We start from the raw sequence: 70,542 nt of genomic DNA on the forward strand, positions 1-70,542 counted from the left end.
TGAGACGGGTGGAGTACATCTCCTCAATGGAGGAGAGAGGGGCTCCACAGATCTTCTCCGCTGTTCTCACGATGTGCTGGAGGCTCCTTCAGCAGGAGGCAGTGCTGGCACCGTGCCACACAGTGATGGAGCTGGTCAGGATGCTCTCTATAGTCCCTCTGTAGAAGAACCACACAGTGATGGAGCTGGTCAGGATGCTCTCTATAGTCCCTCTGTAGAAGAACCACACAGTGATGGAGCTGGTCAGGATGCTCTCTATAGTCCCTCTGTAGAAGAACCTCACAGTGATGGAGCTGGTCAGGATGCTCTCTATAGACCCTCTGTAGAAGTTAGACCTAACGGAGGCTGGGACTCTGGCTCTTCTCAGCTTGCGGAGAAAGTAGAGACGCTGATTACTTTTCTTGACCAGTGATGTAGTGTGCATGGTCCAGAGCTTCTCTGTGATGTGCACACCCAGGAACTTAGCGCTGGTCACCCTCTCCACTGCAGCACCGTTGATTGTTAGAGGAGCATGCTGGACCCCCGCTCTCACAGATTGTTCTGTGTGCACCACATGGCCAGACTGCTCACCTCACTCCTGTAGTTTGACTCGTCTCTGTTGCTGATGAAGCCCACCACAGTTGTGTCGTCTGCAAACTTGATGAAGAGGTTTGAGTCGGGCTTTGGAGCGCAGTCACGGGTCAGCAGAGTGAACAGGAGGGGGCTCAGCACACAGCCTCGGGGAGCCCCCGTGTTCAGTGTGATGGTTCTGGAGGACACGTACAGCCTGTGGTCTCCCCGTCAGAAAGTCCAGCAGCCAGTCGCACAGTGATGTGTTGACTCCCAGGTGGAGCAGTTTGTGAATTAGCTGCTGTGGGATTATAGTGCTGAATGCTGAGCTAAAGTCTAAAAACACATTCTAACGTAGGAGTCCTTGTTTTCGAGGTGAGTGAGGGCTGAATAAAATGTAAAAAAAATCTAATTTTTATGCATTTAAATTCATAAAGGGTTTAGCTCCGCTCTATCTCCAAGACGCTGTCATTCCATATCAGCCAACCAGAGCTCTCCGCTCTCAAAACTCAGGGCAACTAGTGATTCCTCGAGTCTCCAAAATTACTGTAGGAGGCAGAGCCTTGAGCTACCAAGCTCCGGTTTTATGGAATAAACTCCCAGCCCTCGTTAAAGAAGCAGACACAGTCCCTACATTTAAGACTAGGCTCAAAACGTACCTCTGAGAATTAGCTTATAATCAGGTCAGTTTGGTAAAGCTCTGACCCACAGCCTGAAGTAAAGCTGCCTTAGGAGGAACACTGCTGTGGGAAGTACGGTCCACTGAGCGCTATCCTCTTCTTCTTACTGCAGACTTTGTCTTATCATGATACAATACTTAATTTATCTGTAGTCTGTTCATCACTATTCACATGGTGTCTCCTGTCCCACTCCCCCTCGGGAGTGCCTGTCTAGATCGAACGGAGGAACCTGGGTGAACGGAGGAACCCTGCATTCTGGAATCTGAGGACTGGGCGGTCTGTGATCTTGGCCCGTCTGCTGAGGGATCCTTGGGCCCTGGGTCTCTATAGCCTGTCCGTCCATGGGAGTGGATCTCTCCTTCTGTGGTTCTCCCCAAAGGTTTCTCTTTTCTCCTGCCGGGTTTTTGAGTTCTTCCTTGCCGTGCTGGAGAGTCTAAGGACGGGGGACGCCCACGCCGCTCGTGGCTACCTCCTATTGGACATTATATTTGCCTGGATTCACCTGAACTTTTAATTGTCATATTTATTGCTCTGTTTTATTGCCTTAATGTTTGGTGCAGCCCTGTGAGGCGACTTCTGTTGTGATATTGGGCTATTCAAAACTTGAAACTTGTATGAAGCGCAGTGGAGATGGCATCTTCAGTTGAGTGATTGGACCGATAAGCAAACTGGTGTGGGTCCAGGGTGGGAGGGAGAACAGACTTCATGTGGTCCATGACGAGCCGCTCGAAGCACTTGATAAGAATTGGAGTGAGTGCTACTGGGCGGAGTCGTTGAAGCAGGAGGGCGGTGACTTCTTTAGCACCGGAATGATGGTCGTTGCTTTGAGGCACGTTGGGACCACAGCTGCTGCAGAGATGTGTTCAAAATGTCAGTGAAGACTTCAGTGAGTTCATCAGCACAACCTTTCAGCACACGACCTGGTATGCAGTGTTGGGGAGTAACTAAATACATGTATTCAGAATACGGATTTAGAATACTCATTGTGAGTAACTGTCTTCTGGTAAAATTACTGTAGTGGAGTGGACTGCAGGTTCTACTGGACATTTTACCATTTTACTTCTCATTACCAACCACATAGTGGTGTGAACTTAAATTTAACCTGCAGAAAAAGGCAACACAGATTTGTAAAATTGGCAGGACAGAGGCATTCATTTACAAAAGTAGGATCTTTATTAGTTACATGTTTTGTTAAAATTGCAGTGTCCATATTGAAACAGCACGTACATCACAGTCTACAACATAAAAAGCGGACGACCCTGGCGATACAGGCGTAGAAGAAGAGGAGGTGTGTAACGCTGACAGGACCCTAAGAATGGGAAATCTACATTAGCGCAGATACAGATGTGTGGGCAGATGTAGCTATGAGGCCATTGACCTACCAGGACGACGATGCATGGCGCTCCCCAAACGACCCGTACTGAGACCCCGAACATGTTGCTTGTCCAGCTCTGCAGTAGCTTTTGGCTGGAGCGCCAGCATGCTAAAAACACAATAGCATCGTAGCATGAGGACTAGTGAGCCTATAGTCTGCATGAATATAAACTGGTCAACACGCTTACCAGCGAGACAGTTGTGTGTACATCGAGTTGCTGGCTTGACGCCTAAAAACGACTATTAACAACTCGCAACTTCACCAACTTTCACGCTGTGCCCCGCTACAGCAGCAGCGTGTGACGTCAGAGGGAGGAGAGGTCGTGCCAGCTGCATAACCCCCCGTATTTAAGGCGCGCACACGCGATCTGATTGGGCAATATAGGCTACCCCACCACATTACTCTTTCATTTGAGAGTATTGAGAATACAGTTACTTTCCAAATATCAAGGGAATGCAGTACTCAATTATAACACGTTAGCTCCGTATTGCACAACATTATTAAGAAAGAACTTTTAATGTTGAGGCAGACTGACAGATGAAGTGGCAGTCGTTCTGCGCCTGTGGCCTCGTCCTTCGTCGTTGTTTACGGCAGAAGAAAACTCAAACGAGTCTGCGCAGTCAGATCCATTTATTCGCAGTCACGTGTTGTTCAGGAGCAGCGTCGTTTTTCTCTCCAGGTGCAACAAGATGAAACGTCAAACTAGTCAAAACTTTCACATTAAAAAACATTGTGTTTCCTGCAGTTGCGAACTCTATTTGTAAGTAACTGTTTTGAGAAAGGGCTCCGTGCAGCACAACGTGAGAAGTCGATCTGCATCTGTGTCAGCCAAGAAATAAACAATATGAAGCAGATGGAAGCTGTAAAACTGTAGAATGAAAACGGTTCATCAAAGAAACTGCTGTGATTTTAAAAATAAAGGTTCTTTAGTTTGGAATCATGGACTAAGGTGGAAGTGCAGTTTGTGGAACATGACAGTCATTTAAAATAGACCAACAGCGCCCCCTGCTGCTGTCTGTTGTAAGGTTCGATTACTCAGGTATGAATGACTCGAAATTAAAGAATTCAGTCAGTTTTAGGGCGTTGGACACAGACGACACAGCTCCGCGAGTCGTTCACTTTTGTTGGTTTTTGTTGGTTTTTCTTTGATCAGTGTAAAATGTCGGAGAGGATCGCTGCAGTGGAGGACTTCCTGACCTGCCCTGTGTGTTTGGACACGTTTAAAGAGCCGGTGTCTCTGGGCTGTAACCACAGCTTCTGCTCCAGCTGTTTACAGAACTACTGGGACAAACACAACACCAAGAACTGCCCGGTTTGTAAAAGGAAGTCCTCTAAAGACTTTCCCCTAATGAACTTTGCTCTGAAGCAGCTGAGCCTTAACTTTAAAGCAGAGGAGGGGGTCTGCAGTAAACCCCCTCAGACTGAAGCTGAAGGGGGGGTCTGCAGTAAACCCCCTCAGACTGAAGCAGAGGGGGGTCTCTGCAGTAAACCCCCTCAGACTGAAGCAGAGGGGGGGGTCTGCAGTAAACACCCTTCGGTTCCTGCTCTGTTCTGTCTGGACGAGGCTCGTGCTCTGTGCTCTATCTGTGAGTTCTCTCAGCACCGAGACCACACTGTGGTGTCTGTGGAGGAGGCAGTGTCTGGGTTAAAGGAGCAGCTACAGTCGGAGCTAAAGCCTTTGACTGAACAGAGAGAGCAGGCCTCGGCCTTACAGCGACAGTATGAGGAAGTGCGTGTTCACTCGGAGAGGCAGGCAGAGGCGTGTGCACGTCACATCAGGGAGACCTTTGAGCGACTCCACCGGTTCCTACAGCGAGAGGAGGAGCTGAGGCTGACAGCTCTGAGGGAGGAGCGGAGCAGACAGCTTCACACCATGGACTCAGAGCTGGAGAAGGTCAGGGAGCTCCTGTCCACTCTGAACAAGAACATCTCCACTGTGGAGCAGCAGCTGAAGAGGGAACACATGGACTTTATCAGACAGTACTCACACAGTCAGAAAAGCTCCCGCTCACTCCTCTCACAGCCAACACTAAGACTGGGCCCAGGACTCCTGATAAACCAGGCCACAGTCCTGGGCAACATGGGCTTTAAGGCCTGGGAGAAGATGAGGAGCCAGGTCCACGACCGCCCAGTCATTCTAGACCCAAACACTGCAAACGAATGGCTTCATCTGTCTGAGGATCTGAGTGGAGTGAGAGGTGGAGAAACTAAACAACAGGTCCCTGATAATCCAGAGAGATTCATTAGATCTGCTTCAGTCCTGGGCAGTGAGGGGTGGAGCTGCGACTCACACCAGTGGGACGTGGAGGTGGGAGACCATCCAGACTGGATCATAGGAGTGACCAAAGAGTCTGTCGACAGGAAGGAAATAAGAACTGCAAATCCAGAAGACGGAGTCTGGTGTTTAGGCCTTGTAAATGGAAAATACCTTGATGTTGTTGGTTATGAACTGAATCTAAATCTCAGACCTGAGAAGATCCGAGTGCGTCTGGATTATGACGAGGGGAAAGTGTCTTTCTACAACACTGACGACATGTCTCTGATCTGCTCTCACACAGACAGATTCAAGGAGAAAATCTTCCCTTATTTTTATATTGGTCGAGCTGGTGACGCTAAAACCAAAGAGATTCAAATATGTGATGTTTAATTAAAGATCTAATTTTCTTATAATTTTGTGTTATGTGTTTTTTCCTCATCTAAAACATTGTTGTTTTTTTTGTTGTTTTTTTAGTGTCATTCATGTTTGAATAATCCTGTCATTTCCAAACATATATTTGATAGCCTGATTACAGTTAATTCCATTTCCCACAGCGGTGCATACGCACGCAAACAGGAAGCAGAGTCAGCCAATCAGTGAAGGGCGGTGTCTGCCGTTGATGCGCTTTATTAGCAGTTTTCCTTTAATATTTGCGCAGGATTAAGAATCACGAAACTCACCGACTGTCGATGTCTCTTTTATCATTCACTGCCGATTGGAGATATCACCATAGATATATATAAAGGCTAGATGTCTTAAGGCAGAGTCACTTCCGGCATAACGGGCGGCCATCTTGCCACAGGGAAGCTTTCTGGCTCAAGTAGTAATAGTAGTAGCATAAAACACAATGTTATGAGTGAGCGAGCTCCCTGTGGCAAGATGGCCGCCGTGTGCGGACGTCACCCTCCATTGGCCAGCAGCGCGTATGACACATCTAAGATAAGATAAGATAAGATAAGATGGTACTTTATTGATCTCACAGATGGAGAAATTGCATAGCCTTTATACACTGCGTTCCAAATTATTATGCAAATGACATTTTTCTAAGATTTTCTAAATTGTGAACTCAAATGAGAGTCAGCATAATTTTCAAGTCTTTACCTGGTAGAGGATCATTTAAATGTGGTGGAAAAAATTTCCTAGTGATAACAGTATTTTTTTCAAAAATAAATATAGTAAAAACCTCAAAATCCACTGTTCCAAGTTATTATGCAACTCATCGTTTCAATACATTTTAAAGCTTGTAATTAACTGAAAATGGTCATTTGCTGAATTTGTAGCATTGGGAGGTCATATTTACTGAAATCAAAAGATATTTCAATCAAAAAAATATTAACAGGTCAAGTTATATTTTAACATAGGAGCCCTTGTGTGATAGCAGCTTCAAAATTCTTAAATCCCTCAAAATTGTAAGTTTTTGGACAGTTTCTGCTTGGATTTCTTTGCAGGATGTTAGAATAGCCTCCCAGAGCTGCCGTTTGGATGAAAACTGCCTCCCACCCTCATAGAAGTTTTTTTTGTTGAGGCTCCAAATGTTCTCAACAGGGTTGAAGTCAGGGGAGGAGGGGGTCCACATCATGAGTTTCTCTCCTTTTATGCCCATAGCAGCCAGTGATGCAGAGGTATTCTTTACAGCAGGACATGGTGCGTTGTCATGGTGAAGAGGATTTTGTTCGGGAAAGCACGGCTCTTCTTTTTGTAGCATAGAAGACAGTGGTCAGTCAGAAACTCCACATATTTTTCAAAGGTCATTTTCACACCTTCAGGGAGCCTAAAAGGGCCTAAAGGGGCCGACCAGCTCTCTCCCCATGATTCTGGACCAAAACATGACTCCGCCTCCTCCTTACTGACGTCACAGCCTTGTTGGGACATTGTGGTCATTCACCAACTATCTACTACTCCATTGAGTTAACCATCCAGGGCTACACGGCGCTCATCAGTGAACAAGACTGTTTGAAAATGAGTCCTCATGTATTCCTGAGCCACTGCAACTGTTTCTGTTCATCAGCTTCAATTAACCGTTTAGGGGAGGCCCGGATAGAAGGTTTATGCACAACTGCAGCCTCTGGAGGGTCCTACACCTTGATGTTCGGGAGACTCCAGAGGCACCAGCAGCTTCAAATACCTGTCTGCTGCTTTGTAACATCTGTTCTCTTAATCTGATGTGTTTGTCTGACAGAAACCGTCCATATTGTGCCTTTATCGGCACAAACCGGAGTGTGCTCTGAATCATCCACAAATCTCTTATCTGTACGATGATTACACTTAATCTTTCATGAAATATCGAAGGTTTTCATACCTAGACCAAGGCATTCAACTATTTCACGCTTTTCATTAGCAGAAAGTCCCTTTTTCTTTGCCATATTGCTTGAAAATGAGGATCTGCATAATAAAGTGGAACACCCTTTTTCAGTAGTTTTTCCCTTAACTGGGCTTAACCCGACAACTACTCATCCCAGGTCTCTGAGATTAATGTCAGTGATTCATAGAGCCCCAAGACACGATACCATCCATGAGTTTCATTATTATTATTTATTTTTTTACCTCTTTGACACAAAAATCCAATTTGCATAATAATTTGGAACGCAGTGTATATAGGCTACCTATGCATATCACTGGCAGGACTTCTTCTACAAATGCGCCAAGCGCCCTCTGCTGGTGTTACCAAGTATTGCATGTTACATTAAAACACAGTAAACCGAAAAAGTAATAATAAAATAATAAAATATTATTTATTATAATATTAATATTTATTAATTAAATAAATACATCCGAAAGACGGATCGGTGCGGCGTCAGCAGTGATGCGGTCGCTGTATCGGACTGTCGTGATGAAGAGGGGGCAAAGCTCTCGATTTACCGAGTTTCCTTCGCAGGGTGTCTGGGCGCACCCTCCGAGATCGGGTGAGGAGCTCAGCTACCCGGGAGGAGCTCGGAGTAGAGTCGCTGCTCCTTCACGTCGAAAGGAGCAGCTGAGGTGGCTCAAACATCTGTTCCGGATGCCTCCTGGTCGCCTCCCGCGGGAGGTGTTCCAGTCATGTCCTAGTGGGACAAGGCCTCGTGGAAGACCCAGGACACGCTGGTGGGACTATGTCTCCGAGCTGGCCTGGTGTCGCCTCGGGGTCAGAACAGCTGGAGGAGGTGTGTGTGGATCGGGAAGCCTGGGCATCTCTGCTGAGACTGCTGCCCCCGCGACCCGGCCCCGGAAGAAAATGGATGCATGGATATTAAATAAATAAATAAAACATATTATTATTTATTAAAATAGCGAAAAGTAAACAATAATAAACAGTTTTTCATTTTAGAATTATTACCTTAAAGAGTTTTTAATGTTTTTTTTTTTCAAATTAATCTATAAAGTAAACACCTACTTTTAGAGGTGAATGTATGTTGTTTATTGTCCCTTTTGAAATAAATAAATAAACAAACTAAAAATAAACTAATGCAGGCTAACGGACTCTAAAAAGTCTCCCGGACGAGCTAACTGCTAACTGTCCGCATACGTTAGGATCAAATGCCGCTTCTCCTTTTTATTTCTATGCTCTGGCAGCTTCGAACATATCTGGTCAATATTGCTTTCATGTTATAGATTTCAATTTCAGATGGACAGTTCAAACAGTTTTTGAAAGTAATTTCCAAAAACATCCAAATGTTTTCCCTGATCATTATTTGATAGCAACTGGATTCACAAACCTGCCACATAAATTTTATGGCTGAAAGTCCACCACCACTTTTGGACGCCTTTATGAGGAATAATTAGAGTATAGTTCATATGTGCTGGAACAGATGACTTTGAACTTTGTGACAGTTTTTGTTTTGTGTGAATTTGCCCATGATTTACAGAGAAATTAGCCATAAACTAAGACTAGAAATCTAAATTTTACTGCAGTTACCGCAATGGAATTCTCAGCTGCTCCATTTAAATTTTAAACTATAGATACAGACGACATCTCATCATAGAAGGGGGCGTGGCTTCATCGAGGGGAAAACAGAATCTTTTGGGAAACACAATTTTCCACTCTTTTTAGCCATTTTCTGATGGAATATGAACTTATTTCGGGTCCATATGGATATTTTCTCACAGCAGATTGTTCAGTAAAAAACGGCAGTCGTAGCTAGCGCTAGCTAGCCGTTAGCATTCTCCGTTATTCATGTATTTATGGGCTGTTGAACCACTTTGCTCCTCTCCATGTCTTTGTATCTTTATTTAGTAGAAAACTATATTCATAATTCAGCATTTGTTAAAGTAGTTTTTGAATAATTGGAGAAAGTTTAGATTTTTCTCCAAATTGTTTTCCCCCTTAACTGTTTTCAAACATGACCATATATGGGCGATTCCAGAAATGCCGTCTCTATAGTTTCATAGAATGTTACAATGTCACATGATCCCAAGCTTCCATCTGTATTCATAGTTCCAATGCATTGCCATGGCAACAGTCAAGTTCACCTTCCGACACAGCCTGCAGCCCCAGATGCAAACATGTTGTAAGCTTGACAGGCTGTGTTTAAACAGAGCTCACAGGCAAGTATTCAGTGGACATATTGCATTTGCAGCACACACGCATACAGAGACACAGGCATTAACGTAACAAGCAACCATGAGTTCTGCTGATTCCAGTTCAGACTGGGGTTCATGGCATACATCTCATATTGAACGAAGTCCCCTGGATGAAGAGGACATGATGGAGGTGATAGGGGAATGGACAGAGGAGTCATCTCTGAACAGTCTCATCCCAAACATTCCCACAGACACAATCCAGCCGGTTGTAAACTCATTTTGGGAAAGACTGACCACAGTGGACACATCAGACGCTGAGTCCCGACAGCACCTGGGGCAAACTTTTCTCCAAATCATTGCAACACTCTCTGAGTCAATGCTGACGGCCTTCAGCAATGCGGTGTTAGCAGGCAGAGAAGAAGAGCGTAATCTAACAGTGTCAGAAGAAGGTGTAAGTAGAGCAGTGCTTCACGGCCTTCTTGAGAGCTTTGAAACGGCTTCAGGGGCCTCACACCTGGCCGTGAATCACTTGTTCGAACAGGTGATCCATGAAGTGACAGACAGAACAAACTCTGTCCTCAGTTGCAGCTCCGTGCAGGGAAACTGCCTTGTGGTTGCTAAGAATGTCAGATACAGGCTACCAAAGGACAAAATGAAGGCCATGTTTCGTCATGCAAAAGCCTTGATGAAATCTATTAACGCCAAGCTGAGCCGGAGCTGTGGGGGGTGTGTCCAGACCGAGGTGTCCCCTTCACACACAGAGACCCCTGAAGAGACTGAACCAGCACTGCGAGTTCAGTGTGTCAATAAACCAAACGGGAAGATTACCCCTCAGAAACACCCACTTAGCAGACCCTCTCTGGGCAAACAAACGCCATCTGATCTAGTCCCCAATGGGAACTCCAGCAGCGTGACCAGCTCCATCACAGAGAGGAGAAACGCCCTTCAGAAAGTGAGGGAGATCCTGGAGCAGGAGGCTCTGGACCTGAGTGGCAGAGACAACAGTCACTGGAGCAGTAACTGGAGCACTGTGAGCCGCGACAGTGACAGAGCAGCAACATTCATCATCGATGCCATCCAAAACGATTCTCTTACTGAAGGAGAGAGCCACATCTCTCTGCCCTGGATGGAAAGAGTGACACAGACAATTAAGCACTTTTGTGTGAAGATCTACACCAGAGAGACACTTCGGAAATCTCTGAAAAGACTGTGCTGTAGGTGCGGCCACACTGAGGATGTTGATGAGGAGTTGTTAGAGGATACAACCTCTTACGTGGAGCAACTTATTCATGAACGCGCTGAAGAATTAGATGTTTATGTGGGAATGATATTGAGGATGGGTGATGGAGAACACAGAGATCTGTGTGATAATCTTTCCGAATTCCTCTCCGTCAGACTAGAATCTCCACAATATCCTGGAGGTTTTCAACAAAAAACAAACATCACGGCTGAGTGTGGCAGGGTCATGGGAGAAATTGGCAGTTGGATTCAGAACCAGGTCCAGCTGCCAGTCTACAGAGCTATGGGCAGAATTCGTAGTATAGTTTTCAGATCACGCTTCAGACCAGATCTGGTCACATCTACAGACAGCATCACCACGGGTTACGACACATCATCAACTTCTCAATCTACCACTGAAGAGTCCCGTGGAGCAGCCAGATGTTGCACAAATCTTCAGGGAGTATTTCAGATAATGAAAAAGATCCTGAAGCAAGAAGCTGTAGAGCTGAGCTCCAGCGACGAGAGCAGCTTAAACCACGACAGTCATACAACTGCATCGTCAATCATTGAGACCATCCAGAACCAGTCGGTTTCTTTTGAAGAGAAGAAGAAAAGCATAGTGCAAAATATTCAATCCTTTTTTGTGACATGCTACAGCAAAGGCATGTTTCGCAGTTGTCTTAGGAGACTGTCCGGCGACTCCAGAATGTCAGATGTTACTGAGGGCTCCGCGTTGTTGTCGCGTTCTCTGTCTGAATCCATAGCCCAGTATTCCAGCCAGGACGAGGACGAAGAGGAAGAATACTATAATCAGGCGTACTGGGCCATGGGAGATGCACATTTCATGCAAACTGATGACATGCCAGAGCAACTCCGTGTCCTCTTAGACCCTCAACAACAAAGAAAGCATTTCCAACAGGCCATTCGGGCTGAGGTCATCAAATTCACGAAACAGATTAGAAACTGGATTCAGACCCAGATACAGCTACCAGCCCTGATAAATCCCGTCCACAGAACTCTGGGGAGGATACGCAGACTGATTAACGCCACTCTATACCCTCTTTCCACAGTCTCTACCAAGAGGACATCAGAAACCTCCACTGTCACCGAGGTCAGCAGTGCGTACACACCCCCAGGAGACCCCTCACAAGAGTTTGTAAAGCTGTCTTCTGTTATTAAGGAGCAGACACCAAACACAGTCCTAGTGGAAGCTGGTACATTCACTCCTGCAGAGGTTAAGGCTCCCTCTGTGCAACAGGATGTCCAGGAGCACAGCAAAGAGATGCCAAAGTGCAATCCGTCTGTCTGCTTTGGCCTTGCCTACGAGGTGGCAAAAAGGATCTTCAAAAGGGAGAAAGGTCCCGAACGGCGAGCGCTAGCAGAGAATCTGTACCAAGAACTGAAGTCTCAGGTTCCCCAATGGGATGTTCCAGTGAATCTGAACCCAAGACAAATCGACAAAGTGGCAGAGAAGGTTTACAAGGACTTGAAGAAAGGAACACATGGGAAATATTTAGCCTTCAAAGCAGGCTTGGATCCTAGTTTCACTTCTGTGGTCATAGACAGCATACATCAACACCTGATTATGCCTCCAAGAGAAAAATGCACACTGTGGTCATACCTACAGTCAAAGTGGCGCAATATTTGCTGTTGCTAAACCACCTGCACAGCATGGACCGCCTGCCCCCTTTAATCTCTTCCCCCCATTTATCGTTGCCAATTTAATTCCACTTCAATATGTCGAGGCTGTCAATCATCTACGAGATATCCATCTTAAATGACGGCTCTTAAGTCATCTGTACTCTGCAGTGAAAGTGTTGAATGTGAACTTATGTCTCAGCTCAGCCAACAGAGCTGACCTCCTTCAAGTGGTCTACATAGAGACCATTTGAAGGAGCTAAGCTGACCTCCTTCAAGTGGTCTACATAGAGACCATTTGAAGGAGCTAAGCTTAGCTCCTTCAAGTGGTCTACATAGAGACCACTTGAAGGAGCTAAGCTGACCTCCTTCAAGTGGTCTCTATTAGTCTGTGGGCTGAGCTGAAACATAAGCTGACAAAGCCTTTTTGGATAGGTGGTGAAACATTCAACACTTAAACTACAGAGAACAGAAGATGACTCAAGAACCTTAATTGAAGATCAACTTTTATATGTGTGGTTGGCTATTTGACACACTTTTACATGGATGGAGTCCACATCGAGCATCGAGCATTCAAACTCCTTGGCATTAGAGGGAGAGAGGGGGAGAAGAGCAGACCAGAAACATCAGTTGAGGCCGCTGAAAAAGCTTCAAGGTGGCTGTGGGTCAAGGGGGGAGACGCTTGGAGAAACGCATTGCTTGGACACACACTGGGGCCTGATCAACACAGGTTGGGTCACCCAGATGGGGGTATCTGAAGATCAAAGACCCCAAACACCCAATGATCCTGGGTCCTTCACTGAGGATGTGTCCAAGCTACACCTTCAAGGTGGACAGAAGAGAGACTGGCTATGCGGGTCAAAGGCAGTCAAAAAGGGTAGGAGGCACTCCGGAGTAGCAAAAATTTCTTAAAAATCCTTTATTGGTGCATGGACAAAACAGATTAAAAAACGCCAACGCGTTTCGACAGCTATGTCTTCATCAGGGCGATCTTTGTGAGTGAAATTGCTTACAGGTGTGTTAAATACCCGAGAGGGCTCACGTGAGGTATCACGTGACCAGGTGTAACAAAACAATACAACATAAGATCATCGAAAACATTGAACAAGCCAAAGAGCTAATTGCATATGTAGACAGATGACGGAGTATAGAAAAAACGTTCATAGAGGTATTCACAAGAGCACTAGTGAGGGGACGACAATCCTCACTAGTGCTCTTGTGAATACCTCTATGAACGGTTTTTCTATACTCCGTCATTATTGAACTGTTCACATAAGTTGTTTTCTCCCGCATGTAAATGCCTTTTAATATGTCCTGTCTACATATGCAATTAGCTCTTTGGCTTGTTCAATGTTTTCGATGATCTTATGTTGTATTGTTTTGTTACACCGGGTCACGTGATACCTCACGTGAGCCCTCTCGGGTATTTAACACACCTGTAAGCAATTTCACTCACAAAGATCGCCCTGATGAAGACATAGCTGTCGAAACGCGTTGGCATTTTTTAATCTATTTTGTCCATGCACCAATAAAGGATTTTTAAGAAATTTTTGCTACTCCGGAGTGCCTCCTACCCTTTTTGACTGCCTTTGACACGCACAGCCAGTCTCTCTTCTGTCCTCATGCACTATCGGCTCCTTGGAAGAGCACCCGTGAGTTTACCAACACTTATCACACCTATGGGACCTCAGCAGCGCTCATTTTCTATTTTTCTTCCAACACCTTCAAGGTGTTTCAAAATGTATCATAACTGCCGAGCTAGTGATTTCCAGGAAAGGCTGGATGATGACCATGAAAGACAGTAAACAGCTCAGAGAAATGGCAGCTGGTGCAGTAAAGGCTCATGCGTACTTCATAAAACGCAAGAACTTTGTTCCTACATCGAGAGCTGCAAGAACAAAGTGCTTTTTGTCTTGTAGCCATGGAAACGTCTTGTAACTGAAGACATTTACATGGTTAAAAGAAAAAAATACTTAATTGCAGCTCTCAGTGTAGGAACAAAGTTCTTGCATCTTTTAAGTATGAATTTGCGCAAAATTGCTTAAAAAAGAACCAGGAAAAAAATCCAGCTTTTTAAAAATGAGATTTGGTCTGAACTGCTCACTTCAAAGGAGCCAATGTGGTCACCTCACGATTTGAGATTATGTTGTTGGAAATTGTGCTTTAGTTTAAAAAGTGCAACTTTTAATGCAAAACAAAAATAGTTGATATTAGTGAGTATTTGACCTTTGAGTGACCCGGCGGCTGTAGGAACGCTCCTGTCAGACCCTCTCACAGAGAACCTACAGAACACTGATCCTGGAGAGAGACCACCGTGATGGAGAGCAGAGGCGCCATGCTGACCACTCACACAGCCGCTGGGGCACGACAAGGTCAAATTCATAACAAAGAAAATAGAAGAAAATGTGACCAAAAAATAAATACAAATGTGACAAAAAAATAAATAAAAATGTGACAAAAAATAAATAAAAATATAGCAAAAACACGACAAAACAGCAGCATAAATTTGCCGGAAAAACAACAAAAATGTGACAAAAAAATAAATAAAAATGCAACAAAAAAATAAATAAAAATGTTACAGAAACACGACAAAACAGCAACAAAAATGTGACCAAAAAATGTAACAAAAACACAAAATAAACGTACCGGAAAAAACAAAAAAAATGTGACAAAAAAATAAATAAAAATGTAGCAAAAACATGACAAAAACACAATAAAACAGTGGCAAAAAAATGTGACAGAAAACTTAAAAATGTGATTAAAAAATGGGACAATAATGCAACAAAAATGTAGCAAAAACACGACAAAACAGCAACATAAATTTGCCGGAAAGGCAACAAAAATGTGACAAAAAATTAATAAAAATATGACAAAAAACTTTTTAAAAAAATGTTACAGAAACACGACAAAACAGTGACAAAAAAATGTGACAAAAAAGACAAAAATGTACCTAAAACACGAAAAACACGTTAAAAAATGTTACAGAAACACGACAAGACAGCAGCAAAAAATGTGACAGAAAACTTAAAAATGTGATTAAAAAATTTAACAAAAATGTGACAATAATGCAACAGAAATGTAGCAAAAACACGACAAAACAGCAACATAAATTTGCCGGAAAGGCAACAAAAATGTGACAAAAAACTTTACAAAAAAATGTTACAGAAACACGACAAAACAGTGACAAAAAAATGTGACAAAAAAGACAAAAATGTAGCTAAAACACGAAAAACACGTTAAAAAATGTTACAGAAACACGACAAAACAGCAACAAAAATGTGACAAAAGAAACCAACAAAACATGATAAAACAGCGACAAAAAATGTGACAAAAAACACAAAAATGTGATTAAAAAATGCCACAAAAATGTGACAAAAATGCTGCAAAAACATGACAGCAACATAAATTTGTGTTAAATAAAAAAGTGTGAAAAACGTACCAAAAAGCTGGCTGCTTTTCATACCGAAAGGCATCACTTTAAGTGTTTTACAGATTACAACATTTAAAACAATACGCCTGGCACAACCTCCCATATATATTACATATTAGGACTAAAAAAATAGATTAGTCAGTTAAAAGCTAAGCTAAAAAGGTGGGTCTTAAAAACATTCTGGTTCTCTGCAGGCCTGAGCTCCTCCTCAGGCCTGAGCTCCTCCTCAGGCCTGAGCTCCTCCTCAGCCCTGAGCTCCTCCTCAGCCCTGAGCTCCTCCTCAGGTGGTTCCAGAGGCGAGGGCCGTAATATTGAGTCTTTTTGTTGACTTTAGGAATAACTAGGAGACCCCTGCCGGAGGAGCGAAGGGGCCGTGAAGGTTCGTAAGGTAAAAGCAGTTCTGAAAGATAAGAAGGACCAAGACCATTAAGACATTTAAAAACCATTAAAAGAACTTTAAAATCGATCCTGAAACACACGTATTTTGATGAAAGACAAGCTCAAAAAGTCAATTTGGAATGATATCCCTCTTTAATTTCAAATTATGAAGGGTCAAACATAAAGCAGGGGTGTCCAAACTTTTTTCACAGAGGGCCACATACAGAAACATGCTTTTTAATTAGGGATGCACCGATTCCGATACCAGCACCGGGTATCGGGGCGATACCACATGCACATTGTACTCGTATTCATGAGGTCCCGATACCAGAAGCCGACACCACCTGCCGTGTGTCCGGCCTCCGACAGGAGCAGCTCCACTGAGGAGAGAAAAGAACAACTGGAGAATTCTTTAGTGTCAACACAATATTCACATAGAGCTGATTTTAGTACAGACTCCCTTACAGACACCTTAAGTAAGGATTAAACAACGAGGAGCCGTGCATTCGACGGTTATAATGCACGACGCGGAGTCAAGAACACCACGACGCGCAGCGGAGCGGTGTTACTCCGCGAAGTGCATTATAACCGTCGAATGCACGGCTCCGAGTTGTTTAATCCGCTTATACCATGGTCCCACAAACGTAACATTTATAATAAGTGTTTGTTTCATTGACTAAACTCACTAAATATGCCAGACCACCGGGACTATTTTATGTGGGTTATTAGCCGGTCACTGAAGGCTCGTCTCAGAGCGAGTCATTCTCCGCAGCTATTACGAGGATCTCAGTCAGGCTCAACGAAACAACATCAGCACAGAATCACAACACAACAGGACTAACCCGGAAACACTTTTCCGTGGAAGTAAACACCGAATTGCGGCACTCGTGGGCAGGAGTTATTTCACTTTTACGCTGTTTAACCTGAAGCTAGCTAGCTAGCTCAACGAGCTCAACTGTTTATGGAAACAGCTGCGGTGGAGTCCGCTTACACCTTACCCCACGAACTGAAAGTTTTTTGATTGACTTTACTAATCCAGACAAATATGTTTAAATGCAGGATCATTTTATGTACGCCTGAAAATGATGAATAGCCTTAACCGTTTTCAATAGAAATGGAAAGCTCATATTTTATTAACAGTAGCTAACCTAGCTGCTCACTCTCCTCTACAAACATTTATCAAACATTTTGTTTTGGCCAAAAACGTTGAAATGAAAAACAAAATCCATCTCATACGTTCCTGTCAGTCACTAATTACGTGTTTATCTGATTCAGCTGTGTCATGCGTTGCTATGGCGATGCCCACAGCGGAGTGACATCCCAGTGATTTAACTACTGGACTACGTGTGCGGTTATACCAAAATAATGCACGCTTGTTAGCATCCACCAGCCAATCAGAATCGAGTATTCACCCAGACCATGGTATAAGTTAAGTTATACTTTATTAATCCCCGTAGGGAAATTCATTCTCTGCATTTGACCCATCCTCAATGCCGCTGGGGCGACCTGTAGGGGCAGTGAGCTGCCAGCGCGGGCCGGCGCTCGGGGACCCATCTCCATGATGTGCAACCAGGCTGGTGGTCAGAAACACCTGGCTGGAGAATTCACCTATTGTACATGTTTTTAGTGGTAGGGAAAACCGGAGTAGCCGGAAGAAACCTATGCAGACACGGGGGAACCTGCAAACTCCACACAGAAAGGCCCCGACCTTCTAACTGTGACGCACGAGCGCTAACCGCTGTACTACCGTGCCGCCCAGTTAGACTGGTTTAGATCAGGTTTAGACTGGTTTAGATCGAGTTTAGACTGGTTTAGATCAAGTTGACTGGTTTAGATCAAGTTAGGCTGGTTTAGATCAGGTTTAGATCAAGTTTTTACTGGTTTAGATCAAGCTAGACTGGTTTAGATCAAGCTTAGACTGGTTTAGAACAAGTTTAGACTGGTTTAGATCAAGTTAGGCTGGTTTAGATCAAGTTAGGCTGGTTTAGATCAAGTTTAAACTGGTTTAGATCAAGTTAGGCTGGTTTAGATCAAGTTTAGACTGGCTTAGGTCAAGTTTAGACTGGTTTAGAACAAGTTTAGACTGGTTTAGAACAAGTTTAGATCAAGTTATGCTGGTTTAGATCAAGTTTTTACTGGTTTAGATCAAGTTTTTACTGGTTTAGATCAAGTTTAGACTGGTTTAGATCAAGTTAGGCTGGTTTAGAGCAGGTTAGGCTGGTTTAGATCAGGTTTTTACTGGTTTAGATCAAGTTTACATCTAAACTAAACTTTTTGCTTCTTTTCACAACTTTAAGACTGGTTTAGACCAGTTTTAGACTGATTTTGATCAGGTTTGGACCAGTTAAAAAAGGAAAGTATGGTTGTGGGGGTAACATAAAGGGTTAAAAAATATGCAAAGCTATTCCCCAATCCCAAATTGGCAACACTATATAACAATGAGCAAGATTTAATGGGAAAAGAGATACCAAACAAAACTCTGCGAAAGTGTCTGATCATTTTATCCAATGAAATGCATCAGAAACTCCAGAGGAACGGATTAAAAATATAAAAATGTCTCCTTAGTCCAAAAACATAGGAAGTTCATGTTAAAGTTTTGAGCTGCTTAGAGTGAGGTTTGGTATAGATTATAACAACTGTACTTTCTGTGACTCAGACACTGAACCCACTGAACATCTGTTTGTCAGTGTATGTACACAAATGCATTCTGGGAGGACTTTAAGGACTGGATCTTCGAAAATCCAGCTACAACAGGACTCTCTTACTTTGCACATTTTTGGGATTAACTTGAAGGACTCACAGACGGACTATGCTTTGAACAGTTTATTAAGCCAATAAAATAGTTTAATCATTCTTGCAAATGGAAAAAAGTCAAGCCTATTTTTTACAGTGTTTAAGAGACAACTTGAAGGAAATGATCTGATATCTTTAAAATGTATGAAACGTAAATCTGCTCCATCTCTTAATTAAACAGTTCTTTTTGCCCGTGCATCTGACTGAATGTATTTTATCTACACTCTTGCCTTTTATTGTAATTGATTAATTTTATGTTGATGTCCAGAGAAGGAGCGACAAAACAGAGGCTAGGTAACTTTGTGTGAACACGCAAGAAAAAACAGTGCTCAAGACAGAGCGAGTCAAAACAAGACTTAAAAATGCATATAACTGAAAGTATTTTATCTACACTCTCGCCTCTTACTGTAATTGATTAACTCTATGTTGATGTTTTTATTGATTGTATTTGTTTTCTTATATTTATGCAACTGTGAAGCACTTTGAATTGCCTTGTGTATGAATTGTGCTCTACAAATAAACTTGCCTTGCCTTAATGTACTTGACAATCTGAATGTTTTTGAAGAAAACCTCTAGCGCTGGGGTGCCCAAACATTTTGTCTCCGAGGGCCAAAATGAAAAAGTGCCTCTGAGTCGCGGGCCAAACACGGCGATGTCAAGCACGAAAAACACATATAACTGCAAATTATAAAGTTACTTTATTTCATTTTTCCGATAGCCTACATTTACATTTGTTTCTATCCATGTAAATAACATGCTATATTAAAACAAATTTTAACTATGGCAAAAGCCTAGTTTTAGTAGAAAAAAAATCAACCATTGAAACAATTTAGTGCAAAAAAAACACCACCTGTATCTACAGCTCTTAGTTACTTTACCTCACTTGTTAACTGAAAGAAAATGCCATATTAGATTATTTTGAAAGTGTCAGTTCAGCATCAATTCTTTTATAAGTCAGTTTTTAACATATACTGATGTTGACGTCAACAACCTTTGCAATAAAAAATTGAAAAACTGTGAAAGTTGATGCTACAAGGCTCTGTAATTGATAAATACCAAGACACCACAACAGTGTTTCCTTAACTTTGTGAAAGGAGTGAAACAGCGCCCCCAATTTGACACTGGTGGTCAAAACGTGTACTGCATCCATATTTACCTTTGAGAATGAATAGAAGAGAGTTAGTATTAACCACACTCAGCGCAAAAGTAGGCCACTCTCTGGCAGGCCAACAGAATTGTTTCAACTTTGGGCACCCCTGCTCTAGTGTGAGTGAATGTTTAATTTATTTTGTTTTATGTAATATTGCTTTAGTGTCTTGTGCCTTGAATTGTTACTGTCATTTTAATTTGTTCGTTAATTGTTGTTAAATAATGATAATAAAAAAAAGAGGGTTAGATATTTTTGCACAAAGACGAGACGAGTCGGTGCCATGTGCGGTTTATTGAGATGTTCACCCTGAGTCAGACGAAGCTAAGCCTGGAGCAGCGACAGTGTGGACAGACGGGACGGGGGTCAGCGGGGTGAGACGGAGAGGTCAGAGGTGAGGGTTCACGACCCCCGAGCCCTCGCACTCGATCAGGTACGAGACGTTGCTGCTGCGCTCGTCACCGCACTTCGAGATGCTGAACTTGGCCTGGAAGAGGAGAATACGGGACAGGAAGTTAGAAAGGTATTTAACCCCTTAACCCCCACCTGAACCGAGCACATATTCTTCAGTTTAGCTTTACCCCAGTCCAAAAGCTTCTGGAAAAAAGGTGTGAAAATAGCAACAAAACTGAGACGAAAACAATGATGGAAATGGGACAAAAAAGTGAGAAAACATTGACAAAAAAGAGACAAAAAATGTATGAAAAAGTCACAAAAAATTGACTAAAAAATGTGACCAAAAGATGACCAAAAAATGACAAAAATACGACAAAAAATGACAAAAATGTGACAAAAAATGACAAAAGACAAAAAGGTGACAAAATGCTACAAAAAAATGACAAAAACTTGACAAAAAAATAACAAAAAAATGACCCAAAAAATGACCAAAAAATGACCAAAAAAATGACAAAAATGTGACAAAAAATTCAAAAAATGACAAAAAGTCCAGTTTGGCTTTACCCCAGTTCAAAAGCGTCTGGAATAAGCTGTGAAAATAGCAACAAAACTGAGACGAAAACAATAATGGAAATGTGACAAAAAAAGTGATGAAAAAATCATGAAAAAGTGGCAAAAGTGTGACAAAATGACAAAAAATTACAAAAATGTGACAAAATGCTACAAAAAAAAATACAAAAATGTGACCAAAATTTGACAAAAAATAAAAATTGACAAAAAAATGACAAAAAAATAACAAAAAATGACAAAAATGTGATAGAAAAATTACAAAAATGTGATACAAATTTGACAAAAAAAGAAAAATTTGACAAAAAATGTGACAAAAATGACAAAAAAATTACAAAAAAGTTACAAAAATGCGTTTAATCCCCCACAAAAAAATGATGGAAAAAAATCTGATGACGTGAGGAAAAAGATCCTCTCGGTTCAGGCGGGAGTTAAGATGCTAATTCTACAGGAATATTTGTATCCGAGTTTAGTAGTAGTAGTAATATTAGTAGTAGTAGTAGTAGTAGTAGTAGTAGTAGTAGTAGTAGTAGTAGTAGTAGTAGTAGTAGTAATAGTAGTAGTAGTACCTGTGTGAGCTTCTCTGCGATGTGAATAGCCGTCTGTGTGTGCAGAGTGACGGCTCCGGTTCTGATGCGAGACGTTCCTTTAGCCAGAGCCATGAAGATTATTAACTGGAAAAAAACACACAAAAACAAGAGTAAAATAAACGACAGACTCCACACTTTACACACACGAGGGCGGAGTAAGATTACTCCAGACAAAATGGAGCTGAGACCTGGTCTTGTAGGAACTCGTCCACGCAGCCGTTGTGTCTGATGTTTCTGAGCAGCATCTCGGCAGCTTCTATCCCGACTTTATCAGCGTAAACTCCTACAACCACAGGAAAATCAACACACGAGGGAAACTCACAGGAGGAACTGTCCGCTGCACTCGTGAGAGAAGACAAGGCCAAAAGAACTGAAAAGCCGTGTATGGACTCACAGGGATTGCTGCCCTCTTGTGGACAAACACAGACTCACCCTTTTTCCCCAACGCTGACCCGGCGAACAGGCAGCCCGTCGACGACTCTGCGATTATTCTGAAGGGAGGACAAAGCAAAGTGAACAAACCTTTAGGGACAAAACAGCTTTGAAGAGCAACAAAGATTTTCCAATTCCTGAAGATAAATAGTCCAATTGTAAAGATTTTTAAAAACTACTAAATGAAACTTTACTAAATGAAAAGCTAAACTGGTGTAAACCTTAAAATTACAAATATTGTGTTTTCAAAGCTCTATTTGTAACTGTTTTGGGAAAGGGTTCTGTGCAGCACAACATGAGAAGAATCCAGTGGATCTGCATCTACATCAGCCAAGAAATAAATACATGTTTTTTTATTTTGTATGGTTTGTGTAATCACTGACACTAAATTAAAATACTGTACAATGAAAACAGTTCATCAAAGAAACTACTGTGATCTTAAAAATAAAGGTTATTTTGTCTTGAATCATGGATTATGGCGCAAATGCAGTTTGTGGGAAATGACTAACATGTCAAATAGATCAACAGTGCCCCCTGCTGCTTACGGTTATATTTACACTATAGAAAGTGAAAGTATTCAGTCAGTTTTAGGGCGTTGGACGCAGACGACACAGCTCCGCGAGTCGTTCACTTTTGTTGATTTTTGTTGTTTTTCTTTGATCAGTGTAAAATGTCGGAGAGGATCGCTGCAGTGGAGGACTTCCTGACCTGCCCTGTGTGTTTGGACACGTTTAAAGAGCCGGTGTCTCTGGGCTGTAACCACAGCTTCTGCTCCAGCTGTTTACAGAACTACTGGGACAAACACAACACCAAGAACTGCCCGGTTTGTAGAAAGGAGTTTAAAGACTTTCCCCCAGTGAACTTTGCTCTGAAGCAGCTGAGCCTTTCCCTTAAAGCAGAGGGGGGGGTCTGCAGTAAACCCCCTCAGACTGAAGCAGAGGGGGGGGTCTGCAGTAAACACCCTTCGGTTCCTGCTCTGTTCTGTCTGGACGAGGCTCGTGCTCTGTGCTCTATCTGTGAGTTCTCTCAGCACCGAGACCACACTGTGGTGTCTGTGGAGGAGGCAGTGTCTGGGTTAAAGGAGCAGCTACAGTCGGAGCTAAAGCCTTTGACTGAACAGAGAGAGCAGGCCTCGGCCTTACAGCGACAGTATGAGGAAGTGCATGTTCACTCGGAGAGGCAGGCAGAGGCGTGTGCACGTCACATCAGGGAGACCTTTGAGCGACTCCACCGGTTCCTACAGCGAGAGGAGGAGCTGAGGCTGACAGCTCTGAGGGAGGAGCGGAGCAGACAGCTTCACACCATGGACTCAGAGCTGGAGAAGGTCAGGGAGCTGCTGTCCACTCTGAACAAGAACATCTCCACTGTGGAGCAGCAGCTGAAGAGGGAACACATGGACTTTATCAGACAGTACTCACACAGTCAGAAAAGCTCCCGCTCACTCCTCTCACAGCCAACACTAAGACTGGGCCCAGGACTCCTGATAAACCAGGCCACAGTCCTGGGCAACATGGGCTTTAAGGCCTGGGAGAAGATGAGGAGCCAGGTCCACGACCGCCCAGTCATTCTAGACCCAAACACTGCAGGCAGATATCTCTATATGTCTGAGGATCTGAGCGGAGTGAGAAACGGAGAAACTAAACAACAGCTCCCTGATAATCCAGAGAGATTCAGTTTCTATGCAGATGTTCTGGGCAGTGAGGGGTGGAGCTGTGGCTCACACCAGTGGGACGTGGAGGTGGGAGACCATCCGAGGTGGACCATAGGAGTGACCAAAGAGTCTGTCGACAGGAAGGGAGAAAGACCTGTAACTCCAAAACATGGAATCTGGTGTTTATTTCATAGAGATGGAGAATACACCGATGTTGTTGATAAAAAACTGAATCTTAAGCTCAGACCTGAGAAGATCCGAGTGCGTCTGGATTATGACAAAGGGAAAGTGTCTTTCTACAACACTGACGACATGTCTCTGATCTGCTCTCACACAGACAGATTCAAGGAGAAAATCTTCCCTTATTTTTATATTGGTCGAGCTGGTGACGCTAAAACCAAAGAGATTAAAATATGTCCCTATGTCCCTAGTTTTTAACCTTGTACCAATTTGTTTGTTTTTTTGTCTGGGACAATAAACATACATTAGACTCATGCACGTAAACACACCACACCAGATTGTAGCCTTGGGCTAATTTCCATCCCCCATGTGCACTCTCAGACACACTGTCATTCATCCTGACCTATTGTACATGTTTTTAGTGGTGGGGAAACCTGAGGAAGCTTACACAGACAAGAGGAGAACATGCAAACTCCACACAGAAAGGCCCCGTCCAGGTGGGAATCAAACCCGGGACCTTTTAGCTGTGAAGTACAAGCTCTAACTAATCTAACAAATTCTGGGACTGGTGTTTTTTTTTTAATAATCCTGTAATTTCCAAACACATGATTTACACTGACAACGTCAAATATCAAAATACCTGATGACTGATGAGGTTTTAATATATGGGCTGGGAAAGGAGTACAAAATTTGTACAATTTATACATAGATAACACTTTTGGTTCCTTTGAACAGCTGGTGGAAAAATTTGATATTTCCAAGTCACAATTTTTTAGGTATCTGCAACTGAGAAAATGAGTTTGGTCTAATTCTGATTGCTTCCCTATGTGTCCCTCTCGTTCACTGGTGGACGAACTTTTGGACTTTTGGACAGACACCAAAAAAGTTTTAAGCAGGATCTACTCTCTGCTTTCTTCTTACCATGAGACCAATCTGGAGGATCTTAAAAGGAAATGGGAATCTGATTTGAATGACACTATATCAGACTCAGTGTGGCAAAAAGTCATACAGAACATTCATTCCTCTTCGGTTTCACTTAGACATGCAGTTGTGCAGTTTAAAGTGGTGCACCGACTGCACTGGTCTAAAGACAAGCTGTCCAAAATCAAGTCTGACCTGGATCCTTCATGCAACCGTTGCGGACAAACACCTTTGGACTTGCCCAAGACTTTGTGGTTACTGGCTTTCTATCTTCGAAGCTTTTTCCAGCATTTGTGGGACATCAGTGCGCCCCTGCCCTCTGACTGCTTTTAGTATGATTGCCTTTTGGTCACTGTTAGCTCGAAGACTTATTTTGTGCAAATGGAAAGATCCGTGCCCTCCAACATATGGCCATTGGATGAGAGAGGTTATGGGCCACAAACATTTGGAAAAGATCAGATACACCCTTAAAGGTCATACTGGTACATTTTATGAGCAATGGTTGCCATTTATGCAATATTTTGAAAGTATATCTGCTGACAAACTTATTTAAGCTGCAAAGTACTGTAATGTACAAATTAGTATTCATCGTTTTGATCCGTGGGAGGGGGGACTTTTTGTTTGTTTGTTTTTATTTGTTTGTTTAAATGTATCAAAGTAGGTTTTAAAAAACAATAAAAAGAAGTTGATCAAAAAAAAAAATCAAAATACCTTAAATAAAACTTTAACGATCAAAGGTAAATTTTATTGTCGTTATTTTTCACTTTTGTTTCTAAAGCTCCTATTCATTGGTTTCAAGTGGTTACAACCGCAATTAGGAAAAAAAACAAAAAGCTCTATTATTTCCTTCTCTGTAACAAGTAACTTATCACATCTTCTCTCACACACCTGCTTTACACTTTGGTTTAGAGAATGCAACATTGATCTAAAACAGCTGAAACTAAATATCCAGTAGCTTCACTTCCTGATCCTCCGAGCTACTGGAGAAGATTCAAAGATCAATCAAAGATGCGCTAACGGCTCGAAACACAGCTCCAGGTCTGTTTTTGATGAGAGAACAACCGTCACAAGAGAAACTGTGGTAAAACCGCTGATAAACCCCCCTGTAGTGAAAAGACGACTTGTATTTCATCACTTAAACATTAGTGTTAGTATCATCCGCTTCACACTGAGCAGCAGGAATGTTCCTCACATGATGCCGTTTCCGTTCCCGTAGGCCTGGTCCTTCTCCTGCAGAGGCTGGATGTTGATGTAAAGATCTTTGATTTCTTTCCTGATCGTTCGAACGGCCGCTGTCGACATGTCTTTAGCCAACTGTGGACACAAACCACGAGATTAACGCTGCGTTACTCGCTCACATTCACACATGACACAAGTTCAGGTTCTACCTCCGATGTTTCCAGGTGACTTTAGGCTCCATTTTGCACAAAGTGGAAGAAAATATCATTTAAAAGCATCGGTTTGGGGAAAAACTTACAACTACTACTAAACTGCTTTACTATTTTTCACTTTCATGACATTAGGACTCCCTGCCTTATCAGGGTGTGCTTTTACTTTGAAACACAGGACCCTGGACTCCGCTTCTCTTGTTTTATTTTGAAAGACAAAAACTCTACAGTTAAATATTTCAGTATTATCTGCTCTTGTGTTTCTGAATGTGAGCCGTCGTCTTAATGTCATGTGGTGAAAGTGGTGTTCAAGACAAAGCTCCCTCAGAGGACATTGAAGTTCTATTTCATATAATCCTAGTCTATTACCAGAAAGTCAAACTACAGGAATCTCCAACCAGTCCTTTCTAGGTCGCCAAACGTCTACATTTCTACACACGCTTGACTCACATTTTAGACGCATTTTCTTTTTGTTCTGAACTCAAAACTGCTGAGCCCAAACTGCAAACATTCGGATCATATAGTAAGATAAGAGAACAAACCTTAAGTAATTTTCTTTAAACTGATTTTGTGTCTGTATTTGGGTCATTCCGCCAAAACGGTGCCTTTTGCGCCCCAAGAAAACAAACAGCCACAACTACTGTAACAACGGCTGTAACTTTGAAGAGCAGGCGTCTGTAGAAGCTAGTTAGCATGTCTGCTCTTACTTTGAAATCCAGTAGTTATAAGCCGAATGCCCATCTCGCGTCGCCCGTTGTATTATGGGTAATGGAATCTCTTTCGGCTACAAAACAGTATTGATAGTTAGCGTAAAGCAATGAAGAAAGCTCTGATTTGGACCGTTTTCACCGCTGGAAAGCTGATGATATAAAGTGCTTTTGTCGCACCGTGGAGCTTGTTGCGATATTAGCATAAAGTCTATTTTTAAAACCTCGGCTGCAAACGGAGATAAACAGAAACTGAAAGAACTGAACGGTTCATATGTAGAGATGCTTCATTAGTGATGATCAGTCCTTGTGAGTTGGAATAACTATGAGAGAAAAACATTTCTGACCCTCGAAAGCGACTGTTGGACAAAGTGCAGGGTCTGAAACTGTGGCCTCAAGTCGCCAATATTCAGGACATTTAAAGTGAGTGAGAAATAAACACGTCGGCTAGCTCTTTTTTTTTTTTTGTCAACAAGAAGGTGGACAGTAAAAAAAATCTTTTTTTTTTTATTGTGACCAAAGAAATCCACGTACACATATAGGCTATGCCTCTAAATTCACGTTATTTGTATTTTTTTACGAGTGATCTGATGGTACAACATGGCTAATCGATCGTTAATTTGACAGATGGAAATGTATCCACTATATTTAACATCAACACCGTTTTGAAGCTTTTCCCTGTGATTTCAAGACGAATTTAAATGATTTAAAAAGTGGCGGTGTCTGTGTCAGGCTGATCCCAGATCCACTATGGTCCCCTATGGTCCCCTATGGTCCGCTATGGTCCGCTATGGTCCGCTATGGTCCGCTATGGTCCGCTATGGTCCTCTCCTGCCCACGGAGCTGCCGTCCTGACTTTTCCCTCACTTTCAAGATATTGACAACATAAATATTTGCAAGAAATGTCACTTGAGACTTATAGTCTTTAAACCAATGCCCGTAAGACTTATAATTCACAGTTATGGCTCAATACACTTCAGTGTTCTCGCTCCACTAGCTGAACTCGCTCACACATTTCAATGGCGAGTGGTTTGTTTGGGCTGAAATTAGGAGCCTGATTGACCCACGCATGCACAGTCGAGATGGGCATTCGGCTTATTACGCATGTGCTCTTACATTGAAAGGCAGATGATTTGATTAGTCTTGATCTTGTAGATAACGTGTGTTATTGACGGCATGTGTGCTCTTACTTTGAAAAGCTGGATTCAATAGTCATCTGTGTGTGCTTTTACTTTGTAAGGCAGGACCCCGGCGACGAAGGCTCTCCCGTAGATCTTTGTGATGTTTCCTCTCTCCGTCATCACCACGGGCTGCAGCTCCTTTACTGGGTTCACCGTGACCAGCACCTCCCCTCCGCCTTTAGGGAAGAACCCCCTGGGAGCACATTGAGGGCGACAAAGAGCACATTTAGAAACAAATGACAAATCTTTAACTCAAACACGAGGATTTTCATACCTCATTTTTATGTCACAGTCGAAATTAACGCCAAACTTTTCTACGATTGGTTTAAAGATCTGAAATTAAAGAGAAAACTCGAATGAGTCCATGATTTGAGAAGTGTTTTGTGGTCAGACGGAGCAGAGGGCTCACCTTGACCGTGTAGTCGATCTGCGGAGCCATCTCTGCGTTGGTTCCTCCTTTGAGGCAGATCTTAGAGTTTCCGTTGGCGAAGAGAGCGCAGGGTAAAGACACCTGCATCAGGAGACACACGCTCCTGCAGCGGAGAGAGAAATACAAATACAATAACGCTCACGTCCTCACACGTTTCCTTCCCTCTCTGCTGTTCACCCTCTCCCCGTCTCTAACGTTTTAGTCCCGCTCTTACCCGGCTGTATGCGTGTCCGCCGTGTAGTTCCCGGCCTGGATCTTGCTGGGATTGAAGCTGATGTCTGTAGAGCTCAGTGCTGCCCCCTGCAGGGTCCCGCCACAGAGCTCTGAGACCAGCTGCAGTCCACTCAGGTGCTGCGCTCTGAATAAGAGAGACAGATTATATAACTTCAAAAGCCTGTGTTTGCCTTAAAGCTGTGACGCTGATGCATTTCTGCAACAGAACTACAGAAATGAATAACTACTGGATCTTATTTGAAACTAAGCTATTCACGTACTGACAGATGCTGCTAACTCATATGTTATTGATGCTGTTGTGAAGCACGAGCGCTAACTGCTGCGCCACCACGCTTTCATCCCTGACTTCTGATTCTTGGAGGCAATACTGATATCTTTATCAAAATGGGCCAAGAAGTAAATTTGTAACAATATATAGTAATACTGAAAAAAGTCAGAAGACATTGATTTCTGTGTTCGTCTCTTTATTATGTTGGTCTCACATTATTTAATGCTACAGGGTTCCCATGTCTATATTGATGTGACATTATTATGGTGCGTTTATAAACTGCGTGTACTTTATCGTGTCTCTTGTGGATACGTGGTCTATATTCAGTGCAGTGAATGGCATTTTAATGAGAGGAACTCACATTTAACTTCAGCCTTGCGCCTGTCCTCTCTCACATGTCCTTAGCTCCTCATAGATGTTGTGTTGTTTTGCATATTTGTAAATTTTGTAAATAATGTTGGATAGATTATCCTCACATTAAGAGGATGGTCACGTGACCACCTCCTGTGATTAGTATTTAAAAGGAATAGGCCACAGTTTTTACAAAACAGCCTTAAAATATAGTTCCCCTTTTTATCTGCTTAGAAAATCCATATTGTTTAATTTAGCGTAATTTTACTTTATTGTAAGACTTCATGTAACCATATTTAAAAAAGGAAAATGTGAAGAGCTTGGTAGCTTCCATCTTCACCTGATTTGGAGTTATAGAGGAGCAGAGGCTAAATGCTAACACCGTCTGTGCTGTGTTTACGTGACTGAGGACACGCGTGAAAACGAGACAGGCACACATAAACTCGTCTAAGCTCAGGTAAGAACATGTCTCAGAATGTAAAAACAGTGGCCTGTTCCTTTAAAGCCAACCGGTGCCACTTTTTAATGTGATACCCTGAGGAAGACCGACCTGCAGTAAAAGCACGTCGACATCCAAATGCTAAATAAAGCATAACTGTTAGTCAGAGTGCCCTGGATGCTCTTTTATCGGTTTTATATACTACAGAATATGGTAGAGAGAATCTGAATATAAACTTTAGTGGAAGGGGCGCAACAGTTTCCTTTGTTTAACAAAACACATATTCAAAGTTGTGCGACTCCAGTGTTGGTCAGAAGCAAAAATTGTAATGAAAATTCCACCTTTCTAATGTATTTCAAATATAGAAACACATTTTTTGTGACCATTTTACCAAATAAACACAAGCACTGAGCTCCACTTTTAAAGGCATAACACTGGTAATGGATCAACTGGGCTCGTATAAATTCGAGAAGTTTCATAAATAACATAATTCATGTCTCTATAGATGTTTTAGGCCGATGATGTAACACTTTTGTCCGATAAAGTAGAAGTAACGTCGGGATACAGTTTGTTAATGGCTCGGCTTTGTTAATTCATCTGGAACAAAGTCTGGTCGCCTGTCTATTCACAGACGCTACACTTTGATGGATAAAAAAATAAAATAAAACTCATAGATTCAATAAAGCATAAACAAAGTCTAACTGCAAATGGGATTTAGCCGAATGTGTGGCTAAAATATGCACTTTAATGATCGAGTACTTTTGTAAACATCTACTGTTAAACTTCGCATTGTTTTCCAAGACGAATAGGCTAACGTTAGCATGCTAGCCGCTGAGGCGCACTCACTTCAGCCCCGGTTGGCTTCTGCCCGCTCGGATTTTGGTGATTTTTATCGGTGATCCGGTGATGCAGCTCAGGGCCGCTGATATCCTCAAAATCTGTCCGCCCTGTGAATGAAAACAACGGAGGAAATCAGAGAAAGGCAGCGACAATGGGAGAAAGTGAAGCTAGGCAAAGCTAGCTGCTGCGGCTAACACCGGTGTATTCAATTGAATTAATCGGAGTTAGCATGTTAGCATTAATGATATCTTCCAACTTTCCCCACTTTTTGTTCATTAAATAAGCCGGTTTTGTACTCACTCCTTCCATGACACTGCCGTCGATCTCTACAGCCGCTGAGTCCATTTTAAATCGAATAAATCTCTTAAATAAAGTCCGTGAAAGCTTCAGAGTGGCGCTTGCTCCTACGCAGTTTGTGTTTGCGGCGCTCGTCTGCTTCCGGGGGGAAGTTCAGACAGTAACAAAAACAATGCGCACTTTCGACAAATACCAAATTTAGGGGCTTTTAACGCCGTTGTTGTTTATAAATAAATACAGCTGTACATTGTAATAAAAAATAACAAAAAATATTAGCGAATAAAATTTAAATTCTCTGCATGTATTTTACTTGCCCCGCCCACATACCGGAAGCGTTCCCGTTCTGGCGAAGCGCTCATGTTTTTAGCTCGGGCTAAAGCTAAACTAAGGTTTGTAAAATGTGCAAAAACCAGACTCTGAGAGCTTTGGTGACGGAGCGGCTGACTGCGGCTGCGGAGGAGATCTTTGCACTGGTGGAGAGGACGATAGCGGAGTATGAGGAGGAACTGTGTCGCTCCAAAGAGGAGAACCAGAGGAAGCAGCAGCTCCTGGACAAGGTTCTAGACCCGAGAGTCCTGCAGAACCAGGGATTCGTGGAGACTTCAGAGATTAAAGAGGAGCCAGAGGAACCGAGTGTAAAACAGGAGGAAAAGCAGCTGCCGGTGTAGGTCTCTACTCAATCACACTAAAACATAATATTGTGTCTATTATTCAATGAAGGTTCTTGAGTCGTCTTCTGTACTCTGTAGTTGAAGTTTCAAACGTTTCACCTCTTATCCAAAAGGCTTCGTCAGCGACACTTGCAGCTCAGATATAGATCACCGGGAGGAGCTCCGCTTGGCTCAGCCCCTCCTCAGGTAAACATCTTTGTAGTTCTAAGTCCTAACAACCTAACTCACACCTCAGTGTTTCAGTCTGAACGACCCTCAGCTGATCACTGCAAATTACCCGCCTCTCTGACCTGGGCTGAGTGTTACCTGGTCTGCGAGCTGAGCCTAGTGCACTGACGAAGCCTTTTGGATGAAGAGGTGCAAATGTTCGACTCAACCTTCACTGAAGATGGACGACGCCTGTACCACTGAGAGCCTACACAGACACTGTGTCTATGAGTCAAAGGAAACAAATCAACTTACGACACCAAACTTGACTCAAATGCGTCTTTTTGTCTTCCAATCCAAATACGCCATGATCTCGCCCCTTTCATAATAATAATAATGCCTTTAATTTATTAAGCACGTTACATACAAATAACTTAAAGTGCTACAAATGACAGAGACAAATAAAAAGGGAAGGCAGGGTGTTTCACGATGTAGGGCGGCTGCTTGAAATGCTCCCTCCCCCACTGTCTCCTGAGAGGTTTGTGTTTGTGGCCCGGAGTTGTCTGGTTGTGATACCAGAAGTATAAAACCAATGCATTATTGTTATTATTATTACTATAACCTCCCGCATTTCCACCTCCACGCAGACGGAGATTTGAGCTTTAGAGGTATTATGCTTTTTTCAATCACATGGCACCAGTCTATATCACACTACAATGATGACCAAACCTTCTGTTGGTCTGTAAATGCAGTAAATTAGAATAACTGCCTTGTATAAAATGTCTCTCTCAAAATGGCTGTAGTGAATGTCTTGAAATAGGCCTCTGTCTCTTTAAGAACCTCTGACCCTTTCCGACACGCCCCCTCCACACGCTGTCTGTGGCATCAGTGGGGAGGGGGTTCTGCTGAGGGGCAGTGGTTGGTTACTCGGCTGGTGACGAAAGCTCGGAGGCGTCTCCAGGAGGTGGGGGCGTTCCTAGGAGGACTCAGGCAAACCCATCCCTAAAATGGCCGCCATCAGAGTTTTTACAGATTACTCAAAAATACGTGAATGTGCCAAGGCAACACTTCAGGCATGTTTTTAATGAGGGAATGACATAATAACATGATGTAAAGCTTGAAAAAGTTGATTTTGCATAATACCCCCCCTTTAAAATTTATCTGGAATTTTACTTAGTTATATTAGAATGGTAGGTAGATTTGGCTTCAGTTTTGAGTAGTGTTTCTGATTATTCCAGATGTCATTTTTTTACAGGCCAGTTTTGAAATATGGCCTTTTTTGGAAGTGATTTGACATTTAATAATTGTAACGTAGTATGAGGTGAAGATGGAGATTTTCACAGTGGGTGAATGATGCTAGGATCGACTCCAGGGTTTCCGTTAACTGGCTGTTTGGCAAGTAAATGGCCGGTAAATAAAGTCTGACAAGAAAAACTAGGAAAATGGGCTAAATACAAAAGCTGGGCCTATTTCACCTGACTCAGTGATTGGTTTTACAAAGTGTTTTTGAGACAGGTCTAAATCCTGTTACAAAAGGCTCTATATTTCGATCAAAAGGTTGAATTTACGCCTTTGTGTTTTTCTTCTTTTACAAAGCGCAGTTGAGGCCCTGGAAATGAAAGTTGTTGTATCATAAGGTCTTCTAGTAATGATGCTAATATGTTCTTATAGCCAGACCTTTATGTTGATTTCGTACCTGACAGTTTCAGCTACATCTGTGGCCTTCCTGGTCAGCTGATTTAAAGGGACTTTGTTTGGTATTTTCCTCCCCCTACATTTTCCAGCCATGTCCTAATGTGTAGAATGAGCCCAGATCTGTTCACCACAACTGCCTCTAAAATCCTGCACTGTCACAGTGTTATAGAGACTGCAGTTACACGTATGACCTGAGGTGGCAGTAGTGAGTATAAAATGGCCAACTTGCATCTAGTCTCTTTAAACAGTTTTTTAGCTTTATCTTCTTGCTTGTAGTAGCAGGCTGACAGCGCCATCTGCAGTCCGACCTCTTAAGAACTGTGGACACGAAACTGTCAGGTACGAAATCAACATAAAGGTCTGGCTATAAGAACATAACAGTGTGAATTATGCAGTTTTAATGCAGAACGCGGTGTCAAGAACAGAACATCACGACCTGCAACGAAGTGCATTAAACACTAATAATCCGTTTATACTGAAACTGAATCCTGATTTTTTTTTTTTTAAATTCAAATTCCCGGGAAGGAGTTATTTCCCTTTTTAAGCTGATTTACAAACTCCTGATATAGAACGGGATTTAACCCCTTAACTCCCACCTGAACCGAGCACATTTTCTCCAGTTTGGCTTTACCCCAGTCCAAAAGCTTCTGGGAAAAAAGCTGTGAAAATAGCAACAAAACTGAGACGAAAACAATGATGGAAATGGGACAAAAAAGTGAGAAAACATTGACAAAAAAGTGACGAAAAATTGATGAAAAAGTGGCAAAAATGTCACAAGAAATTGACAAAAAATGGACGAAAAAATGACAAAAATGTGACAAAAAAATGACAAAAATGTGATGAAAATGTGACAAAAAATTACAAAAATGTGAAATTACAAAAAAATGACCAAAATATGATAAAAAATTGACGAAAAAATTACAAAAATGTGACAAAAAATGTGACAAAAAATGACAAAAAATTGACAAAAATGTGATTAAAAATTGACGAAAAAAGGACAAAAATGTGACAAAAAATGACAAAAATTTGACAAATAATGACAAAAATGTGATTAAAAATGGACGAAAAAAAGGACAAAAATGTGATAAAAAAATTTATGAAAAAATGACAAAAATGTGATAAAAAATTGACCAAAAAAATGACAAAAATTGACAAAAAAATGACAAAAATTGACAAAAATGTGACAAAAAATGACAAAATTTTGATTAAAAATGGACAAAAAAATAACAAAAATGTGATTAAAAAATGACAAAAAAATGCAAAAATGTGACAAAAAAAATGACAAAAAAATGACAAATATTTGATAAAAAATTGACGAAAAAATGACAAAAATGTGATAAAAAATTGACGAAAAAATGACAAAAATGTGTCAAAAAAATAACAAAAAAATGACAAAAATGTGACAAAAAATGACAAAAATTTGACAAAAAATGACAAAAAATTGACAAAAATGTGATTAAAAATTGACAAAAAAAGGACAAAAATGTGATTAAAAAAATTGATGGAAAAATGACAAAAATGTGACAAAAAATGACAAAAATTTGACAAATAATGACAAAAATGTGATTAAAAATGGACGAAAAAAAGGACAAAAATGTGATAAAAAAATTTATGAAAAAATGACAAAAATGTGATAAAAAATTGACCAAAAAAATGACAAAAATTGACAAAAAAATGACAAAAATTGACAAAAATGTGACAAAAAATGACAAAATTTTGATTAAAAATGGACAAAAAAATAACAAAAATGTGATTAAAAAATGACAAAAAAATGCAAAAATGTGACAAAAAAAATGACAAAAAAATGACAAATATTTGATAAAAAAATTGACGAAAAAATGACAAAAATGTGATAAAAAATTGACGAAAAAATGACAAAAATGTGTCAAAAAAATAACAAAAAAATGACAAAAATGTGACAAAAAATGACAAAAATTTGACAAAAATTGACAAAAAAAGGACAAAAATGTGATTAAAAAAATTGATGGAAAAATGACAAAAATGTGACAAAAAATGACAAAAATTTGACAAATAATGACAAAAATGTGATTAAAAATGGACGAAAAAAAGGACAAAAATGTGATAAAAAATTTTATGAAAAAATGACAAAAATGTGACAAAAAATGACAAAAATTTGATTAAAAAAATTACGAAAAAATGACAAAATGTGACAAAAATTTGACTAAAAATGACAAAAAATGACAAAAATTTGATTAAAAAAATTACGAAAAAATGACAAAAATGTGACAAAATGTGACAAAAATTTGATTAAAAAAATTACGAAAAAATGACAAAAATGTGACAAAATGTGACAAAAATTTGACTAAAAATGACAAAAAATGACAAAAATTTGACAAAAAATGACAAAAAAATTATGAATCTGATGACGTGAGGAAAAAGATCCTCTCGGTCAGTAAACATTAGAATTCTCACTGACCATGGTGTAAAGGCCTTCAGGAGAAACCACAAAAAAAAGAGGTTTGTAAATCTGTGACTGTTTATTTTCCAGATCAGCTTCTGAGTTCAGCCCAGTCAGTGTGAAGATCGAAGAGTTCTCATTGTTTCAACAAAGACAAACTGAGCACAGAAGAGCGGGCGAGGGACAAACTGAGCCCTCGTCAGGCAGCGATGACGGAGAAGAAGCTCACGCCAGCTCTTACACCGAGACGAGGGCCACTGTCGATAACGGAGACGAGTCAGGAGCTGATCAAGGAGCGGAGACGGAGATTTGGAAGAGATTTGGAAAGGGACCGAATCGAACAGGAGTCCACGAAGGAGAGAGACTTTTCAGCTGTGATGTCTGTGTAAAAACATTCCCTCGACAAAGTCACCTCCTGATGCACATGAGAACACACACAGGAGAGAAACCTTTCAGCTGTTCGGTCTGCAAGAAAGAGTTTGCGGCGAGATCGAACCTCCACACACACATAAGGATGCACACGGGAGAGAGACCTTTCAGCTGTTCCGTCTGCGAGAAAAGGTTTTCCCGAAAGTGCACCCTTAAAGAGCACAAGAGGACCCACACGGGGGAAAAACCTTACAGCTGCTCCTTCTGTAAGAAACAGTTTGCGGTGAGATCGAACCTCTGTGCACATGAAAGAACGCACACGGGAGAGAGGCCTTTCAGCTGCTCCGTCTGTGAGAGAACGTTTCTCCGAAAGCGCCATCTGGAGGAGCACAGGAGAACACACGCAGAGGAAAAACCTTAGAGCCGTTCACTCTGTCACTCCCAGCGAACACGAGAGGAGCCGCCTCAGGACCTGCAGAACATTGTGACTGCTTTTGTTTCATGTGGATTGTCCGAGTAATAACGGAGATATATCACTTTTATTTACTGTATATTTTCGGGTTGAGATGCTTTTAATCTGTAAAGCACTTTGTGTTACATCTTGTATGAAAAGCGCTTTATAAATAAAGCTTGATTTGATTTGAATATTTATTTTATATATTTTATAAGTATTTTAAGGCCTTAAATGTAAAAATCTATGGCTTTGTCATTTCCAAAAATGTGGAAACATTAAAGGTGCATTATGCAACTTTTTATACAAATAAAAATAGTTGATATTTATGTGTATTTGACTTTGTTGTGACCCTGCGGCTGTGAGGTTAGTTAAGGTGAGTTATTTGGCTAAAACCTCATGGAAAGTGTTTAAAGGAGCTGTCCCCGATTTTACTTCTAGAAATGGAATGAAAATTATTTTATTCTCCTTTAGTATAATGTGAACTGTAAACGTTTGTGGGGAAAACAGAGGGCAACAAATTACTAAACATTTGTATCAATTTAGTGAACTTTCAGGCTGTAGCGTTTTCGTGAGCGTGACCCTGAAAAGTGACCCTGAAAAGTGACCCTGTAAGTTTCAAAATGTGCCCATAAACGTGTCCCTGTAAAGAATTTGGATTCTGCAAATATATTAGGAATGTTTCGAATGAGTTTGGTCCATAACTAACACTTTAATTTAGAGGCTTCCTCTTTCATTGTTTGCAATCAAAACATCAGGTTTAGGGCCTTTAAGTGAATCAAATATTTACATTTTCCTTTCAACTTTTTCCAGTTAAAAGTAGAAAAACGTCTGGTGCCTCTAATGTCAAAGATCCAGTGAGAACCACCAGCTATTCCTTTTTTTGTTTATCCAGTGCTACCTGTTATGGGGCTTCCCCTGCAGGGTCTTTAAGGCCCACCATGAGGGACCCAGATCCCACTTTGAGAACCACTGAAGGAATGGAATAACATGTGGATATTTGACAAACTGGGCAAAATAATTGAGAAAATTTAACAAAATTAATCCAAAAAATGATAATATGCAGCTGCAGGAGCTTTGGACCAATGGTTCCCCATGAATTTATGAAACAAAAGATTAGAACATTTACATTTAAAGCTGCACTAAAAAAAACTCACCTTTGCTTTTCCTCACAGTGACGTCTACGATCCTCCAGAATCTAACCTGGAGTGACTCATAAAGCCACTGAGTCACTAAAAAATATACACAAATATGAATTATTATTTGGAATAACATGGAACACCTGTAAGGCTTTTCAGTGACATTAAGGCTTTAAGTCCTTTAATGACTCTGAAACACTGGGGGGTCATTTGTCATTAACGTTACTGAAAAAGTGAGGTTTAAATAGCTGTGCGGTACCACCGTAGAGGGACAGGTGGTCTAAACCAGGGGTGCCCAAAGTGGGGCCCACGGGCCATATTTGGTCCGCCGCCAGCAAAAATATTTTTCCTAGGATAGTTGGTATACGGTGGACATTCATCATCCAATCAGAGACGTATTAAAATTAGGCACCGCCCACTATCCTTAAGGTTAGTGGCTCAGGCGGGGTCAGGCTTAAGCTGATTGGTTGATATATCTGCACGACTTTCACTCTCTTGACTTGTGACTGGTTGATCTACCAACTATCCTAGGAATAAAAAATATTGTCGCTGCCGCCAGAGGGTGACTTACTTTTGCGCTGCATCTGGTTTTTACAAACTCTCTCCCATTCATTTTCAATAGTAAATATGGATGCAGTACACATTTTGGCCACCAGCGTCAAATTGGGGGCGCTGTTTCACTCCTTTCACATATAAGGAAACACTGTTGTGGTGTTTTCCAACTTTTATTGCAAAGGCACGTGTTGAAAATTGACTTATAAAAGAATTGATGCTAAACTGACACTTTCAAAATGATCTAATGTGGCATTTTATTTGAGTTAAAGGTTCAATATACAACTTTTTTTATATGGAAAAAAAAGTTGATATTTGTGTGTGTCTGACCTTGTAGTGACCCAGCGGCTGCATGAGTGGTGGGTATTTAACTTTCCATCACAGTGGTCGATAGAACGCTACAGGATCAGTTATTTGGAAGGTTTTCACTGCTGACGGACCCTCTCACCAGATGTCCTCCAAAACCATTGATCCTGGAGCAATGTAGAGACCCCCGTGATCAAAAGCCGCTGGGTCACTACAAGGTTTGTTTCATTCTGTTCCGTTCACTCAGTCTTAAACCATACAGAATGGACGTAATCGTTTGTAAGTTCAACTTTATTTGCAGACATGCTGGAACACACGTACATGCTACTGCAGCCTGCTCTTAACCCGGTGTGCGAAAAAAAAATGACAAAAATGTGACAAAAAATGTCAAAAATTTGATTTAAAAAATTGATTAAAAAAATGACAAAAATGGAAAAAAAAATGACAAAAATTGACAAAAAAATGACAAAAATTGACAAAAATGTGACAAAAAATGACAAAATTTTGATTAAAAATGGACAAAAAAATAACAAAAATGTGATAAAAAAATGACAAAAAAATGCAAAAATGTGACCAAAAAAATGACAAAAAAATGACAAAAATGTGATAAAAAATTGACCAAAAAATTACTAAAATGTGACAAAAAAGTGACATAAATATGACAAAAAAAATGACAGAAAAGTGACAAAAAAATGACAAAAATGTGCTAAAATTTTGACAAAAAAAAAAGAATTGACGAAAAAATGACAAAAAAGTTACAAAAATAAGTTGAATACCCAACGACAAAATGATGGGAAAAAAATCTGATGACGTGAGGACAAAGATCCTCTCGGTTCAGGCGGGAGTTAAGAGGTTAAACCCTAACAGTTGCAGAAAAAGTCGCATGACGATAACAAAACCCACCACTAGGGGGCGCGTTCTCGCAGATGATTAACCCCAGCGGCGCAGTCCGAGTTCAGGAAGTGACTTTTCATCTTTCACTTTGACAGAAGAATCCCCGGCGGCAGAAACTGCAGCGGTTTGACCCTCGGAGCTGCGTAAGTGTCTCTCACTTTAAAAAAAAAACTTCTAAAACTCTTTAAACTATAAACAGAACTGAATCTGACGGGCAGTGTTGTTTCCCTGGTAGAGAAACTTCTCCAGGAGTTTTCTCTTTTCCACAGAAACACAGAGGAAGAAATGTGCGCGTGACAAACGTGACAGTGAGCGTTAATGATCAATTATAAATCTGTTTATGGACATTTGATTTAAGCGGAGGCGCTGCAGCTCAATGGGAAACAAGAGAAACAAATGCATGGCAATTTAGTTTTTTCATACATGGATAAAGCCAGGTTTAAATGTATGGACTTATTTTGTTGATACATTAGTTACTAAGATTTGTTCAGAGGGATGTTGGATCTTTTTGTTTGTGGTTCAAAGGAATTATATCAATGTTTCGTCGACTAAAACTAAATTAAAAGTTGTTTTTGAGACTAAAACTATCACTAAAATGTCTAGATACTTTCATTGACTTAATGAAAATGAAAAGAGCATTGTTTGAAACAGATCATTTCAATTCTCTGCCAAAGGAGCAGGATTATAATACATGTTATAAATGCAAAGTCGACTAAATTTACATGTAATGTTAATCGACTAGACTGAATGTCGACTAAAGCTAAATTAAAATATGTGTCAAAATGAACACTGAATTACTGAAAATCCCTCTAAAAACCTTCCAAATGTAGTTGAGTCCAAGCCTGTAACGTGTGGACTTGTCTTTCTGAACCCTTGCCTTACAGCATCATCTCTGTCATTACTGAATTTAATCAGAATTGTTTTATTGGCCTTGGTTATAAACAGGTTCAATCTTGCAACATGAAGCATAAAACATATGACTCATAAACAAACTATAAAAACTATAAGACTGTAAACCAGGGGTGGGCAACGTCAGGCCCGGGGGTCAAATCCGGCCCTCCAGGACAGAACGTCTGGCCCCCAATATGATTTAGCGAAATATTATTATGCAAATAAGTGATCAAATACCTGTGAAAGTACTCTAAAAATGTGAGAAATAGTGTATTTTTATAGTGTATTTTTAAATGTCTTTGCAGAACATCCCACATATGATGTAAAACAGTGATTCTCAACGGGTGGGTCGCAAGCCTATTTTCTATCTGAAACTACACAGAAACACACTGGAGTCTGTTAGAATAAATATTATTGGGTTGATCATAATTTCAGTCTTAAAAGCAAATCCACGGCTTGTTCAATAACAACATGTGGTAAATTTTATGCGATTTATGACAAGACCAAGACCACATAGTGCAGTAGAGCAGTGGTTGTTCTCAACCTGGGGGTCGCGAGACAAATTTGGGGGGTCGACAGACCATTTAGATCAGGGGTGCCCAAACTTTTTGTCTCCGAGGCCAAAATGAAAAAGTGCCTGTGAGTCGCGGGCCAAACACGGCGATGTCAAGCACGAAAAACACATATAACTGCAAATTATAAAGCTACTTATTTTATTTACTTTTTATTTTTTCCATTGCCTTTGCATTTGTTTCTATCTATACAAATAACATGCTATATTAAAACAAATGGTAACTATGGCAAAAGCCTAGTTTTAGTAAAGTAAAACCAACAATTGTAGCAATTTAGTGCAAAATGTAAAAAAAAAACACCTGCATCTACAGCACCTACAGTAACTTTACCTCATTCGTTAACTCAACATTAGATTAGATCATTAGATTATTTTGAAAGTGTCAGTTCAGCATCAATACTTTTGCAAGTCCATTTTTAACATATACTGTTGTTGACGTCAACAAACTTTTCAATAAAAGTTGGAAAACTGTGAAAGTTGATGCTACAACGCTCTGTGATTGATAAACACCAAGACACCACAACAGTGTTTCCAAAAGGAGTGAAACAGCGCCCCCAATTTGACGCTGGTGGTCAAAATCTGTACTGCATCCATATTTACCATTGAGAATGAATGGAAGAGAGTTAGTTTTAACCACACGCAGCCCAAAAGTAGGCCACTCTGGTGGGCCAACAGTATTGTTTCGGCGGGCCAAATTTGGCCCGCGGGCCCCACTTTGGGCACCCCTGATTTAGATAAAATAGACATATTTTCATTAGCATATAGTCTAATGTTTCATTGTAGCATTTGTTTGCGATTGTACCAGAGTGCCATTATTTGTTCATAGTTTGATGAGGTTTATTTCAGTCATTTGTTTTTTTTCTTTGTTTTTTAAGAATTATGTTGGCTAATGTTCCTATTTCTCAAGGTGTGGCCCGGACGGAGGGTCACGAACCCCTTTACCGGTCCTAATGGGGGTCGCGGCTCCAAAAGGTTGAGAACCAGTGCAGTAGAGCAGTGCAAATGGCTGGAACAGGTTATTACGTTCATGAAACGGAGTTATTGGGTCTTGTCTTCGTATTGTTCATGAGTCTGATGTTGGAGGGAAAAACACTGTTCATGTGGCAGGAGGTGTGGGGCTGGATGGACCGGAGCTCCTGCCTGAGGGGAGACGGGTGAATAGTCCATGTCCAGGGTGAGAAGGGTCAGCTGTGATCCGACCCACTGGCCTCCGGGTCCTGGACTTGAACAGTGGTGATGGCACCCCAGTGGTACAGGCCTTTCATGCTACACATGGATACCAAACATGGCAATATTTGTGAATGAAGAAGCGTGGGAAAGACCAGGGAGATTCACAGCCATGTTGGGGTTACTTGTTGGAACAAAATCTCACTAAATAAACATTGTAAAGGAAGAGTTTTGGTCTGTTTTGCACTCTGACATTAAAGCAGAATTAAGTAACTTGTTTACTTTAATAAATCCTTCCCGTAGTCCCTCTGGGGGTGATACAAGCGTTAATGGGATGATTGGAGGGTCTTTCATCTCCCCCTGGTGTCTCTGGCCAGAAAACCACACTTTCAACTTTCCCTGCCACTGGGTCGGAGTCACCAATACACACTAATGGAATCACGAAGGAGAAGCTAACAGGCTAACTATGGGCTAGCACCACTTAAACAGTATTTACAGCCAAATTTGAGTGAAAAAACTCATCTCCATTGTGTACTTGGACGAACAATATCCCTCTGTCCCTTTGTCTTTTCTGTCAGCGTAGTATTTACTCTCACCCACCTGCAGTGGCGCTTATGGCCTCTAGGGGCACGAGTTACTTAGTACTGCTTTAAAACTAAGATGTTACAGGAAAAACTTCGTAAAAATCTCAACACTGACCCCCGCGGGATGTTTTAAGTGGAGTAAACCTGCCTTTTCCTCATATTCTCCAGGCGACATGGATTTGAGCGAGTACTTCCAAAGAATCGGCTTCTCCGGGCCCTTCGAGCGGCCGGACCTGCCCACGCTGCGGCGGCTGCACAGGCTCCACGTGATGTCGGTGCCGTTCGAGAACCTGAGCCTGCACTGCGGCGAGGAGCTGTCCATGGACCCGCTCCGGGTCTGGGACAAGATCGTGAGGCGCGGCCGGGGGGGCTGGTGCTTTGAGAGCGGCACCCTGTTCCTGCGGGTGCTGTCGGAGCTCGGGTACCGCGTCACCGTGCTGGGCTCCAGGGTCTACAGCGCTCACTGCAGAGACTACAGGTGAGACCGGGCTAGTCCTATCTCGCAGGCAGGACGTACTTTGTCCACATTGGGAGCTGGGTCTCAGAGGAAATGGCTGCGACCTGTGGAGTCCCCCAGGGGTCGATCCTTGGGCCCCTTTTATTCTATCTGTACAGGCTTCTATCTTACACTGCGTTCCAAATTATTATGCAAATGACATTTTTCTAAGATTTTCTAAACTCTTTACTGTTAGAGGATAATATGCATGTGATTGAAAAAAACTCCCAGTGATAACAGTATTTTTTTCAAGAATAAATATAGTAAACTCAAAATCTACTGTTCCAAATTATTGTGCAACTCATAGTTTCAATACATTTTAAAGCTTGTAGTTGACTAAAAATGGTCATTTGTTGAATTTGTATCATTAGGAGGTCATATTTACTGAAATCAAAAGCTATTTCAATCAAAAACATCTAAACAGGTCAAGTTATATTTTAACATAGGACCTTCTTTGAGCAGCTTCAAAATTCTTAAATCTATTAAACTTGTGACTTCATGAACAGTTTAGGGGAGGCCGGACAGAAGGTTTATGCACAACTGCAGCCTCTGGAGGGTCCTACACCTTGATGTTTGGGGGACTCCAGAGGCGCCAGCAGCTTCAAATACCTGTCTGCTGCTTTGTAGCAGCTGTTCTCTTAATCTGATGTGTTTGTCTGGCAGAAACCGTCCTCATTGTGCCCTTTATCAACACAAATCTCTTAACAGTTCGATGATTACGCTTCATCTTTCATGAAATATCGAATGTTTTCATACCTAGACCAAGGCATTCAACTATTTCATGCTTTTCATCAGCAGAGAGATCCTTTTTCTTTCCCATATTGCTTGAAAATGATGATCTGCATAATAAAGTGGAACACCCTTTTTCATCAGTTTTTCCCTTAACTGGGCTTAACCTGAAACTAATCATCCCAGGTCTCTGACATTCATGTCAGTGATTCAAAGAGCCCCGAGACACGATACCATCCATGAGTTTCATTATTATTATTGTTTTTTTTTACCTTTTTGACACAAAAATACAATTTGCATAATAATTTGGAACGCAGTGTATGCAGACGACACTCACTGACGGCAGGTGAACACGGGCCTGTGAATACAAACATTAAACAGATTAGTTCAACAGCTTTCTCCAACTAACTCTGTCAAAAGTTAGATAATTGTTTTTGGCCACAGAAACAAAGAGAAAGTGTTATCAGTCACCTTGAGTCTATAATGATACAGTATCATTACTTTGACGCACCTTTCTTTTGATAACGTAACAATGAAGAGCCACAAACAGCTCTCTGCACTAAAGAAACGCAGAGCCGGAGAACACGCCTGAACACACCTGTACACACCTGTACACGTGACACAGAGCGGCAGCGCCAGGTCACATGACTCACACACGCTGAGCAACCGCTTTTAGGAAAAGCCCTGATCGCAATGAGGATGTTTGTGCCTTTAATGGAGGAATTGGTCTTAAACGCACACAATCTTATACTTCTATCTTAGTGAGGACACTCATAGACATAATGTATTACCCAGACCCTAAACCTAACCCCAATATTTTAACACAATTCTAACCCTAACCCTAAAACCTCATCTTGACCCTCAAACGTACGTGAGGACCACCCAAAATGTCCTCACTTTCCAAAAAGTGTCCTCACAAAAAAAACTCAAACTGGTCCTCACAATGGTGTAAGTACAAGAACACACTTACACACATACACACACAATCTTGAACTGCTATCTTAGTGAGGACACCCAGACCCTAACCCTGTACCCTAACCCTAAAACCACATCTTGACCCTCAAACAATCCTTCAAATAAGTGAGGACCACCCAAAATGTCCTCACTTTACACAAATGTCCTCACTCTGTTGGTATTAAACTCAAACTGGTCCTCACAATGTCGTAATTATAAGAGCATGCGTACACACACACACACACACACACACACACCCTGCCCTTTGAACACACACACTCAGACACACCCTCGCAGCCCTCACATGTTGGCATCATTTCAGCCTCTTTATTGGACTGATCGTATCTCGTTGCTCTTTGAATGGCCTCGTGTCTGATTTGTTTATAAACGACCTTTGCCTTTCAGCCCCTTTGAAAACCACGTCATCGGGAAGGTGTCGGTGGAGGGGCGGGACTTCATCGTGGACGTGAGCTTCGGCGTCTCCAAACAGATCTGGGAGCCTCTGGAGCTGCAGTCGGGGAAGGAGCAGATCCAAGAGCCCGGGGTTTTCACGCTGACGCAGACGGGCGACACCTGGGCGCTGGAGAAGACGAGCCGGCGCCCTGAGGTGCTCACGCCCGGGTTCGAGGCCAGCGGTTTGGTGCACGTGGAGCTGGCTCGGCCGCTGTATCGCTTCACCCTGGAGCCGCGGCGCCCGGAGGACTTCGCCGAGGTCAACGAGAGGCTGCAGACGGACGTGGCCTCGCTGTTCGTGAACAAGTCCATCGCCTCGCTGCAGAGGGAGGGCGGGGTCAAGGCGCTGGTGGGGCGGGTCTACAGTCACGTGACCTACAGGCCGGACCTGGAGCACGACCTGTACGAGATGAGGGAGGTCCCGGAGGCGGAGCTGGAGCAGCTGCTGATGGAGGAGTTTCACATCAGACTGAACAACCGGCTCAGGACGCCAGAGCGGAAGATGCTCTACAGCGTGTAGGTCAGGGGAGGAACATCAGGGCCTCCAGGGGAGGAACATCAGGGCCTCCAGGGGAGGAACATCAGGGCCTCCAGTGGAGGAACATCAGGGCCTCCAGGGGAGGAACATCAGGGCCTCCAGGGGAGGAACATCAGGGCCTCCAGTGGAGGAACATCAGGGCCTCCAGGGGAGGAACATCAGGGCCTCCAGGGGAGGAACATCAGGGCCTTCAGGGGAGGAACATCTGGGCCTCCAGGGGGGGGACATCAGGGCCTCCAGTGGAGGAACATCAGGGCCTCCAGTGGAGGAACATCAGGGCCTCCAGGGGAGGAACATCAGGGCCTCCAGGGGAGGAACATCAGGGCCTCCAGGGGAGGAACATCAGGGCCTCCAGGGGAGAAGCTCTGGCCCTCAAGGTGATTCTGAGGAATGACTTTGCACGAATCAGAGATCAAAGGCCTGTTAACCTCTTACCCTGAACCGAGTTTGGCTTTACCCAAATCTAAAAGCTTGAAAAAAGTGACAAAGTGCAACAAATAAGAGACAAAAAAAAGCAACAAAAGAGCAATAAACGTGAAAATGTGGCGAAACCAAGACTAAAAAGCAACGAATAAAACAAACAATGAAAAAGCAGCAAAAATACGACAAAATATGTGAAAAATCATGACAGCAATGCCACAAAATCAGTTCTCAGCTTTCAAATGAGGCGTCAACCTGGCCTTTATGATGTAAACCAGGGGTGGGCAACATCAGGCCCGGGGGCCAAATCCGGCCCTCCAGGACAGAACCTCTGGCCCCCAGTCTGATTTTGTGAAATATTATTATGCAAATAAGTGATCAAATACCTGTAAAAGAACTCTAAAAATGTGAGAAAGGTGTATTTTTACAGTGTATTTTTTAAATGTCTTTGCAGAACATCCACTCGGTCACATAGAATGTAAAACATTGATTCTCAACGGGTGGGTCGGGGCTCAAAAGTGGGTCGCGAGCCTAAAGGGAAATTTTTTTTCAATACCTTCCATCTGGAACGACACGGAAACGCACTGGAGTCTGTTAGAATTCATATTATTGGGTTGATTTGATCATAATTTCAGTCTTAAAAGCAAATCTACGGCTTGTTCAGTAAAAACATGTGATCTATGACGCTGTAAACTTTAGATTTGGGTAAAGCTGAACCGGAGAAAATGTGCTCGGTTAAGGCAACCGGTTAAAGTTCTCCATAATGTGAAACATCCAGTCCAGTCCTTTACATTTCTGAAGAACACTGAAGTCCTGCATGACTCACAGCTGAAGATCCAGGACTGGTGACCTTCTCTGTGAACTCGGGGCCTCTGCTGAGATGTTTGTAAAGTGTTCAAAAATCTCAGGACGACTGACTGACGGCAGCATTTCGTCTGTAATCGTAATCGTTGAATGTAATAAATGTGACGCCCCAGAGGCACAATCATAAAGGTCAAGGTGCTTTATTTATCGTTATAGACCGACTGTGCAACGAGTGTCCTCTGCATTCACCTATTGTACATGTTTTTAGTGGTAGGGGAAACATGGGGAGAACATGCAAACCACACAGAAAGACCCCGTCCTGCTGGGAACCAAACCCAGACCTTCTACTGTGATGTTTATGTAATCCTGGGCCGGGTTACAGAGATGGACATGGTACAAATACATGGATCTGTTTGGACTCGTTTATGAACAAACACATTTTATATTTGGGAAAGTTGAAGGGAAAACAAAAACATTTACCAAGCGTTTTCTCAGTCCTTTGGTGGGTTCAAAAATATCACCTGTTTTATATTTGTACAATTAATAGTTAAGTTCTCAACAAAGATACTACAGTAAAGTACAGATCCTCAAAAGCTCTCCTGAAGTACTGCAGTAACTTTGCTTTGTTCTTGCTTAAGCTTTAGGACTGGGGTAGGCAACGCCAGGCCCGTGGGCCCAATCCGGCCCTGCAGCACAGAAGCTCTGGCCCCCAAGATGATTTTGAGAAACATTATTATCCACATAAAAGATCAAATACCTTTTTAAAGTCGCCAAAAATGTCAGAACATCCCTCTTGGTCGTATTTAATGTTAAACAGAGATTCTCCACGGGGGGGTCGGGGCCCTAAAGTGGGTCACGGAACCATTTTCAGTGGGTCGTGAGTCTATAGGGAACTTTAAACCCCTTAACTCCCGCCTGAACCGAGCACATTTTCTCCAGTTTGGCTTTACCCCAATCCAAAAGCTTCTGGAAAAAAGGTGTGAAGATAGCGACAGAATTGAGACGAAAACAATGATGAAGATGTGACAAAAAAGTGAGAAAACTTTGACAAAAAAGGACAAAAAAAAGTGACAAAAAATGACAAAAAAAGACACAAAAAATGACAAAAAATTGACAAAAAAATGACAAAAAATGTGACCAAAAATATACAAAAAATTAGAAAACTTTGACAAAAAAAGTGACAAAAAATGACAAAAAAGTGACAAAAAATGACAAAAAAAGACACAAAAAATGACAAAAAATTGACAAAAAAATGACAAAAAATGTGACCAAAAATATACAAAAAATTAGAAAACTTTGACAAAAAAAAGTGACAAAAAATGACAAAAGTGACAAAAAATGACAAAAAAAGACACCAAAAAATGACAAAAAATGGACAAAAAAAATGTGACAAAAAAGTGAGAAAACTATGACAAAAAAGTGACCAGAAAAATGACCAAAAAATGTGACCAAAAAATGACTAAAAAGTGAGAAAACTGAAAAAAAAGAAAAAAAAAATGACAAGAAAATGACAAAAAAGGACAAAAATTGACCAAAAAAAGCAAAAAAAATTGACCAAAACATGACCAAAAAATGTTACCAAAAATATACAAAAAATTAGAAAACTTTGACAAAAAAAAGTGACAAAAAATGACATGTCAGAACATCCCTCTTGGTCGTATTTAATGTTAAACAGTGATTCTCCACGGGGGGGTCGGGGCCCTAAAGTGGGTCACGGAACCATTTTCAGTGGGTCGCGAGTCTATAGGGAACTTTTAACCCCTTAACTCCCACCTGAACCGAGCACATTTTCTCCAGTTTGGCTTTACCCCAATCCAAAAGCTTCTGGAAAAAAGGTGTGAAAATAGCGACAGAACTGAGACGAAAACAATGATGAAAATGTGACAAAAAAGTGAGAAAACTTTGACTAAAAAGTGACGAAAAATTGACAAAAATGACAAAAAAATGACCAAAAAATGACAAAAAAATGTGACCCAAAAATGACTAAAAAGTGAGAAAACTGAAAAAAAATTGACAAGAAAATGACAAAAAAAGACAAAAATTGACACAAAAAAAAGCAAAAAAATTGACCAAAACATGACCAAAAAATGTGACCAAAAATATACAAAAAATGAGAAAACTTTGACAAAAAAAATTGACAAAAAATGACAAAAAAAAGTGACAAAAAAATGACAAAAAATTGACAAAAAAAGGAAAAAAAAAAGACCAAAAAAATGACAAAAAGCTACAAAAATGAGTTGAATACTCCCCCTCAGCCAAAAAAATCTGATGACGTGAGGAAAAAGATCCATTTAGATGAGCTTTGTAGATCTTAGCTTGAGGCGTTACACTGGCCTACAGGATTTGGGTAAAGCTGAACTGGAGAAAATGCTCTCGGTTCAGGCGGGAGTTAAGAGGTTGATCGATATTTTCTATCTGAAACTGCACGGAAACACTAACTGTGTCTGTTAAAATGAATGTTTTTGGGTCGTTTTGATCATAAATTTCAGTCTTAAAGGGAAATCTACGGCTTGTTCAACAAAAACTTGTGGATAATACAATGTTTTATACGATATATGACAAATGACACTTTTTTTGGGTCCTCGGCTCGTCGTCCGAGGGTAATGGTGGATCCAGAAGAACCACTGATGTAAAACAGTCAGTCCAGTGTTTTTCCTTGAAACCTGCTCCTGGTCTAAACCCTGGACTCTCGCAGACTCCCCGGAGTCCAGGCAGAAACCCGCAGGAGTCCAGGCCTCGCCCACCCCGTCTCCCCCAGTGACCCCCCCCTCCCAGAGAGAGAGAGAGAGAGAGAGAGGAAGTGCCCAAATGCAAAGGTCAGTTTTGTTTCTGTTGAGACTTTGCTTTTTCCTTCTTACTTTTGCCCCGTTATCGAAACATGACACCGTTTCTGTGAGGCTTGAAAACAGTAAACAAACTAAAGCCTTTAACCCCTTAACTCCCACCTGAACTGAGCACATTTTCTCCAGTTTGGCTTTACCCCAATCCAAAAGCTTCTGGGAAAAAGCTGTGAAAATAGCGACAAAACTGAGACGAAAACAATGATGGAAATTGTTTTCTTCTCAGTTTGACATTGACAAAAAAATTACGAAAAATTGATGAAAAAGTGGCAAAAATTTGACAAAAAAATGACAAAAATTTGATTAAAAATTGATGAAAAAATGACCAAAAATGACCCAAAAAATCAAAAAATGTGATAAAAAAATGACAAAAAAGTTACAAAAATGAGTTGAATACCCGACAAAAAAATGATGGAAAAAAAATCCGATGACGTGAGGAAAAGGATCCTCTCGGTTCAGGCGGGAGTTAAGAGGTTAAAGGACATGAAAATGATTTAAATCTAAATGTATTGGAGAAAAATGACATTTTTCAACTTATGTTACCTGTTTAACCTCCTGAACTGAGCACATTTTCTCCAGTTTGGCTTTACCCCAGTCCAAAAGCTTCTGGAAAAAAAGCTGTGAAAATAGCAACAAAACTGAGACGAAAACAATGATGGAAATGTGACAAAAAAGTGAGAAAACATTGACAAAAAAGTGATGAAAATTGATGAAAAAGTGGCAAAAATGTGACAAAAAATAAAAATAAAAAATTGAAAAAAAAAAGAAAAAAAAAAGACAAAAACATGACAAAAATGTGACATAAAAATGACAAAAAATTGATGAAAAATTGACGAAAAAATGACAAAAATTGACCAAAAAAATACAAAAAAGCTACAAAAGTGAGTTGATCCTCTCGGTTCAGGCGGGAGTTAGGAGGTTAAATGACATGAACATGATTTAAATCTAAATGTATTGGAGAAAAATGAAATCTTTCAACTTATGTTTCCTGTTTAACCTCCTGAACCGAGCACATTTTCTCCAGTTTGGCTTTACCCAAATCTAAAAGCTTCTAGAAGAAAGTGACAAAGAAGCAACAAAAGAGCCGTGTTCATTTTGACACATATTTTCATTTAGTTTTAGTCTTTTGACGATCATGTAATTCAATTTTAATCGAGATTTAGTCAAAAGATGATCCTCAATTTAGTCCAGTTTTAGTCGACTAAAATTGTCTTAAATTTAGTCGACTTTGCATTAATAATATTCATTATAATCATGTTTAATCAGGTCCTCTGGTTTATGGAGCTGCTCCTGTGGCTGAGGATTTACATCTGAGGCTCTTTCAGACGGACAATAGAAGTCTGGATGATTTTAGTCTCTCCTTTTCTTTCTTTAGTCTTATTTTAGTCGACTTAAATATCTGGACATTTTAGTCATAGTTTTAGTCTCATGAAAAAAATAAATGTAGTTTTAGTACAATTTTCGTCATCAAAAATATCACTTTGACTGAAATTAAGGCTCAATATTTTAGTGAATTAATTAAACACTGGAAAAGAGCGACAAAAACATGCCCGAAAAGCGACAGTAATACAACAAAAAGTGACTAAAAAGCGACAAAAGGTGACGAAAACTCAACACAAAAGTGACAAAAGCAAAACAATGAGACAAACGCGACAAAAAACGCTCCTACAATGTGACAAAAACGCGGGGAACGACGAGTCAAATCAGTTTTGTCGGCCTTAGCTTTCAAATGAGGCGTTGCACTGTTGCTCTCCAGTCGTGAAGCTTTTAGATTTGGGTAAAGCTGAACTGGAGAATATGCGAGAATATCAGCTTTACCCAAATCCTGTAGGCCAGTGTAACACCTCATTTGAAAGCTAAGATCTACAAAATTCATCTAAATGGATCTTTTTCCTCACGTCATCAGATTTTTTTCCATCTTTTTTTTTGTCATTTTTTTTTCCATATTTTTTTTCTTCTTTTTTTGTCAATTTTTTGTCATTTTTTGTCACATTTTTTTTGGTCATTTTTTGTCATTTTTTGTCCCTTTTTTTTTTTGCTTTTTTGTCACTTTATTTTTTTTGCCATTTTTGGTCTTTTTTTTTTTGCTTTTTTTGTAATTTTTTGTCATATTTTTGTCACATTTTTTGGTTGTTTTTTTGGGGCTTTTTTTTGTCATTTTTTGGCACTTTTTTAGTCAAAGTTTTCTCACTTCTTTGTCACATCTTCATCATTGTTTTCGTCTCAGTTCTGTCACTATTTTCACAGCTTTTTTCCAGAAGCTTTTGGACTGGGGTAAAGCCAAACTGGAGAAAATGTGCTTGGTTCAGGTGGGAGTTAAGGGGTTAAGAGGTTAAAGGAACAGGCCACCATTTTCCCAGACTGAGATATGTTCTTACCTGAGCTTAGACGAGTTGATGTGTACCTGTCTGGTCTTTGTGTGTGCCCTCAGTCACGCATAATGACCAAAAGATGTTGTTAGCATTCGGCCTCTCCCAATGTATTCCTATGGCTCCAAACAGAAGTGAAGTTAGAACTGACCGAGCTCTTTCACGGACACAAACACCAGACAGGTACAGATCAACTCGTCTAAGCTCAGGTAAGAACATATCTCAGTATGGAAGAACTGTGGCCTGTTTTAAATATGGAGACATCAAGTCGAAACTTCTGCTGTAGAGACTGACATAAATATGAGAAATGCAAGGATTTTCCTCAATTTATATTTTCATGTAAAAATTTGGCGTTTTGTGCCGAAAAAATGCCATTTTTTGGCCACAAAATCTGAATGATGGATAATAGTTTGATTTTGTGACATATTAGTTACAAAGACTTTTCCAGTGGGATTTTGGATCTTGTTTTGTTTTTAACCTCTTATTTTTTTTCCAGTTTGGCTTCACCCTAATCAAAAAACTTCTTGGGGAAAAAAAGCATCAAAACAGCCACTCGCTCCTTTATTTTACTCTTTTACTCTTTTCTTTTCTACTGTCCTTTCCTTTTCTTTTCTTTTTTCTTCTAATCTTTTTCTTTCTAAACTTACTTCCTACTGCTTCTTCTCTTTCTTCCTTTTCTCTTGACTCTTCTTGCTTTACAGGTTTTCCTTTCTGTCAGGCCCCTAGCAGATGGGGGGGGGGGGGGGGGGGGGGGGGGGGATCATGGGTGGGAAGGGAGCTGGGGGGTTCAGCGAAGGGGTTAGAGACAGGATAGAGTGGTGGGGACATTTTTTTATTATAATTTTTTCTTAATTTCTTACTTTTTTCAGACCAATATATTGTCCTCAAATCCTGCCTGTGTGAAATTAAAAAAAACAATGCTAATAAAGTAATTTTAAGAAAAAACAGCCACAAAAAAACGAGAAGAAAACAAGGATGTAAATGCAACAAAAAAGTGACAAAAGCTCAATAAAAATGTGACAAAAACTCAACAAAAATGTGACAAAAACTCAACAAAAAAATTACAGAAACTCAACAAAAATGTGACCAAAAAACACAAAAAAGGTGACACAACACAGCAACAACGCGAGGAAAAAGATCAGTTTTGTGGGTCTTAGCTTTCAAATGAGGTGCTACACAGGCCTATATAATAGCCGAAGAGGACAGAATGTATTCGGTTTAAGCGGGTGGTAAGAGTATGAATAAACTGTTTATTGGTGGGGGGAAAAAAACTGTAAAAATGTAATTTCACCTTATTCAAAACTCAATAAATCAGGCTAGGAATTAGACATTAATACTTCAAAAATATTGCTGAGTCCAAGACTGTAAAGTGTGAAGTCTGCAGGAGCCGCTAAAGTGGAGATACTGTGACACCAATGTGAGAAAAAGCACGTTTTTTACGTCAGTATCTACAGCAAACGTTGAAAATGACCTTTAAATGATTTTCTTTCCCCTGTTCTCCACTGTGAGCTCACACGCTTTTCTTCCTTCCTCCTTTTGTTTCTGTAGCTCTTCCCCAGTGCACCTCCAGAGGGCGCTGCAGGATAACTCCCCCCTCTCTGTGCAGTACCGCTGTGCGCCTGCAGGAGCCGCCACTGCCCCCTCTGTCCGCTCTGAGTCACTGCAGCTCGGGTTCGGCGCTGACTCACGCTGTTTTTCCACTTTTAGACAAACGACCTTCAGACTTGGGGCTATTTTTAACTCGAACACGGCGATCTCCCTCCAAAAAACAAAAACACAGACTCACAGAGAGAGAGGAGGCAGATCTAGGTCCAAGTGATTTGGGAGGATCACAGATTTGCATAACAGGAGGGAGAAAAGCCTGTTTGTCCTAATCGTGCATAAATCAGTCCTTGTTAAAGCTGAACAACTCAGGTTTCGAGGAACTGCTCTTGAAATACTTCTTTTTTTACCATTAAATGTAACTTTCTTAGAGAGAAATGACCTCGCTAAATGATGCTCAGCTCCAGTTTTGGCTGATATTGTAAACATACAGTCCCGATCACAAGTTGAAGACCAGTTAAAATATTTTTTGAATCACATTTTGCATGGTTAGAGGTTCAAAGTAAAGCATCATGTACAACAAGAAAAAAATGGAGCGAGACCAAAACATGATGTCAAGCTTTGATTGACAATTAAACTGAACAAGGCTGTTTTTGCAGCTGATCAACAGTTTCGGACCAAATCTGTGTAAAAGTGTGGATCCAGTGTAACTTTCAGTCAGGTTTTCACACAGTCATGACTTTGTTCTGATGCAAAGGAAGAGAGAATTTTTGAAAAGATCTTGAGGGTTACAGAGGGCAAGTTTATTTGTAGAGCACAATTCATACACAGGGCAATTCAAAGTCCTTCACAGTTGCATAAAATTACATCAAAACAGAAAAAATCAATAAAAACATCAACATAAAATTCATTAATTGCAGTAAAAGGCAAGAGTGCAGATAAAATACTTTCAGTTTTCATATGCACGGGCAAAAAGAACTGTTTTCAGCCTGGATTTGAACATTGTAAGAGTTGAGGCCTGTCTCACATCCTCGTGAAGACTGTTCCAGATTTTAGCTTCAGCCTCACCATGTTTAGTCTTGACTCTGGAACCACCAGGAGGCCCCTCCCTGAAGTTCTCAGGGCCCGAGATGGTTCATACGGCTCTAACATGTCAGAGATGGACTTTGGTGCTAAACCATGAAAAGACTTGTAACAAGCAGAGCTGTTTTAAATCCTACTCTCTGAGTGACAGGAAGCCAGTGCAGAGACCAGAGCACTGGACTAATATGGTCGTGTTTCCTGGTTCTGGATGTTCTGCAGCTCTGACAGCTGGTTTAGAGAGGCCAGTGAGCTGCCGTTACAGTCGTCTGTACGAAACAAAAAGTCAAGTGGAGACCCACACGCACTGATCAGAGGATCTGATTGGCTGGAGGATCCTTCGTCCCTGGAGCGACTGCAGCCCAAAAACCAGAGGTTCCCACAGACGAGGCCTCAGTCTGAGTCTGTGTAACATCTGCACAGAACCAGCGGCCCTTTGACGCTCCACCTGAAGCTCCATTGTTCCACTGATCGTTATGGCGCCCCCTCTCTGTGGCTCCCCTCTCTGTGGCTCGTAGAAACATCTCAGGTGGATCTGCTTGTGACGTCAGTAACGTTGAAAACCATCTGGACCAGTTTTTACTCATCAGAGAATCAAACTTTCTTCTACCTTTAAATGTCCCATGTTTGGTCTCTGTCCTAAGTCCAAACGGAGAGTCCTGTGGCTCAAGGAGACGAGGCCTTTGTTTTTGAAGCCCTTCAGTCGAAAACCTCTGATGGTTATTGGGCTCCAGTAACAGCCCTTAAGAACACCCTGACTACCCTTTATTCCAGTGCAAAAACAATATTTCCCCTGGCAGATTTTTAACCCGACTTACTTCAAGAACATTTGCCCCATGCATCGTGTTGCAGAGTTTCCTGAGCTTCACGAGGGACTGGATCCTTCAGAATTGTGCCCAGTCATGCCTCGGCTGCTCTTTCCGTCGCCGTTTCTCTTGCGTCTCGTGCTGAAATCATCCGTTTGTCCCTGAGACTTTCTCGTGATGAGGACATTTCCGAGTCTTACCCAACGCCGCCTCTGCTGCTCCACATGAGGCGTCAGCTGAGGCACTTCTGCTAAATATCAGACCTTTATCAAAAAAACACAGGCCTCATGTCTGTTCATCTGTCCACGCAATTACACAATTTGATTTATAGCTCTTGGAAACTGAACTTTCTCTTTCTAGTTAAACTCATTCTGGGGAAAGGTTTGCAGTTTGTTAGAATGAAGAACACGTTTAATGCTGAGGCGTCACTTTCCAGGACAGGCATTATTGAAGTTCAATGTTGATCAATGTTAGAATGCACACATGACTCTTCTATTCCTTTTGTGCACAAGAGCAAAGCTTTGGTAAAGTAAGTTTTTTAGTCGCACTGCAGCCTGAACCGAGAGCATTTTCTCCAGTTCAGCTTTACCCAAATCCTGTAGGCCAGTGTAATGCCTCAAGCTAAGATCTACAAAGCTCATCTAAATGGATCTTTTTCCTCCCGTCATCAGATTTTTTTTCCATCCTTTTTTGGGGGGGTATTCTACTCATTTTTTTCAACTCACTTTTTGTATTATTTTTTGTCATTTTTTGGTAATTTTTTGTCAATTTTTTTTTGGTAATTTTTTGTCAATTTTTTGTCACATTTTTGTCATTTTTTTTTTGTCTTTTTTTTGTGTCATTTTTCTCATTTTTTCGTCATTTTTTTGTCAAAGTTTTCTCACTTTTTCGTCACATCTTCATCATTGTTTTCGTCTCAGTTCTGTCGCTATTTTCACACCTTTTTTCCAGAAGCTTTTGGATTGGGGTAAAGCCAAACTGGAGAAAATGTGCTCGGTTCAGGTGGGAGTTAAGGGGTTAAAGGGACTATACGGAGTTTAAAAATGTTAAAATCATGTATCTTCGTCTGCCCTACATGTCCCAGCAAACAGTTGTTACTTCGGGCCAGAAGTGCCGTCATGCACGAGCTTAATACAGAAGCTGCAGTTACACGTATGGCCTGAGGTGGCAGTAGTGAGTATAAAACGGCCAACTTGCATCTAGCCCCTTTAATTAGACTATGTAAACAAACAGCAGCTTATGAGCTAAAGACATATGACGCATTTCTGAAGAGCCCCCACACCTGCAGCACAGTGGAGGCTTCACAAGAGGCGCTACAGGAGGAGGTATCTGGGCAAGACTCACAGCTAAGCTACACATGCCTCCTGTCATGTCCCTTCCATTGTTCTGGCTAATGGACGTTCACTGGAGAATAAAACAGATGAACTGCTAAGCTCTACCCAGGAGATGGTGAAAGACTGTTGTGGAGCGGAGGGAGCTGCGCAGGAGGAAGAGCTGTGAAAATAGCAACAAAACTGAGACGAAAACAATGATGGAAATGTGACAAAAAAGTGAGAAAACATTGATAAAAAAAGTGACGAAAAATTGATGAAAAAGTGGCAAAAATGTCACAAGAAATTGACAAAAATGTGATAAAAAAATGACAAAAATTTGATAAAAAATGGACGAAAAAATGACAAAAATGTGACAAAAAATGACACAAAAAATTACAAAAATGAGTTGAACACCCAACAAAAAAAATGATGGAAAAAAAATATGATGACGTGAGGAAAAAGATCCTCTCGGTTCAGGCGGGAGTTAAGAGGTTAAAATAACTCGCCTTTAATTTAAAGTGATGTTTTCTTTGCAGCTGCTCCATAATGTTGAATGTATCTAACACTCACTGCAGTATCATTAAGCGCGCGCATGTCTTTAGCTGAGCGCATGCACGCGTAACCCACTCTTTTATTAATTGTCGCATAATACTTAATCTTCCCTGATCTTTTTTTCCGTGAGAACACAGTCATCCCGCTCTTCTTTCTCAGCCTGATTCCTGTTCAAAAAAAAAAAAAAATAGACACCGAGAGAGAAACCAGGCCGAGCAGCGGAGGCGGAGGGAGGGGGGGGATTCTGCGAAACTCCATCCCCACGTGGGGCTCTCCTCCGTCGGCTTCGCTCTCCTCCAATCCCCGCCGTCCGCCGCTGTGGACCAATGAGCGCGCGGCGAGTGGGGCGGGCTGACGTCTGACATTCGTGGGGAGTATAAAATCAGCGCGAGGCTCGTCTCCGCAGCTCAGAATCCTTCAAACTCACGCACAAACATCACGTTCTTTTGGACTTAAAAAAACCGCACGACCTGTTCGAGGATTTTACGCGTTTGGACTTTTACGCAGCGCAGCTTTTGGATTATCCCTGCACCTTTTTTACGGATCTATTTCACGATTTCACTCGTTTTCATCATGACTCTGGAGGAACTTGTTGGATCGAGCACCACAGGCAAGAAGTGAGTACATTTACACCTAGATTCTGATTTCTTACGCATTTCGAAGGGCACGTCGTGGATATGCACGCGACGTGACCACGGCACTGATGCAAATGAAGGAGAGGATGTTACTCCGGTCTCTCCTCTTATTTCCTCACAATTTACGAACTGAAAGCTTGATTACGCGCTTATACGTGATCAGGCAAACCAATTCTAATGCAACGGTGGCAACTTTACGCACCGATGCTAATGATTTATGAGCATTTCTGCACGTTTATCCTCAAATTGACTGCAATAACCTCCTGCTTAAACATCACAGTGCATTGCTTTTATCTAAATTCTCGCTCACACACAGTAAATGACAAGTGAAATTGCAAGAAACGATGCATCTATCCCTAAATGTACAACTTTACGCACGGACATGCTCACAACGTGGACTCGCCGTGACGCACACCACGCTTAGGCACACTTCACTGCCCTTACACCCGCTTTAACCTCTTTCACTTTACGTTTTTTGGTCTAACGTTTCGCCTTGTTCCGTGCTCGTTGCAGGATGGAGACCGTGAGCTCCGCGCTGGAGTCGCTGCTGGTCGCGGCGCAGACACGCGACTGCCTGACCGTGGGAGTGTACGAGTCTGCGAAACTCATGAATGTGTAAGTATCTCCTGCGAATACCCAGTTATGTTTGTGTGTCGTCTTTCCGAGTTTTTCCGGAACGTTTGGCTGGAAAATGTCGCCAGAAGCCGGCGCGCGCTGCCCACAGCTGTCCACGTAATCCGCGCTGCGCTATTTTTAGCCCCAACTCTCAAAATAGTCAGGGGGGACGTGGCTATTTTTAGTTGCAAAGCTATTTTTACGCAATTACTGGGACATTCACCGAAAATAGGTATTTGTTTAAACTCGGAAGGTCATAGAATAATATTGAAAGCATAAGATAAGCCTTTATTGATCTCACAATGGAGAAATTCACTTGTTACATCAGCTCTAGAAACACTCAGGGCAGAATCTTATATAGGTATCTTATATACAATGAGCAAAAAGTCTAAACAGTAAAGTAGTGGCTTCTAAACTATAACCTTAACTTCACAATTAGGTCAAAAAGATTGACTTTAGTAGCTCGAATCTACATTTCCCTGGATCTCTAACGCCTCACAAATTAGCATCCGAATTGGGAAGTAAATAGGAGACTAGCCAGTTTCCTCGGCTAATTGGCTTTTATGCACAATGAACGAGTGCATTAGGCTGGAGTATGACTGCACTAAATGCTTTTAACGGGAGGGAAACTGGCAGTTTGTGGAGAGACGAGTCACGACGAAAACATGCTGACCACGCACAAACGTCACGCACGGCTATATTTAGAAACCGCTGATGTAAACACGAGCATCACGGCTCATTTTAGCACTGGCTGGACTGGTTTAGCATTTGCATAGCTTTGAAACAAGCCATGAGCACATTTCTCTAGACTAGTCAAACTAATATTTTGAGATAAGTTATGCAGATTCAAAGTTGTTTGTAGCTTTCAACTAAGACTAGCACGTTAGCTTCGATATTGGGCAACATTTCTAAAAACATATTAGTTAAATTAGCTTAACATTTTCATTCCTATATTTGGCATAATATACGTGGAAATTCCCTAAAACCTTTCCTAGATTCCCAACCAAATTTCCACGTGTTTCTGTGGGCTAGCATAGCACCGTGATGCTAACTCCTGTCCTAGCTTTATTCCTATGGAGAGTTAGCTTTCTCTTTTTCAAGTAAACATATATTTAAACGGTAAACAAGCAGCTGTAGGATAATTTACTTTACTCTGGATGTAAATAGTGTTGTTTTATAACAGTGTTTTAGCCATGAAGCTAAAGGCTAACGTTAATTTGGCGCTAACAAATGTTGAAGTAGCTCCACAATCTGAACAAATTTTTATGAAACACACTCTGCTTGAATGTTGTTTATGTGGACAGGAAGTAGCCTTTATGCCACACTGGCCATCAGGAAGTTGGCTAAAACATGCCTTTACTTAAGTCTGAAACGTCTTGTGTTTTGTGTGAAATTCCCTCAGATTTGTAACCGTGGCCTCCTCTTGTTTCCGTAGCGACCCCGACAGCGTGGTACTCTGCGTGCTGGCCACGGACGCCGAGGACTCGGACGACATCGCGCTGCAGATCCACTTCACGCTGCTGCAGGCGTTCTGCTGCGACAACGACATCAACATCCTGCGCGTGTCGGGCCTGAGGCGGCTGGCTCAGCTGCTGGACGAGGAGACCGCCGACGAGAACGGCAACGGCAAAGAGCCGCGCGACCTGCACTGCCTCCTCGTCACGGTGAGCGACGGTGCTAACGCCGGATACATGCTAACGGGAGCTAGAGACGCCAACAGGAGCTAGAGAGGCTAACGGGAGCTAGAGACGCTAACGAGAGCTAGAGACGCTAACGGGAGCTAAAGCTGACATATCTGTGGAGACAGGAAGGCCGTACTGGCAGTCCTGTTCAAGCTATTGATCTATACTTCCCCAAAATCAATGATAAAGTGTCTGTGATGAGATCTTTTTTCTTAATTTAAGCATAGAGTTCGGGATTGTGACGTCATATCACTAAGCATTATGGGATTAGCAGCAATTATAAACTAATGGAGATTTTAAAAGTTAAAATACAGGAGTTATAGTTCACATTAAAACACTTGGACACCACAGTGAGTTAGACGTATTTACCAACAGTACAGTTTCTCCACCTTTTTATACTGTTTTTAGCTAATGTTAGTCTATGGAAATGTATGCTAACAGCTGCAAAGATGGCGGATCTCCATGGTAACCGTGGAATTTTCCGAACTTTATAGAAACTTGCTTTCAATTTACAGATTTCTTGAAATTACTGGCTCAAATCATACGAAATCCGCTGTCGTCCGATAGAAAACTCCAGAAAGAAGAATAATAGAACTTATTTCAATATTTCTGATAAATTGTTGACAAAATGTGGCTTTATTAGGACTATAAGTTACATGAAAGTCGTTTAGAAATGACTAATTTAATAGAACAAGGGCAGTTCTTAACGTGACAACGCAATATTACTCCAGTTAAGGTTCAGCAATCTATATTTTAGTGATTTTAGCTTAATTAAGATTCTGTTTTTGCAAGACGAAAGTTAATGTATAGTTTTCTTAAGAACATAATAATTTTAGTGAGTACGATCTTGTTTTGGCGTCTTGTAGCTGCCATTTTGAGCTGCTATATCCAAACTTAAGCCGTTATATCTGAAGTCTAATCATTTCCTTCTCCTCTCGTCCCGCAGAACCCGCCCGTGGAGCCGCTGCAGTGCGAGGCTCTGTCCGACATCAGCAGCTTCTGCTCCGAGAGCCGCTGCCGTAACCAGTGGGTTCCCGCGCTGGAGCTGCAGGCGCGCTGAGCCGCTTTACCCAAACCGACCCGAGTCCGAACGTGACGAGCGAAATCAGCCGTCAAAATCAACCGATCACGACGACCACGCCTTCAACCCCGCGACCTCTCTCCAGCACACACACACACGGAAGAGGCGGGACTAGCGTGGCGTTTAACGGAGCCGTAACGGTGGCTAACGAAGCTAACGGTGGCTAACGCAGGCTAAAAGGCCGGAAACGAAGAGCGAGCTGTTCCGGGGAAAAAGCGGACGGTTTTTAAGAGCGGTCGCGTGACGCCGAACGGGCAGAACGCGACGCAGCTTCGACGAGAAGAGAGAACGAGAAAAAAATATGGGAAACATCGGGATGAACTCTGTAATCTAAGTGTTTTTAATACGAACTGGACACTTTTACAATGCTCAGTGTTTTATGTCGGACACGAGATGGAGAAATGTGTCAGAATGTAACACATGAGGAAACCATTGAGGTGTTTTGCCCGACGACACAATGGCGTCCGGCAATACAATGACTTTAAAATAACAAATGTTTTTAAAATGTGAGCGAATAATGGAAGTGTTGAGGACGGAGGGATTTGAACCACCGACCTTCTGGGACTCCCAAGTCGAGACAATCTTTGCTTTCAAGCCGAGCAACGTGGGGTGAATGTAACTATCGAACAATGTTTTATAAAGTGTCTTGCCAAAGGACACGACGGCACAACTTTGGGGTCTATGTAAAGGCACAAAAAAAGAGTATTTAAGTGTTTTTTACAATGTGGTGAACTGGTTTCTGGACTTATTTATGGAAATGAATTGTAATATATGGGACAAAGTTTCAGCACAAACATGGATTTTAAAGAAGAAACTTGTTTAATTGTGTAACAATGATGAAATGTATCAGCACTAACGGTGGTTATTTAACTCCAGAGGTAATATATGGAAATGTAACGTGTAATTTAAGATTGTGCAATAAATTATTTTGAAATGATTTTTGACTCCAGTGTGGTTGACATGGTGTTTGATGGGGACGGAGACAAAAAACTAATACATTTGCAGCACAATGACCTGTACACACAAGACTGGAACATGAGCACATCCATGACCACTTAACCTCTTAACTCCCGCCTGAACCGAGAGCGTTTTCTCCAGTTCAGCTTTACCCAAATCCTGTAGGCCAGTGTAACACCTCATTTGAAAGCTAATATCTACAAAGCTCATCTAAATGGATATTTTTCCTCCTGTCATCAGATCTACTTCCATCTTTTCTTTTGTTACTTTTTTGTCATTTTTTAAAAATCTTTTTTGTCACATCTTCATCATTGTTTTAATCTCAGTTCTGTCGCTATTTTCACACCTTTTGTCCCAGAAGCTTTTGGATTGGGGTAAAGCCAAACTGGAGAAAATGTGCTCAGTTCAGGTGGGATTTAAGGGGTTAAAGGGATATTTCAGGATTTTTGACATAGGGCCTCATTTCCTAGTTATCCAGAGCGTTGTTGATTTCTGGAGCTTTTTTTATTTTGATTTCATGCCGTCCTTATATTTGAAGAGTCTAGTGGCGCTAGGCTACTGCATGTCTATGGTATCAGCTAGCCTGCATTAAAAACAGTTTTAACCCAAGCACCGAGCACCTGAGGCAAATCACTTATAACGCCAGACTAACCATATAAATGTCTGTGTCGACCTTGCATCACATGAACGATCGCATTTTGAGGGACTATTTTCTAGCAGATCACTCCGCCGCTGCGTAGCTTATACAACCACGAAGCTAATGCTGCTCAAATATAAGGTATTTTAAATGATTCTATGGACACAGACATTTATATGGTTAGTCTGGTGTTACAAGTGATTTGCCTCAGGTGCTCTGTGGAGCAGGTCACACTGTTTTTAATGCAGGCTAGCTGATACCATAGAAATGCGCTAGCCTTGCACTAGCCTAGCGCCACGAAACTCTTCAAACAGAAGAACTGCATGAATTACAAAAAAAAAATCTCCAGAAATCAGCAACACTCTGGATAACTAGGAAATGAGGCCCTATGTCAAAAATCCTGAAATATCCCTTTAAAAGTACAAAACATAAAAATAGATGAGAGGACAATGACCTGTGCACACAAAAGAAGACTGAAACATGAGCACATCCATGACCGATCTTATCCCTTAAAAAAAAAAAAATAGCGACATAACATGACAAAACAGTGACGAAACAGTGACAATGCGCCAAAGAGATGATTTATTTATTTATGGTTTATTTGGTATAGGGACAGTGCAAGTTAGTGAACAAGCCACACCGGATTGTAGCCTTAGGCTAATTTTCATCCGTCGTCCCCCATGCACACTCTCAAACACATTCTCATTCATCCTGGCCTATTGTACATGTTTTTAGTGGTAGGTGAAACCGGAGTACCCGGAGGAAACCTACGCAGACACGGGGAGAACATGCAAACTCCACACAGAAAGGCCCTGTCCCTGGTGGGAATCGAACCCGGACCTTCTAGCTGTGAACTAACCGCTGTGCTACCGTGCCGCCCAGATGAGGAGGAAAGAGGTGCATTTAGATGAGTTGTGTAGGCCTTAGCTTTCAAATGAGGCGTTACACTGGTCTATAGGTGGTAACCTTCTAGATTTAGGTAAAGCTTATTCAAAAATGCACTTTAAGAGGTTCATTCAGCAGGGATGCAACAAGTTCCACAGATCGGCTCCTCTCATTGAAAAGGCAGATCGGGCAAAGTCAGTTTATTTAATCGTTTATAGTTTATAGTTTATTCATGAACATTTGTGAAAATGTGTCGTCGCGGCTGCAAAAAACGTTGTCCTCAGGCAGGGTGTAGAATCAGAATAGTTTTTACTGCCAAAGGTTCACAAAGTCGGAACTGTTCTCAGTGAAAACGTGCAAAATTAACCTCATAACCTCCGCCTGAACCAAGTGCATGTTCCCCAGTCTGGCTTTACCCAAATCTAAAAACCTCTATAAGAAAGAGCGACAAAAGAGCAACAAAAACGAGATGAAAATTCAATGAAAAGGAGACTAAGAAAAAGGAAAAAGATTAGCTTTGTAGGCCTTAGTGTGGACTGTGTTTGCGCGGGGCTGGGGCTGACTCGATGAGCACAGAGCTGCGACCCAGACGCACTCATGTGGAGCAGGAAGTGGAGGAGTCAGACCTTTATCTCCCGCAGCCAGGAGGTTCTCTCTGAGACTTTCCACACTCAGAGCGGTGGATCTGCCCTGAGACAGAAATGGAAAGAGGAACGAAAACCAGTCTGTGAAAAGTTCAGACTCAGGCGGGACTTTTTCAGGGGGAAACTCCAGAACTCGATTAGAAACACACCCAGGCCACGGGAAAGATACGTCCTGAGAATCCAAAACCATCAGGACTGAAGCAGAGCTGAGGCAGAGGAACGCTTGTGTAAGTCCTCACAGTTTGTGCTTTCTATTTTCACACCACACTCCCACTCTCCCTCCTCTCCCTCCTCTCCCTCCTCTCCCTCCTCTCTCTCCTCTCCCTCTTCCTCCTCCTCTCCCTCTTCTCCCTCCTCTCCCTCCTCTCTCTCCTCTCCCTCCTCTCTCTCTTCTCCCTCTTCCTCCTCCTCTCCCTCCTCTCCCTCCTCTCTCTCCTCTCTCTCCTCTCCCTCCTCTCTCTCTTCTCCCTCTTCCTCCTCCTCTCCCTCTTCTCCCTCCTCTCCCTCCTCTCTCTCCTCTCTCTCCTCTCCTCTCCTCTCCTCTCTTTCTTCTCCTCTCCCTCCTCTCCCTCCTCTCCCTCCTCTCTCTCCTCTCTCCTCTCTCTCCTCTCCCTCCTCTCCCTCTTCTCCCTCCTCTCCCTCCTCTCTCTCCTCTCCCTCCTCTCCCTCCTCTCCCTCCTCTCTCTCCTCTCTCCTCTCTCTCCTCTCCCTCCTCTCCCTCTTCTCCCTCCTCTCCCTCCTCTCTCTCCTCTCCCTCCTCTCTCTCCTCTCCCTCCTCTCCCTCTTCTCCCTCCTCTCCCTCCTCTCTCTCCTCTCTCTCCTCTCCCTCCTCTCCCTCTTCTCCCTCCTCTCCCTCTTCTCCCTCCTCTCCCTCCTCTCCCTCCTCTCTCTCCTCTCCCTCCTCTCCCTCCTCTCTCTCCTCTCCCTAATGTGCTAAAGGGAGCTCTGCCGAGGGAAAGGAAATTACTTCACAAAAAGAAAAAGGAAGATCATGTTTCATAAGATAAGATAAGATAGAAGTTTGTTGCAACAGCCCTGAAGAAACACCCAGGGGGGAGTCGAGTTAGGAAAGTGTGCAATCAAAGAAGAACAGGATCATGTGCAAACAAGAAGGAGCAAGGAGAGGTATTTTAGGTAAAAGGAGTAAAAGAAAAAAGATAGAAATAGTGAAACAAATGTATTAAAAGTATTGAAATGTTGATGTCATAGTGCAGGTGATGAAGTGATACTGATACAGGTGTTGTTTATGGCTCTTAGTTTTAGTCTTTAGTAGAAGAAGCAACAGAAAACAAAACGGTTTAAATTTAGGGTTTTATTTTGTGACATATTGGTTACACAGATCACGGTGGCACAGTGGTTAGTGATTGTGCTTCACAGCTAGAAGCAAGAAGGGTTCGATTCCCACCAGGACGGGGCCTTTCTGTGGAGTTTGCATGTTCTCCCCGTGTCTGCGTTGGTTTCCCCTACCACTAAAAACATGTGCAATAGGTGAATCCTCCAGCCAGGTGATTCTGACCATCAGCCTGGCTCCACATCATGGAGACGGGTCCACGAGCGCAGCACGGCCGTCGACCACTGCTCCTTACATGTCGTCCAGGGGCGTCGAGGGATGAGTTAAATGCACAGGACACATTTCAGATTTAGATCTTTATACGTTTTAAAATGAGTTTTGATTTCCTATATTTCATTTCATTCATTTATCAGGACAATGTACAATTACATTACAACCTACAGTCTACATGTACTAGACTGTAGGTTTTAAAAACCTAATTTCCATCTGTAGTGTAGGACATGAGCAGAGTAAGTAGTAGTAGTAGTAAAAAATGTATCTTCGCCTTGTTTTCTGAATTTCAAAACTCAGTAAATCAAGTTAATATATATTAAAGAATCCCTTTGAAAAAAACCTTCAAGTCCTGGTTCGGCCCTGGTTCAGCCCTGGTTCAGCCCTGGTTCGGCCCTGATTCAGTCCTGATTCGGCCCTGGTTCAGCCCTGGTTCAGTCCTGGTTCAGCCCTGATTCAGCCCTGATTCAGCCCTGGTTCAGCCCTGGTTCAGCCCTGGTTCAGTCCTGGTTCAGCCCTGGTTCAGCCCTGGTTCAGTACTGGTTCAGCCCTGGTTCAGCCCTGATTCAGCCCTGGTTCGGCCCTGGTTCAGCCCTGGTTCAGCCCTGGTTCAGCCCTGGTTCAGTCCTGGTTCAGCCCTGGTTCAGCCCTGGTTCAGCCCTGGTTCAGTCCTGGTTCAGCCCTGGTTCAGTCCTGGTTCAGCCCTGATTCAGCCCTGATTCAGCCCTGGTTCAGCCCTGGTTCAGCCCTGGTTCAGTCCTGGTTCAGCCCTGGTTCAGCCCTGGTTCAGTACTGGTTCAGCCCTGGTTCAGCCCTGATTCAGCCCTGGTTCGGCCCTGGTTCAGCCCTGGTTCAGTCCTGGTTCAGCCCTGGTTCAGTCCTGGTTCAGCCCTGGTTCAGCCCTGGTTCAGCCCTGGTTCAGTCCTGGTTCAGCCCTGGTTCAGTCCTGGTTCGGCCCTGGTTCAGTCCTGGTTCAGCCCTTGTTCAGCCCTTGTTCAGCCCTGGTTCAGCCCTGGTTCAGCCCTGGTTCAGTCCTGGTTCAGCCCTGGTTCAGTCCTGGTTCAGTCCTGGTTCAGTCCTGGTTCAGTCCTGGTTCAGCCCTGGTTCAGCCCTGGTTCAGCCCTTGTTCAGCCCTGGTTCAGCCCTGGTTCAGCCCTGGTTCAGCCTTGGTTCCGTCCTGGTTCAGCCCTGGTTCAGCCCTTGTTCAGCCCTGGTTCAGCCCTTGTTCAGCCCTGGTTCAGCCTTGGTTCCGTCCTGGTTCAGCCCTGGTTCAGCCCTGGTTCAGCCCTTGTTCAGCCCTGGTTCAGCCCTTGTTCAGCCCTGGTTCAGTCCTGGTTCAGTCCTGGTTCAGCCCTGGTTCAGCCCTTGTTCAGCCCTGGTTCAGCCCTGGTTCAGCCCTGGTTCAGCCCTGGTTCAGCCCTGGTTCAGCCCTGGTTCAGCCCTGGTTCAGTACTGGTTCAGCCCTGATTCGGCCCTGGCTGAGTCCTGGTCTGGCCCTGGTTCAGTCCTGGTTCGGCCCTGGTCCAGTCCTGGTTGAGCCCTTGTATAACGTGTTATGTAAAGTCTGCTCCAGTCCTCGCCTCCTTCTTGGGCTCGCTTGTTTATTTTCTCACACCTCTCTCCTCCTCGTCGCCTCTGACTCATTTACTATCATCTCCTCTGGTGTTTTTCTGCCCATATTTGGTCCGTGACGTGGCCTCAGGATCTCCCTCGCGTCACGGTTCCCCCTTCCATCACCGCTAAAAAGGAAGCAGCGTTTCCGCGGCGACCGGGGGAGGCCGGTCCACGAGTGATGGAGACAAACGCGAAAGGAACCGTCACACGCAGAGGGATGGAACTGCAGCCGCAAGAATAGGACTGGAGGTATTTATAAAGCTGCAGAAATAGACGAAGAGGAAACTAAACCGAGGATAAACCTGACCAGAATCTCTTTGTGTTATGATGAGGTGTAGGCAAGGCAAGTTTATTTGTAGAGCATTCATACACAGGGGCGGACTGGGACTGAAAAACAGCCCTGGACTCTGAACAGCCTGGCCCAAATTAGCGTAATTGTGCACTTCCACAAATACATATGTTAACCCCTTAACTCCCACCTGAACTGAGCACATTTTCTCCAGTTTGGCTTTGGCCCAGTCCAAAAGCTTCTGGAAAATAGCAACAAAACTGAGACGAAAACAATGATGGAAATGTGACAAAAAAGTGAGAAAACATTGACAAAAAAGTGACGAAAAATGGACGAAAAAAATAACAAAAATGTGATAAAATGTGACAAAATATGACACAAATGTGATAAAAATTTGACCAAAAAATGGCAAAAAATTGACCAAAAAATGGCAAAAAAATATTACAAAAATGTGATAAAAATTTGACAAAAAAATTACAAAAATGTGACAAAAAATTACAGAAATGTGATAAAAAATTTGACCAAAAAAAATACAAAAAACTGATGGAAAAAAAAAAATCGGATGACGTGAGGAAAAAGATCCTCTCGGTTCAGGCGGGAGTTAAGAGGTGAACCTCTTACCACCCGCCTTAACATTAACGAGTGCATTTTCCCCAGTTCGGCTTTTTATTATTATTTTTTTCATCGGTATCATCAGCAAAAAAAAACGAGAAAGGTGGTCGTAGAAACAGAAGCAAAATCATTAATATAAATAATAAATAATAATGGTCCCAAAATTGAAACTTGTGGCACACCATACTCCACGGAATTCCTTTTTGATTCATGTTTTTTTATACTGGGCTTTATCCAAATCTAAAAGCTTCTCGACTGGAGAGCAACAATGTAACGCCTCATTTGAAAGCTAAGACCTACAAAAGTGATGGAAACTTTTCATCACGTCGCCACATTTTTGTTTTTATTTAATTATTTTTTGTTTTGTTTTTCTCACGTTTTTGTAGGTTTTTTGTCCGTGTTTTTCTCATGTTTTTGTTGACTTTTCATCCCCTTTTTCTCGCTATTTTGATGCTTTTCTTTTTAGCTTTTAGATTTGGGTAAAGCTCGGTTAAGGCTGGACTGGTGGCCCTAGAGCCAGTGGCCCTTCTGTGCTCTTCCCCTGTGCTCCGCCCCTGTTCATACACAAGAAAACAGATCAGATCAATCCATAAAACATCAACATAGTCATATTCATGAGTAAAAAGGACTGTTTTCATGTCTCACATCCTCATGAAGACTGTTCAGATTTTAGCTTTAGCCTCAGCATGTTTAGTCCTGACTCTGGAACCACCAGGAGACCCCTCCCTGAGGTTCTCAGGGCCCAAGATGGTTCATACGGCTGTAACATGTCAGAGATGGACTTTGGTGCTAAACCATGAAGAGACTTGTAACAAGCAGAGCTGTTTTAAAGTCTATTCTCTGAGTGACAGGAAGCCAGTGCAGAGACCTGAGTACTGGACTAATATGGTCGTGTTTCCTGGTTCTGGATGTTCTGCAGCCGTTACAGCCGTCTAACCTGCTGGAGACAAACACATGGATCAGTCTCTCTAAGTCTGGTTTTGAAACTATTCCTAAAGAGAGAGAGAGAGAGAGAGAGAGAGAGAGAGGAGGAAAGAAGGAGAGAGAGGAGGGGGAGGGAGGGAGGGAGGGAGGGAGGGGGAGAGAGAGAGAGAGAGAGAGAGAGAGAGAGAGAGAGGGAGAGAGAAGGATAGAAGAGAGAGAGAGAGAGAGAGAAGTAAAGAAGAAGAGAGAGAGAGAGGGAGAGAGAGAGAGGGAGAGAGAAGGAAAGAAGAGAGAGAGAGAGAGAGAGAGAGAGAGAAGTAAAGAAGAGAGAGAGAGAGGGAGAGAGAGAGAGAGAGAGAGAGAGAGGGAGAGAGAGAGAGAAAGAGAGAGAGAGAAAGAGAGAGAGAGAGACAAGGAAAGAAGAACAGAGAGGAGAGGGAGGGAGGGGGAGAGAGAGAGAAAGAGAGAGAAGGAAAGAAGGAGAGAGAGGGGGAGGGGGGGCCGTGGTTTGCGTGGGGCTGTGGACACTGATTAGCCCCTCCCTTATTTCTCCTCATGTTATTGGCCGCTGTTTCCTGCGCGAGAGTCCAGGGGTGACCGTCCCACACACGAGACTCTCACTGATCAGGACTCATCATCTGAAACATAAGGGGAACAGACATGGGGCAGATGGAACGAGGAGAGGCCGTTCTGGAGAGCGCTGCAGTGGGATGGAGCTGCAGGATTCTCCAATGTACCAGAGTCCAGAAGACGAAGAAGAAGAATGCCTCTGTTTTATGTAGCACATTTCTGGACCCTCAAAGACGCTTTACATGGG

General features: G+C 42.2%; 6 protein-coding genes across 6 annotated transcripts; 5 read left to right on the forward strand and 1 right to left on the reverse strand.

Moving 5' to 3' along the window:
* Positions 1-3,756: 3,756 nt before the first annotated feature.
* Positions 3,757-5,251, forward strand: LOC306964876 (nuclear factor 7, brain-like; the record flags this gene model as incomplete). The annotated part of the gene is made up of 1 exon (XM_079559043.1): positions 3,757-5,251. The coding sequence occupies exon 1, from the start codon at positions 3,764-3,766 to the stop codon at positions 5,249-5,251; it is 1,488 nt and encodes a 495-aa protein (XP_079415169.1). The 5' UTR covers positions 3,757-3,763.
* Positions 5,252-20,247: 14,996 nt separating this feature from the next.
* Positions 20,248-30,977, reverse strand: rtca (RNA 3'-terminal phosphate cyclase). Its single transcript, XM_079558206.1, has 11 exons — positions 30,841-30,977; positions 30,547-30,647; positions 28,623-28,766; positions 28,388-28,511; positions 28,253-28,311; positions 28,030-28,171; positions 25,895-26,016; positions 21,951-22,009; positions 21,707-21,801; positions 21,498-21,602; positions 20,248-20,452 (listed from the first exon to the last, which is right to left on the reverse strand). The coding sequence occupies exons 1-11, from the start codon at positions 30,883-30,885 to the stop codon at positions 20,354-20,356; spliced, it is 1,095 nt and encodes a 364-aa protein (XP_079414332.1). The 5' UTR covers positions 30,886-30,977; the 3' UTR covers positions 20,248-20,353.
* Positions 22,614-24,039, forward strand: LOC306964328 (nuclear factor 7, brain-like; the record flags this gene model as incomplete). The annotated part of the gene is made up of 1 exon (XM_079558319.1): positions 22,614-24,039. Exon 1 carries the CDS (start codon positions 22,621-22,623, stop codon positions 24,037-24,039), a length of 1,419 nt encoding a protein of 472 aa, XP_079414445.1. The 5' UTR covers positions 22,614-22,620.
* Positions 30,978-31,232: 255 nt separating the features above from the next.
* Positions 31,233-36,587, forward strand: LOC306964877 (uncharacterized protein). Its single transcript, XM_079559044.1, has 2 exons — positions 31,233-31,501; positions 35,860-36,587. The coding sequence occupies exons 1-2, from the start codon at positions 31,236-31,238 to the stop codon at positions 36,557-36,559; spliced, it is 966 nt and encodes a 321-aa protein (XP_079415170.1). The 5' UTR covers positions 31,233-31,235; the 3' UTR covers positions 36,560-36,587.
* A 6,271-nt stretch (positions 36,588-42,858) lies between these two features.
* LOC306964787 (arylamine N-acetyltransferase, pineal gland isozyme NAT-3-like) lies at positions 42,859-45,872 on the forward strand. Its single transcript, XM_079558940.1, has 2 exons — positions 42,859-43,171; positions 45,278-45,872. The coding sequence occupies exons 1-2, from the start codon at positions 42,867-42,869 to the stop codon at positions 45,843-45,845; spliced, it is 873 nt and encodes a 290-aa protein (XP_079415066.1). The 5' UTR covers positions 42,859-42,866; the 3' UTR covers positions 45,846-45,872.
* A 12,138-nt stretch (positions 45,873-58,010) lies between these two features.
* On the forward strand, positions 58,011-61,735 carry LOC306964452 (growth arrest and DNA damage-inducible protein GADD45 beta-like). Its single transcript, XM_079558442.1, has 4 exons — positions 58,011-58,206; positions 58,738-58,839; positions 60,275-60,503; positions 61,468-61,735. The coding sequence occupies exons 1-4, from the start codon at positions 58,163-58,165 to the stop codon at positions 61,579-61,581; spliced, it is 489 nt and encodes a 162-aa protein (XP_079414568.1). The 5' UTR covers positions 58,011-58,162; the 3' UTR covers positions 61,582-61,735.
* The last annotated feature ends 8,807 nt before the right edge of the window (positions 61,736-70,542 follow it).

This window comes from Gobius niger (assembly GCF_951799975.1).
Source record: "Gobius niger genome assembly, chromosome: 6".
NCBI lineage: Eukaryota > Metazoa > Chordata > Actinopteri > Gobiiformes > Gobiidae > Gobius > Gobius niger.

What these genes read in the sequence shown, in the direction of transcription:
- rtca (XM_079558206.1), bottom strand. Translation starts at nt 30,885, where the DNA reads ATGGACTCAGCGGCTGTAGAGATCGACGGCAGTGTCATGGAAGGA. An exon ending in ACGAGTTCCTACAAGACCAG is followed by an intron (nt 21,603 to 21,706) that starts GTCTCAGCTCCA and finishes GTTTTTTTCCAG; the next exon opens with TTAATAATCTTCATGGCTCT. An exon ending in TCGCAGAGAAGCTCACACAG is followed by an intron (nt 20,453 to 21,497) that starts GTACTACTACTA and finishes CTCCTCTTCCAG; the next exon opens with GCCAAGTTCAGCATCTCGAA.
- LOC306964877 (XM_079559044.1), top strand. Translation starts at nt 31,236, where the DNA reads ATGTGCAAAAACCAGACTCTGAGAGCTTTGGTGACGGAGCGGCTGACT. An exon ending in GAGGAAAAGCAGCTGCCGGT is followed by an intron (nt 31,502 to 35,859) that starts GTAGGTCTCTAC and finishes TTTATTTTCCAG; the next exon opens with ATCAGCTTCTGAGTTCAGCC.
- LOC306964787 (XM_079558940.1), top strand. Translation starts at nt 42,867, where the DNA reads ATGGATTTGAGCGAGTACTTCCAAAGAATCGGCTTCTCCGGGCCCTTC. An exon ending in GCTCACTGCAGAGACTACAG is followed by an intron (nt 43,172 to 45,277) that starts GTGAGACCGGGC and finishes TTTGCCTTTCAG; the next exon opens with CCCCTTTGAAAACCACGTCA.
- LOC306964452 (XM_079558442.1), top strand. Translation starts at nt 58,163, where the DNA reads ATGACTCTGGAGGAACTTGTTGGATCGAGCACCACAGGCAAGAA. An exon ending in TCGAGCACCACAGGCAAGAA is followed by an intron (nt 58,207 to 58,737) that starts GTGAGTACATTT and finishes TGCTCGTTGCAG; the next exon opens with GATGGAGACCGTGAGCTCCG. An exon ending in TCTGCGAAACTCATGAATGT is followed by an intron (nt 58,840 to 60,274) that starts GTAAGTATCTCC and finishes TTGTTTCCGTAG; the next exon opens with CGACCCCGACAGCGTGGTAC.